Source organism: Folsomia candida, unplaced genomic scaffold (genome assembly GCF_002217175.1).
Source record: "Folsomia candida strain VU population unplaced genomic scaffold, ASM221717v1 Fcan01_Sc015, whole genome shotgun sequence".
In the NCBI taxonomy this organism is placed as follows: domain Eukaryota; kingdom Metazoa; phylum Arthropoda; class Collembola; order Entomobryomorpha; family Isotomidae; genus Folsomia; species Folsomia candida.
In genome coordinates this window covers 4,045,435-4,117,523 of record NW_019091207.1, presented here as the reverse complement: position 1 = coordinate 4,117,523, position 72,089 = coordinate 4,045,435, and the positions used below count along the sequence as shown (strand labels likewise).

General features: G+C 32.8%; 3 protein-coding genes across 3 annotated transcripts; 1 reads left to right on the top strand and 2 right to left on the bottom strand.

The window, feature by feature from the left end:
- Window positions 1-16,347: 16,347 nt before the first annotated feature.
- LOC110856412 lies at window positions 16,348-17,407 on the bottom strand. The gene is made up of 4 exons (XM_035857016.1): window positions 17,364-17,407; window positions 16,766-17,110; window positions 16,446-16,680; window positions 16,348-16,359 (listed from the first exon to the last, which is right to left on the bottom strand). The coding sequence occupies exons 1-4, from the start codon at window positions 17,405-17,407 to the stop codon at window positions 16,348-16,350; spliced, it is 636 nt and encodes a 211-aa protein (XP_035712909.1).
- A 19,778-nt stretch (window positions 17,408-37,185) lies between these two features.
- LOC110856411 lies at window positions 37,186-39,863 on the top strand. Its single transcript, XM_022104897.1, has 2 exons — window positions 37,186-38,911; window positions 39,010-39,863. Exons 1-2 carry the CDS (start codon window positions 37,186-37,188, stop codon window positions 39,861-39,863), a joined length of 2,580 nt encoding a protein of 859 aa, XP_021960589.1.
- A 22,489-nt stretch (window positions 39,864-62,352) lies between these two features.
- On the bottom strand, window positions 62,353-65,791 carry LOC110856409. Its single transcript, XM_022104896.2, has 3 exons — window positions 65,669-65,791; window positions 63,737-64,035; window positions 62,353-63,359 (listed from the first exon to the last, which is right to left on the bottom strand). Exons 1-3 carry the CDS (start codon window positions 65,679-65,681, stop codon window positions 63,075-63,077), a joined length of 597 nt encoding a protein of 198 aa, XP_021960588.1. The 5' UTR covers window positions 65,682-65,791; the 3' UTR covers window positions 62,353-63,074.
- Window positions 65,792-72,089: the final 6,298 nt, after the last annotated feature.

Below are 72,089 nucleotides of genomic sequence, written 5' to 3'. Positions count from 1 at the left end.
TGTGTAGTCAGTTTTTTTGACAAATTTTTCTCTAATTTGTTAAATATTTGAACTCTGCAATACGCTACTTTACTCGAGAAGCAATAAAAAATTTCTTAAAGATATAAATTAGACAATTCACTTAAACTTAAGAAGTTCAGCGTATACAAACCAAAAACACGGCTTACATATTCTTCAGCTTCTGTAAGTTCGTAAGCTCTTAAAAAACTGGTATTAAATAATTACCGACCGGAGTACATATGTAACTCCACCGGCACTGGTATTAACGGGAATTACCGTTCAGTAATGTTGTGGTAATGAAAAATTTACCGCTCAGAAACAATTTACTACCAATCCGGTAGTAAATTATTACAAAATCAATACCAGCACGGAGTATCTACGTGACTCTACCAGATTTTTAACAATGCAGGCAAAATTCGTCTTCGAAATGTTCCCAAGTTTCGTAAAAAGTTCGTAAGTTTCGTAAATTTACGTGGGTACAAGGTTGACGTTAATTGCCTCAATATACGGCTCGCAAGTTAACAAAAATCCTTTCATTTCGGACAAATTTCAATTAAAATTTGGAGTTGAAATTATCTTATGTAACAAAAGGACCTGATTTTTTTAGGAAATTGTAACTTGTAGAATTGAAATGAAATTGAGAATACAATTTATTTACTTAAACGCCAAATTCAATATTAGTGATATTTAAAGTAGCAAATATAGAGTAGATCCGTGAACGAGTGTAGACATTTTTTAAATCAAAAAACTTACTTTTGATATGGAGGGACTTCATGTCCGCCTTCGTAACTCCGTAATCACGGAACTTAAGAAATATTGGCGAAACTTGGGAACATCTCGAAGGTTATTTTTACTTACGAAGTTTCAAAACCTTGCGAAGATATAAGTCTGATTCGAACGCTAATCTTCGTAAATTTACGGAGTTACGAAGGTTGACGTGAATTCCCTAATTGCCTCATTTTTTGCGTGTTTGCTACATACATTTCTTGCGAAAAACGGCTTCCAATTATTCTCAACAGTTCATAAGTTTCTTAAATTTACGTGGTATTTACGGACTTTCGAAGGCTGACGTGAAATGCCTCAGTATTTTTAGAAACCCTGTCAATCACAGGGGTCAATTAGTGTCAAAGTAAAGGCATGAAATGCAAAAATATAAATTCATAGGTTTCCCCAGGACTGAAAAACAGTACTTTGTGACATACGTATGACCGTCAAATTTTGTATGAATCATTCAAACTTTCCCTCCCGCATTCACGACCATGGGTTGGCGTGTCCTTCGCAATTAGGCACCCACGCAGATTTTCCTTGTCAAACTTGGTCTTCATTAATTTACATGTGCTTGAAGGCAATTTGTGCACACGGGGACCAATTCTAAGTAGCGCAGTAAAGTATGTAAATTCGGAATTTAAAAATTGTGCGGAAATTTAAAAATAAAAATCATTCAGGCAGTTCACGCAGTCCATAGTAAATTTGTAAAATCCGTAAACTCCGTAAACTTGTGAACTTTCACAAAATTTACGCTGATTGATTATTGCCCCCTCGTTTTGTAAGAATTTGTATGTAAAACTTATAGTTTTTAAAATTATTTTACGAAACTTACGGATTTTATTTATGAGTTCCCAATGCCTTATTTTTTATGCGAGAATTAGACGCCAGATTCAAAAATTAGCAAATCACAGGTCGCAAATACTAATTAGATGAAGTGAAAACAAAACCATCATTGTTTAAAAATGGTGTATTATTTCAGAGGAAAAGTAGTGTACCAATTTTTTTTAAATTGCTCATGGCCAGATCAAGGGCATCATTTAAAAGTATCTGAAATGAACGTACTGAAAAATGTTTTAATACGTTTTACGAAAAAAGTTTTTTTTTAATTCAACACAAATATGCTCAACTTTGGTAATATTTTGAAGCCTATAAAACATAATTTAATGCGAGATATTCCTTTTGTAATATTCCTAGGATACTTGTGAAAAAGGGTTCTCAAGACATTCTATAACTGAGAATTTGCAAATTTGCGTAATTTGCAAAGGGTTGGCATTAAAGACCACGCGTAAAAAAAATTAACAACTTTGTCTTTGCATAATATAATCGCCTGTGTTCGAAGTATCATGATTTTGTATTGTTACGAAATTTTTTTACAAAAAAAAATGCTTTATATAGAGGTCATAATTCGGGAGGAATTGGCACTAAGTTTCCACCAATCCGTAACAAATTCACGTCAAAACGAGACACAAAGCTAGGCAAAGTAACCGTTCATAATTTTTTCCAATTTTCAGAACAATCTCGCCCGTATTTCTCCCCTTCGTGGCGAACGGTGTGGATCCCTTCGTCTACGTAACGCCAGATCCCACCCTGATCGAACCGCTCCTACTTTCCCCCGCACTTCCGGCCTGGACGAAATACAAGTTGGGACTTTCCCTCGACAAAAATCGGGACGAATTGGTCATCAGATCCGTCTGCTTTTTTTGCGACGCGGGTCGCCCCGTCGTTCTCAACTTGCCGCTCAAATCTCCCGCCACTTTCGACTACTTTCCCGACCACTAGCTTAAACTGCATGGTCACTTGTTGCGCGTGTCCTGTCCTGCGATCAAGTCGCGGATCGAGGTGAGTCCGCCGTTCGAAGGGGTCAACAATGCTCAGAGAGGATTGTGGAAAACGCTTTTGGAGGAATTTCTCATGCCTAAATTCAACTTCACGTATAACGCTTTCATCTCCATGGGGCCGAGTGGGACTTTTAGAGACGGAGGGGGCACCGGACTTGAGTTGGAGAATGGGACTTGGATCGGTATTGTTAAATTATGAATTAAATTAATTATCCATTTTACCAGTTTTTTTCCGGTAAAAGTGACCAAGAAGTAAGAAGTAATGGCAAGAAAGTGGTTTCTTACAGAAATTTTTACCTGCAGGAAATTCAAGGCGCAAGAAATCACTTCCCGTTCGCTATATTTCATACGGCACGTGGCTAGATGACGCATATTTTTTTGCACTTTTTGCACCTTTCTTGCAAGAAATGTAGCAAACCCTAAAAGAAACGAAATATCATATTTTATATGTTGAACAAATTAGCCATTAAGCTTATTTAATTATCGATTAATTAGGAATACATTTATTTATTCGGATCCCTTCAAGCACGGCTTGCAATTTATTCTATTTGTACTATTTTGTACAAATTATTATTGTACATATTATATTATTCATACGACATCAGTTCATCTATGTATTTTTGGGAAAATATGTTAATCACATTTTGCAGTATATGCAGATTTGGCATTTTACTCTAGCATATTTTACACGGCACGGATTTTACCAGTGCAAGCTACAAACGAAGAACTACGTAAATTGCGTCAGTATTTTATTAATAGAAGTAATACGAAAATAGAATAGGTAATTTTGAAGTTTCAGACCCTTTTTTACTGTTCGGAAACGATTCATTACCATACACAGCAACAATAATTTGTGACAAATACAAACAATCCAGTTCAGAGACCTAGGAAATTTACTTGAATTAATTGAATACTTCATAAAATAATTATAGGTTTCCAAATTCCACAAATCATGTAAATTTTGAATTAATTCCAATTATCTTTTTTAAACCATCAATTTTGCACTATATTTAAATTGCATGAGATGATTTTATTATTTTTTTAAACTTTATTTAGACTACAAAAATTAATTTGTTCCCATTTTTTATCTAGGAAACGTAGGAGACCTCGTTGATGGTCGAGCTGATATCGGAATTATGACGGCGAAAACGCCAAAAAGAGGTAAATATTTGTATACGCGGAAAATTAAAATAATTAAAAAAAACAATTAAAAACGACTCACACAGTCCTTGGTAATTGGTAACTTTGTAAAATCCGAAAGTTTTTAAAAATATTTTTACAAACTTTTACCAAATAAAGGGACGCACTTGATCTTACCAAGTTTACAAAAAAAATTTGTATGCTAATTTTCTTCAGAAATATGTATTTGTAAAGTTGTGTAAAAGTTGTAAATTAGAAATTTCGGACTTACAAAGATCAGCGTTTACAAATCAACAACATGCCTTCCATCTTCGTAAGATTTGTAAGTTCGTAGGCAAAAATTGTCTTCCAGATGTTCCCAAGTTTCGTTAAAATTTTGTAAGTTTACGTGATTGCGGAGTTACGAAGGCTGGCGTGAATTGCCTCCATGTTAAAAATAATTTTTTTGATTTAAAAATTTCAATTAATGCCGTGCCCAATAAATCTACTGAGTATTTATCGTTTTAATTATCACTAAATATTAGATTTGGCGTATAATTTATTCAATTATGTTTTAAATTTCATTCTACAAGTTTCTAAAAAAAATCTGGTCGTTTTATTAAGTACAGATTAATTTTTACTCTCAATTTTAATTGAAATTTGTCCAAAATGAAAGAAATTTCCTTTAATTTACGATACATATATCGAAAAATTACGAAACTTTTTGCAATTTTTTAGTGAAAGTCGTCACCTACACGAAATCCTTTTTCGACATCAGCTATCTTAACTTTATCACAACGGAGGGGAAACGGATCTTCTCGCCGGCCGCGCTCCTCTGGTCGTTCGATCTCCTGATGTGGTCGCTCATCGCGGTCTCCACCGTCGTGGCGTTCGCCATCTTCAAGTTTATTACGGGCACCATGATCGCGCTAGGAATTGATAAAGGCGACGCCATGAGTTTCGCGCGGCGCGGGATTGTGAGTCGAGAATATTGGGGGATTCGACACCAAATATTCTTCATGACGACGAGCTACCTCGACCAAGACTGCGTCCTACCGAGGTTCACCCCGTTGCGCTGTTTTGTCGCGCTGTGGCTATGTTTTACTATGGTTATCACGACGGTTTATAGGTGAGTTTTGAGACGAAATTCAAAATTACGATTATTACGATGCTATAATTTTGAAGGCATTCATTGATACGTAGAATTGCCGCAAGGTGGCACAATTCATGTTTCATTGTTAAATCAATTGCGTTGGTTCTACAATTTCGAACTACTATGAAATTTTGAAATTGAAGGTTGAAATTTTGATTATATGCAGAGTTTAAGGAGGCATTGTTGAAATTTTGAGGAGAAATTCAAAATTAGCGGGACGATTGTAGCACACGCATGAAATTGGATTCGAAGGATTCTAACTAAATTCCTTAGAACACAAATAAATCGAAGCGAAATCCAAAGTTTTCAGAATTTACGGAGTTTACAATATTAAATACGAAGGCCTTCATGTAATTTTCCTCATAAAACATAATTTGAACATTTCGGAAACTATAAATTTAAACGTTTGCAAATTTGTAAAGTGAGTGTTAAATTCGAAGTAAAAATAACGCTCCAAAGCAAAATATGTGAAAGTGACAGATTTCAAGTTTGTAAAAAATGTTACATCTAAACGTCTCTGTAAAGTTTTTGGGATATAAATAAGAGTTTTTAATAAAGCTCTAGATTTTTGGGGGGTTGCCAATCAGTTTCGCAAATTGACCACATAAACATAAGTTGCAAAGTCATTGCAAATTTGAAACATTGAGAAAATGTCTTTCTAAGAAAGGATAACAATTTTTCTCAAATTTTGCCTGAAAACCAGCATTTTTTATTTCTGAATCTGAAACAAGTCCTGATGCGAGATATGACAATTACTTCTGTACGACATAAAATATTTTTTTAATTCCTTAAAAATTTAGAAAAATAAAATTGTGCCAGTGACAATTTGAAAAAATTTCGAAGAAACATAATTTTAGAAAGTATTGTCTTTGTTCATCACGATTTTGCTTCCCAAATTTGCCCAAGCAAATGGACATATTTTTGTATATGAAGATTTCCTAATATTTCAGAAACTTAAAAAATAATAATTTGGAGTGGTGGGAAGATTCTACAAAATAATTACATATGTGGAGATAATCAATTTCTTAAAATGTAGGACTTAAACGACATTATCAGGTGTTTTTTGTAATAAAATTACTAAAGAGTAACTTAGATTTTAATTCTCAAAAGGAACAATTGAACAAACATCAGATTATGGAAGTAACAAAATTTCGAAAAATCGGGACCTTTTTGTTTCTCATTTTGTCAAATAGAATGTTCAAAATTATTTAATTTAGCATAAATAAATGATGAATAATATCATATTATTATAATTTTATAATTTTTTTAATGTGTCTGTGTACTCCCGACGACGTCATATTTAGTATTACTTTACAACTCAATTAGCAAACTGTCGAAGATCGGAATATTTCTGTCGTAAGGGGAATCGCAAAATATGACTTCGCAAATCTCGCAAATCTCCTAAAAACACATATTTTTATGTTGTTTCCACGGATTTCGGTAATTTTCTTTTTGGTGATGGTGAGGATGAGTTTGCGAAATAAGAACATGCTCATTTTCTGGGTAAATTTGCGAAAAAAATCTAATGGTTTTCCAGCAAAATGTTTGAAAAATCTCGCAAATTTCGCAAAACTTACTATTTCATTTTCAGGAAAAATAGCGTCAGCCTTATTGCGTTTAGGACGTACTAAAAAAATGTTATATTTAAACGTCTTCATAACTTTCGTGAGAAATAATGTAATTCTTCTTTATTATCTAGATTTGGATTTTGAAAACAATAAAACCTGCCAATTTTGAAATAAAAAATTGCGAAAAAAACTTTCATAGATAAAGCTACGATATTTTTTGTCAAATGTATATAGTAAATCGGGATGTTTTCTTGTCTTTACCACGTGCTCATTATTTAACTTTGCCAAAAATTGTCCTGAAGTACGATATTGAATTTATAACTACATTTGGTAGCAACCAATTAAATTTCCATGATTTCCTAAAGACCCTAATATTTATTTTAACCAGTTTCCAAATTTGGAGTTTTTGCCGACCATTACAAAAACTCCAATTCTTAACATTGGTCGGTATATGGAGAATTCCAAAATTTGTGATGAAAAATATTCAAAAATATCTACTTTTTACCCTTGAGTTATCCACAAATTACCAAAGAAACACTCAAATCTTGAAAAATTTTGAGAATCTGCATTTTTTAAATACTTGATATGACGTATTTGGACCTCAACTGACAGTCGTCATGCATGACGACTGTCATATGACGAATTTGATATGAGACAGATTTTTTTGATACGTGATATGACGTATTTAGTATTTTAGGGTCATGTTTTGAAATACGCCATATCGCCCATTTAAGGAAAAAGAGGTTAAACTTTTTGCCAAAGTCGTGATGCGAAGCAGTTCTATTCTTATAAAAACTATGAAAACTTGATTGAATTATATTTGATTGCATAATTTACAAATTTAGGAAACATAAAAATTGTCCACTTCAAAATTTATTAGCTTTAATCAATTTGAAATTGTATTATTCAAACGTTTAAATGAAATTTTGAATTTTAAAAACCACAATTAACAAATTTAGATTTAAAGATTTATACTAGTTTAGATTTTGGTTCACAAAATTACCCACAGCAAATTGGCAATTTTTATTATTTATCATTTTTCCTGACATTTTAGAAAGTAAAATACTAGTTTGAACTCGTGGAAATATTGTAAAAAATTATTCCAGATGTAGAGTTAATAACTTTTATAAAATGTAGGATTTAAACGACTTTAGCAATTTTTTTGCTTAATCAAATTGCTTTGAAGTAACTCAGATTGAATTCCTAGACACTGGAAACGTCAACTTAAGCAATTTACAAAAGTTGAAAACTTGCTCGTAGCAAATGGTGGAGTTTTATTCCAAAATTTACCCAGTAAACCTGCATATTTTTGTTTTTAAAATTATTTCGAAAATCATTTATTCGTCAAGTAAGTTGTAATCCGAAATGACTTGTAGTACTATTTGACTTGCTTATAAACAGAGGAAATTTTTTTTAACTTAAAAAAATATGAATACGATAAATTTGTGTCAAATTTAACCCTTTAAAATTGCATCATTTAAACGTCGGAATTACAAATTTTTAAAAATGTATAGCGAAAATTGTTATTACAAGATTTCTAGCTCGCAAGTTGGCACGTTTGAATTTTTTTTGCATCTCGGAAACTAAAATAATAACTAAACTAAACTACTAACACAACCAGAAATTGTGGAAAGATTACAAAAACTAGAGAAAAGTAAACAAAATTTAGAAAATTACAAAAATAGACTTTATTTTAAAAGTTGAATTAGCAAATTTTAATGTTTTACATAAATACTTATATTAGAATTCAAGATCTAAACGACTTCCTAATTTTTATAATTAATCAAACCACTCAAAATTCAGTCAGTCAGAGTTTTTGCTAAAGAAGTATGTATAAATTCACCAAAAATATTTTACTTAAACATATAGGTAACAGTTTATACAAGTTTAACATAATTTTCTGATTTCACAATATTACGAAGGACTGCATGAATTTGTAAAAATAGGTGAAACACGACTTTTAGTGTTGAGCTGAAATTCAAAATTAATTGTACTATTGGATTTTTAAAAAGGTGGCTAGATGCGTAATAACTTTTCCCATGCATCATTTTTAGATTAGTTAGGTTACACAATTTCGTTTGAAACGAACAGTTTTTAAATTTCGAAATTCTGAAATTTCGAGATTCTGAAATTTTGTAAAGCGAGCAGTAAACCAAACAGAAATAGGAAGTGATCGAATTTTGTAAATATTTTACTAAATTGCATAAGTTGCAAGGTGATCAAACCCTACCCTAGAATCAAACCCTAGAAGTAACCTGCTTCATCATTTATAAAATCGTTAATTTTAATTTAAACCGAGTTTTGACGTCAAGATATATCAAAAATAGAATCTTTATTTGTTAAACGCTTGCCATTTAAATTTATTTATTCTGTATTTCAAATTCAGAATTTAAGTAATCTCCAACAAGTGTAGTGCTTATTTCGAAAACTGAAACTTTCTTTGGCAAGATAGGACTTGTTTTTTTATGTAAAGTCTTCATTTCTACGAATTATTCGAAAGCTTAAAATTCTTTAATCAAAGTATTTGTATTTGCCTCACTAAGGAAAAAACGAAGAAATTTATTGCTCATGTCAAAATAGAAACAGAAATAGCTTTTTTATTCTATTTTGTCTAGATGTAAACCAGAACAAGTACATTTACCTGGTACACAAAAATCTGATGGTTTTCTAATGATTAAAAAATATTGCAAGTTTTTGCAAAGAAAATACGAAATTATAAAATAAGCCCTAGCAAAGTTTGAAGTGCAGATAACAAGTTTTGCTATATATCATTTTAGAAGCCAATTATTTTGCGAACCTTGTGTATTGTCAACTTCATAAAGAATTTTACAAACCATGACCAAATTCATAAGTTAAACGACACCATTCTTTTCCTTATTTGAATATTCCAGAAACTACAAGTTAGAAATTTTGCACATTTCCAAAATGTATCTCAAATTCTAAGTACAAAATTACCGCCAAGACATGCATGAAATCAAAATGTGTAAACGACCTATTTTCTAAAAATGCTACGTCTAAACGTCTTTGTAAATTTTATCGAATATAAAATTGTTATAATTAAAAACCCAAGTTGTTTAGTTGTCAGGTGAATAATTCTTCAAATTGCAAAGTAAAATGCAAAATTTCATCAATTTTGAATTGAACCATTGCACAAAACTCTTCTAAAAAAGGGCGGATTTTTTTTGTCAAATCTACATTGAATAATTGACATGTTTCTATTTGCCAAATAAGTCGTGACATGACGACATGAGACGTTTAGATGTGTACGACTTAAACCGAATTACTTAAAAATCAGGAAAATATCAAACAAAAAAAATTCCAATGACAATTCTATGTTAAATTTAAGAAATATGGAATTGTCTCATTTAAACGTCGGGATGATAGTTTTGTTAACAGCATAACGATATTTACAAATAAAATAGATATCCTATGACAATGTGGTTTTTGGTTCATCACAAATTTACTCAAGCAAATGGACATGTTTTTAGGTCTCAAAATTTCCTCATATTTCAGAAACTAAAACAATAATAATTTGAACTCTTGGAAAAATTTAAAAAAATGATTATAGACGTGGAGTCAACAATGGTAAAAAAATGTCGGATTTAAGCGACTTTGTCAATTTTTTGCATAATCAAATTACTTTAACGTGACTGAGGTGCATCTTTCTGGGCAAAAGGTTAGCTTTTGAATTGCTTTAGGAAATTCATTACGAAAAACATAACGCAGAATGCTTTTCGAGAAACTAATTGAATTTTTTTACCGAGATTTTCAAATTTACCGAGTTTTAATTTTTCAAGATTGCTGATTATCTGGAAACCATTTACGTGTCAAACAAGTTGGGATGCGAAATGACACGATTACACAAGTATTATTTGACTTGTTTGGAAACTGAAGAAATTTACTTAAAAATTATGCAAATGCCAGTTTTGTTTAAAAGTTTACCAGTTTAAAATCGCATCATTTAAACGTCAGGATGATTTTTTTTTCAAAAAGTGTATAGATAAATAATGCTAAAAGATCCGTATAACTGAAAAAACTTGAGTAGTAACCAAGATTCTAAAAAAACGTTACAAAGGTGGAATAAAGAAATTAGAAATTTTTCATGTATGTACATAATTATCAAGAATATTTTAGAAATTATAATTTCAAAATTTTTCAAATTTTCAACCGGATACAAAATTAATACACGAATAAGTAAATGACGTAGTTTAATTTGTCGGTAAAATTACGAATAATGAATAATATATTTTTTTAATTTTCTTGCACTTTTTTTTAAATTTCCAGATCAAAAATGGTCAGCCTGCTTGCGTTCCCCAATTTGGAACAGCTTCCCCAAACTTTTGAACAATTGGTGGCCTCTGATTACCAAGTCGGTTTCATAATGCATGGCGACTCTGCGTACAACACGTTGAAAGCGTCGACGGATCCCGTCTACGTGAAATTGCTGAACGAAATGGAAATTATTCGGGGAAACGGATTGGAATGTTTGTCACGTGCCGTGGAGAAAAAATATGCCTGCATTGCCTACGCCTTCTCCACGATTTACTTAAAAGCAAGAAATTTGTCAGATTCGGAAATTAGGAAACTTGTCTTCGCACCGGAAACGACGTATAATGTAAAATATTATAATTTTTGAAATATTCGTTGATGCAATTCACGTACAGCTATTTTGACATGTAAGAAATTCATGGCGCCAGAAACTACGCCCCGCTTCTATACTTCACGTGGCTAGATGGCGCACAGTTTCTTCCATTTTTCGTTTTGCAGTGCAAAAAAAATGCCAGAAACGAAACACGAGGAAATTCATTACGAGTTCGCATGTTCGTAACTTGCGAGCAAAGAAGTGAAGACACCTCGCAAATGAAAAAGTTCGAAATTTGGACAATTTGAACAAATTGCCAGTTTTCAAGCTAAAATTTTTTTCGAACTGCGAATTTTTTTTGGCGAACCTCGATAACGACTCGAACTCAACTCCAAATGAATATCCTCACTATGAACTACTTTGCTATTTCTGTGACCTTACTGACCCCTATTTCTCCTAGATCTTCAACGGTCTCGCCCTCGAAGGTGGCTCCATCTATAAGGAAGGTTTTGACCGCTGGATCGCCTGGACGCGCCCTTTTCATTTCGCCAATTTATGGGAGGAGCAAGACATGTATTACAATGTCCGCCTCCCAAAACGCGCCTGGGAGCTGGCAACCAATCAAACGGACAAATTGGAACATTCCGACTTCGTGGAGAGCGACGAGCTCACCTTGAAACACATTTCCGGCGCGTTCTACGCCCGTTGTCTTCTCAGCTGCGCGGGAGTTTTCGTCCAGGAGTTGCAACTCCTGTGACCAACTACTTAGTTGGTCACCCATTATTGGGAGCGCCAAGTGCGAAGTGTAAAAGGGGAGTGCCCTAGATCAGAATGAAGTTAAATCGTCCTCAGATTGAGGACGATGTTGAAATTCAAAAACTGATTGAATAATTAATTTATTAATTTTATATAATAGGTTAATAATCTGTGAAAAACATGTAAATACATTTATTAAATTTTAAATCGACTGAAACGGTCAAATTTAACGACGATAAATTTATTAACGTGTGAATATATTGTTACATTAAACAATTACACTCAAATTAAGGTAGTAATGAATCATTGCCATGCGGAGTGACTATGTGTCTCTACCACGTCGGTTACAATTTGTCGTAGAAATGGTAATAATAATTTCAGGGAAATTCAAATTCATTACTAAATATTAAGGAAGTGAATACCATTATGTATTAAATTTGAATTTCCCTGAACTTATTATTACCATTTCTACGATAAATCGTAACCGACGTGGTAGAGACACATAGTCACTCCGCATGGCAATGATTCATTACTACCTTAATTTGAGTTTAGATGATATTCTTGCTCTCCTGTATTCTTTTCTGATAAGCACGAATGAAAATTCAAATTTTGAAAGACTAATACCAAACAAAAAGCATGTTTTTGACCAATTTGAAAGTAATTAATAATTTGAGATTACGAAATTGTAACCGAAATTTGAACATTGATTTAAAATTAGTTACGAATCAACTGCTTACTTCTTTACTAGTCTTCATCCCTTCTGCAAAATAATGTGTCCCCTCTACATAATTTTGTAGCTCCATCTGCTTTTCCAAAATCTTGTAAACATTTGTTATTTTGCGGATTTTGCAAAGTATTACAGTCCAATGGGTGATTGTAGGCCGATAAAAAAATTTGTTAATAAATTCATTTAGTTAGAGTATAACAGATGTAAAGGATTTTTCAGAGCATTTGCAAGAATTTGATTACCATGAAATTCATATTTTGATGGTTATAACAGATCACCGTCGTTTCGGCAACGTGATTTTTTTACAAAAATTAATTTGTGCATGTATATAAACTTTGTCGAAAATTGAGAAAGATACATAAAATCAGTCATGAAATCCATACGCATTTTAAAGTCAATGTCCAAATTTCGATTCAAATTTCGTAATCCGAACTTATTATTTATTTTAAAAGAATAAGTCCCCGCTAAATAATTGGTTTTTTTGCCACGTCTTTCTTTGCAAATCTTTATAATCTTGCAAATAGTTGTTACTGCTTTTTTAAATAGATGAGCTCAGTGACTAAATGTTACGCCGAGAATGATTTTACGAAAGAATTTATTTTTCTTGTTAGATTATAACAGATAGAAGTTGCACTTCCCTAAAAAAATGAAAAATGAAAAATGAAAAATGAAAAATGAAAAATGAAAAATGAATTAGAAATAAAAAATAATAATTGATGTAAATAAACTCTGCTTAAAAGTGAAGAACTAAGATAAGAAACAAAAATATACAAATTAGTTTGTTTTGAGAGCTAATTTTAAAATGTTAAAAATGCAAATGTTAAAATTTCGCAATCCGGAATTATTTATTTCAAAAATATCGAACCCCCAGTAAAAGATTTCTAGCATCTTCTTACCTTGCAATCTTTGAAGTGACTTTGGTTATTTTACGGATTTTGCAAAAATATTCTAGCCTACTGACTAAATATTACGTCGATAAAAAATTGAATGAATATTTAAGATGGAAATATACAAATACAATGAGATCGTATTTTTTCGGCTTCCTAAGATTTTCGAGTTTGAGGGCTTAAAATTGACGGTTTCGAGTCAAATTTTTTTTGGTTCCCAAGTTTCAACTTCTCTTTGCACCTCGGAAACCAAAATAATAACGAATAATAATTCAATGTGTGAAAATGTAAAAAATGCGATTAGACAAGGAAAAATTTGAAGTCGTGCAAAAAGAGTGTAAAAGATAATTAAAAATTTTGCAAAATGTAGGATTTAAGTGACTTTGCCAATATTTGGCAGAATCGAATTTTGTAAAAATGACACGGACATGATTTAATTTTTTTCAAATTCGAACATTACTCAAAACTCTTTCTAGGAAATTAAGGTATTTTTTCTCAAAATTTACATACAACACCCACATGTTTTTATTTCTCAAGATTATATATTTCGAAAATGATTTATTTGTCAAATAAGTGGTTTTAAGAAATGACAAGTAAAATTCTGTAAGATTTTGTTCTTCGATGTACAGTTTTAGTTACAAATATTTCTTGATATTTCAGAAATTAAGCCAATCATTGAGATTTGCACTCTAAATATCTAATTTGTAGGCAAATCGTCACCGAACAGAGAAATCAATACTTCAACACTCCGAAACAGGATACCTATTTTCTACCCAACGTATTAAACTTATACACAAATTTATTTATCGGCGTGAAAATTACTCATCGTCAGTTAACTCGATTATTTTGTATAATCCTGAAAACAAAAATATTTCAAAATTTCGCTAAGGTGCTTAAATTATGTTTAGAATTGTGTGATGAATTTTGGATTATGAACTTTAGAATAGTTGAGATGAGAAATAAAAGCTTTCAACAAATTAAGAAAATATGGACACGCTGAACTGTTTTCAGACCGGTAATTCTTCTGATGTAAATGCTAAAAGTGCCATTTGGAGATCGTGTCATTTTCAAAAAATTGCATCTTTATTAAATTTGTAATGGATTAAGACTAATTTGGTCAAAATCGGAGAGCATGCGCTGGGAGACGTATTTTTTTGAGAGACTGTATTTTGCGATGCAATTAGACTTATCAAATTAATCAGACTTGGCAAATTTCCTTAATCTGTGTGATCAATAACATTGTGGCAGAGGAGCCGGAAAAACCTGGAGACATTAATGGCAAAATTTTATACCTCCTGAATAATTTACATGGACGTTTAAATTTAGCATTGTTAACCTCAAATTTCTATTTTTTTCATGAATGCTTGGAGAGTTATTTTTACTTAGAATTTAAGATTCAGGTTGACAACTTATAAAACACCAACATACTATCCTCGTATTTAGGCGTGTCACCTCATTTGCATAAATCTCACTATGCCCATTTTGGGCGATACGGGCTTTCCATGTTGAACTAACTCTAGGGTAAACTTTTAATACGGAGCTATTTCTACGCGGTATTACTTATCAATACCGCTTGGTAGAGTCATATATGAATACCGCTTGGTGTTATTTTAATACTGGATTTCTATTAGTGTAGTACTGCAAGAAATGTATCTATAAAAAAATGATTTCTTGCAGTAATTTCTGGCACGTATTTGTTTTTAGGGCAAATCCTGCAAATACTAAGCACTTTCGGTGATTAAAGATTTCCAAAAAATTCAGACCAGGATACCAACTTCACTACACTCTTAGAAACGTGGTATTGAAAAAAACCTAACGGTATTGATACGTGACTCTACCGCCTTGGTATTAAACGGTTATACCATATTAGTATAAAACCGGTATTGAAATTATACCTCATGGTAATAATTTTAATACTAATTGGTATTAAATTTTTTACCACGTAGTATTAATTCAATACCTGATCAATACCACGCGGTAGAGTCACGTATCAATACCAACGGTTATTGATTTTTTAGAGTGTATTGACTGTCATAATGTATGAATGAAATCTACATAGGCACGCAAACCTGAAAAACAAGACCGAAAATACACCCACGAGTGACATTGAATTTCTTAAAACTTGCACAATTCACTCACGCTTTTTTAAAATTGAGCTTGTTTTTTTTTACTTCAACCGACAATGGAGTTCTTTCCGCGTATGTTCTCCGATTTTGAGTAAATTAGTGTCAATTGATGACAAATTTAATTAATAAGCCATTTTCAAATGCCCAATCTCCCAATCGTCACGTTTGGCAGTGGTAATTATTTGCATACGAAGAACTGGTGTGAAAACAGTCAAGTATATTTAGCTGAGCATGTCCATATTGTCTTAAATTGTTTATTAGTTAGTCTTAATTACTTATTTGTTTACGTGTTTGACGGCATTTATTTCTCAGCTATCCCTATATAACCAAGTCCAGAATCTGACTTTATCTAAAGTCGACTAAACAATTTGAAATACAATTTAAATTATTTCACAAAATTTTAAAATAATAAATACATACCTTTGAAAGAATGTAATTTTCAGGAATTTGCAAAATATTCGAGTTAACTGTTACGTCGATAATTAAATTAATGTACAAGTTTACTACTCCTTAGAAAATAGATATAATTTGTAGAATCTGCAAAAGTCACGCAGGTATTAAACTCTACTCAACTTGTGTATGTACTGTGCGGGTGGAGCTTGCGAAAAGTGACGTCACGCTCTTTTTAATGGGGCACCATGATATACCCATCATACAATCAAAAAATACATTTTATTTATTCAGATTCAGTGTCACTGCTTTCACTATCGGTATAATCATTTAAATTGATAATTATGGGAGTTATTGGCTTATCAGAAATGCCATCCTTTTTCCAATATTTTTTTCCTCTTTCTTACAATGTTCTACTGCTTTACACCAATTATCACTGGTTATTCTATTACATGCATCTATAAATAATTGTTTTACATCTGTTTGTGTTTGGGTCACATTATGTGTAGCTACATAATTTTTGGTATTTGCCCAAATCAGTTCGATCGGGTTAAAGATACAATGATAAGGAGGGAGCCTTAGAACTTCATGACCATACTCTTCTGCAATTTTGTCAATATAGTACTCAACATTGAATGGCTTAAAAGCTTTAACTATGTCGTATAGTTGAACTTTGGTTGCATTTTGAGGGAAGTTGATTTTTTTGCTGGTTAGCCATTCTATTATGACGCCTTTTCTCGAACTGGACGTAGGTACAGCATCGACTCTGTAAAATTTATATTTGTAAGTCGTACATATGCAACTCTTACATGCTAATAATTATAATGCAGTTTCAATGTTAGAAATAGTACCTCCTTGAATGGTATTTGGCATTATCAATAATTATGACACTTGGCTCTTCCAATGATACTAAAAGTTGCTCAACAAACCATTTTTCAAAATATTCTGCATTCATGTCTTGATGGTAATCCGCTTGTCCGGTATTTGAACAAAAGATATTTAAAACATTCGGCACGAATCCGTCCTTGGATCCAGCGTGCGTGATAATTAAACGATCACCCTTTCCGATTTTGCAATTTGGTGTCGATTTGACGGTACCGTCGGTCCAAACCTTTTGCTTTTGGTGATTTTTATTGACCCAAGTTTCGTCCAAAAACACTACATTTTTATTGGTGGCATCAATTTCTTTCTTTCGTCTAAAATACACAACAAATTGTACACAACACAATAAATTGCGCTTGACTGAGTTTATCATCTTTTACATTTTTGTTAAAAATCTAGTCAAATAGGAATTAAGTTCAGCAATGCTCATCAATAATTAAATTAATATCACGGACAAAGAGTATGATCATGTTGTCCAAATTAAGTATGTTTTATTCAAGCATGCAATATGACGGTTCGTTTTCAATAACTATCGATTTTATATGAGTCACGATAATTAAAACTTACTTCAAATACTTTTTACGTTGTTCAACAATATCTTGTCTTTCCATTAATCGTAATCTGTGATCGAACACTTTATACTCAAATCCAATTTGATGCATTATAATCCGTAGAATACTAATTTTAATGGGTGATTCAATAAATGTGTCGATTTTCTCATTAATTTCGTTTAAGAGCGTTTGTAGCGTGATATGTGCTCCTGAAATTTATATTATAAATCGTTAATGAAGTGATTTATTAAAATGTATGCATGCATATTTGCACCTTGTTCGAAATTTCTATAAACCAAATTTCGTATCGCGGTTTGATCGAAATCATCAATTTCCCATTTCGTTTTTCTTTTTTTTCGAGGCGGGGTGTTTAGATTAGGTTGTTTTTTAATACAACCTCTCACAGAATTTTCATGGATTCCTAGCATAGACGCTGCGATCCCTGCAATCTGAAGCAAACGTGTAAATCAATTAATTGGATTTTGAACCTTCTATTCTTATATTAAGGTTAGTCGAAGAAGTATCGTCCAGTTGTAGTACTTACGTTTCGTTTCCCATTGGATAAAAATGCAAGTTGATGATTCTCATCTGGTCCGTGTTCATCTAAAGTTTTTAAATAATTGTACACATTTCGAATGATCTTTCGAGTTCCACTAGTAATTGTAGTTCGGTTGGCCCTTGGGGGTTTTTGGTTGTGTAGTAACTGTGGCTGCAGCATTATGATATTATTAATTTAATGATATGTATGTGTCAACCATAAGAATTTTAGTTGCAATTTGTTAAAAACAAACAATTAGTATTGATGTGTTGATGAAAAACTTTGTTTTGACAGCTTATTTTCCGCATTTAAGTTCAAATAATATGGAGAAAATCTTTGATTGGATGATGAAGCTGACGTCACTTCTCACAAGCTCCACCCGCACAGTACATACATAAGTTGAGTAGAGTATAATTTATGAACGTTAAAGTTGTTACAGTTGTTACACTTTGGTATTAAAATTATACCAGTCTGTAAAACTTTCCTACCGATAAGGTAAAACTTTAATACCGAGCTATTCTTACACGGTATTACTTATCAATACCACTTTTATAAAGGTAAACCCATATATACGAATACCTCTTGGGATTATTTAATCCTGGATTTCAAAGAATTAAGATTAAATTATTAGATTAAATTATTTCAAAGAAGCCAGAAATAATATACATATATTCTAACTCGATTTGATAACAGTTACCCAACAGCACCACATAAAAAACTGAAATTTTCAGAAAAAGCCAATTTCTACCCGTTAAATTTGGCCGATCGCCCATCAATTAATTCTGAACCGTCCGAAAAACAAACTGGAAGTCAGAATTTTAAAGAGCCAATGGCAACGAAACACAAACATTGCGTGCAATTGGGCTTTCAATTCTGACTTGATTGCGCAAATCTGGTAAATTTTGCATCAACAATTTCGCGAAGAGTGGCCAAAGCGTCAATTATATTGGAAACCATCAAAGATAAGACACCCATCTTATCAATTATTTGTATCTGATGGTACAGAACAAATTAAATTTTGATACAAGAGAGGTGTCAATGTGGGACATGCGATTCCTTTTTCTCCCGTTATTTACACTTTCATTTCGATTTTTACCAGGGTATAGGGATGATGGTAGCTAATTTAGTGGTCATCCTTGGTCGACCCTTCGCAACCCTGAAGTCCCCAGGGGGAAAGTTTATGAATCAAATCTTTAACTGATTCGTATACTCTTAGAAATCCAGTATTAAAATTATACCAAGCGGTATTCGTATATGACTCTACCAAAGTGGAATTGATAACTAAAACCATGAAGTTATAGCTCGGTATTACAGTTTCACTATATCGGTAGTAACTTTTTACTGAACAATATAATTTGAATACCAAACTGTAATAATTTTAAGGCTGAAAAACTATTGGCTACACCAGATTTCTTACAGTGTTCCTCTGCCCCCAAGAAACGTGGTCTCCAACTTTCTCCAGTTTTCACTTCGAAGTCTTTAACTACATCGTTACCAAGATGTGGCCTAAAAAGGGTGGAATTCTGGTCGTTAGATTACTCATGGTCGTCCTCGTCCCATTCCCGACCCTTGAGTCCCCCGCGGAAGAAAATGTGTTAATCAAATTTTTAACCGATTTGTACCCCAGTTCGGCCAAGACGAGAAATTGTGAGCTGTTTTTTGTGCGACAGGGTGAAAATAGTGATGTTAATGACTTGGTAGGTAACGTGGTCCGTGGCGTGGGTGTGGTCGCGTATTACAACGCGATCTTAGAGACAAACTCGGTTGGAAATTCGTCAAAAAAAGTCAAGTTTTCCGTACCATATCCAATCTACAATTTGCGCGCGACAGTGTGCAAAATGGTCATTGTGATGGTGACGGAAGTGCGAGAGGAGTGGTCGAAGAAAATTAAAGAGTAAGAAAAATTTGTTATTTGTGCGTATATATCAAATGCGTAATAAATTTGTGTAAAGTGTAAAATTTGTCGACTTTATGGCGGGTTTTGTCTTCTTCGGATTAAATCAATCTACATTCATTTTACATTCATTTAAGTGTAAAATTTGTCGACTTCATTATGGCGGGTTTTCTCCTCTCCGGATGCAAATTCGGATAAAAATTTCGTGCCTCTTGGGATATCGTGTCTTTTGCAAGTTGCATATTTACTAAACTTCTGATCGATTAAGACTAATTTGGTCAAAATATATGTGTGTATAAGTTAGGATTAGTAGACTTTCTTTGCGAGAAGCTATATTTTGCGATGTATGTATGTATGCCGACTTATGAAACTAATTCTACTTGCTAAATAAATGCCAAGTTATCTTGTCGTGGCCAATTTCAATTTGCCAAAGATAAAACTACAACCTAGACACATTAACATCAACAATTTTATACTTTCTCTAAAATTAATACAGACGTTTAAATATACCATTTTTGACAACTTTGCCAATTTTTTTTCACGAATGCTTTGCTTTGGTATTCACTGTAAAGTTTGTAAAGTTCGAAACTGTTATAAAATTTTACTTACAAATTTTCGAAAGCAAATTATAAACTTGCTCAGATCTTTGTATTTTGTAAAAATTTGCAAAATTATTTTACAAAATTTGCGGATTTTACAAAGTTACCGCTGACTGTTTGAATTGTCTAAGTAGTTTTCAAATACTTTCACAGCGACAATCCAGATTTGTGACAGTGTATTACATTCCCGAGGTCATAATTAGGTCAGAAATGGCCACAAAATTTCAAATTTTCCATCAATTTAAAATCTGTGGCAAACTAGGACCATACGCCGATCCAAAATTGTTGTTCATTCATTTGCAAATTCCTTAACAGTGTACTTAATTTTCAGGACAATTTCCCCCGTTTATCTCCCCCTCGTCGCCAAAGATGTGGATCCCTTCGTGTACGTAACGCTAAATCCCGCCCTGCTCGAACCGCTCCTACTTTCACCCGCACTTCCGGCCAAGACCAAATACAAGTTGGGACTTTCCTTCGATAAAAATCGGGACGAATTGGTGATCAAATCCGTCTGCTTTTTTTGTGACGCGGGTCACCCCGTCGTGCTCACCTTGCCGCTCAAATCGCCCGCCACTTTCGACTACTTTCCCAATTATGTCCTTAACCTGCAGGGCCACTTATTGCGCGTGTCCTTTCCCGCGATCAGGTCGCGGATCGAGGCGCTCCCGCCGTACGAAGGGGTCAACAATGCTCAGCGGGGAATGTGGAAAACCATGTTCGAACAGTTTCTCATGGTCAAATTTAACTTTACGTATAACGCTTTTCTCTCCATGGGGACGAGTGGGGGTTGGAAAGGCGGCGGGGGAACTGGCCTCGAGCTGGAGAATGGAACTTGGATCGGTATAGTTAAAAATTTGAGACTAATAAATTTAATTAATTATTAATTTTACATTAGGATAAATTTAATTGCTAATTTTTGTAATTAGCTATTAATTAAGAATTCGTTGAATTATTTATGGCATTTATCTATATAACGACCAGTGCAGTGTGTGCAGAGCAAACAGGCAGTGCCTTCTTGCCCCACAAAAATGGGTGCCTTTTTGCTAATTCGGGCGAGATGAGACACAACCCTTATCTTTGATAAAATTTAAGTGAAAGTTATTCATTGGGGTTTTTATACTTTTCCCAAATATGATCTTTAGCCCACAATTTGATTATAAAGCGATGACGATGTAAAAACCCTGATAATTTCTAAGCAAAAGTACTCAACTAATTTGAAGTATCGATGAAAGCCAGGATCCTTCAATACAATTTAAAAAATGTAGTCTGTAATTTCTTTAATACGTTATAAACGTATTATGTATACACCACAAGCAATCGGGTTTAATCGTCAAAAATCCAGCAAAAAGGCATCAAAAAGGCGAAAAGGCATCAAAATGACAAAAATGTATTGAAAACGGCAAAAAGGCATGAAGAAATCCCAAAAAAGTTGCCTCTTTGCACACACGACATATTACGACTTCAAAGACGCCGATCTGTTGTACATACAAACCAGACCAAGAGTACTACAAAGCTCTTTTCCATATTTAGCGTGAGGCAGAGTGAGATTCGGGTTCTGGTGGGTATCCGCGATTATCGCGCGTCAGTGCCGTATCCGTCTCACTTTGCCGCGCTCACACAATCATGCGTCTTATTTAGTTAAGTATACTGGGTTATCTAAATGTTGTCTTATTAAAATATAAAAAACTTAAATGTTGGTATATCATTAGCCCTCGTTTGTTACGGCACTTGCCGTATAAGTCACTCCCACAGAAACTTTGACCCCAAAAATCTCATGGTCCCAGGCATTTCTCGTCGCCCAACAAAAGCTGAAAATGTAGCCCTTCATAAGGAGAAAATTCTGGCATCAGGTTGTCAGACTGAAAATGGCTGGGACCATGACTTTTTTAAGGATTTATGTGTATGCAAAAAAACCGCCAATTTTCGAATTTTGAAACTCTTGATGCATCAAAATGTTCGTATTCCAGGGGGAAGTCAAATTGCAAATGCAACTTGGGGTCTTATTCTTTTTGTGCCGAGTGTACATTGACTTTCTCATTTTTCACGATTTCCTTTAACAATTTTTGAAGTGGGGGTGGTTGCATATAATTCGAAAAGACCTATGGTATATTGATGTTTCTACCCGAAAATAAATTTTTGATTTTTTCTGGGAAATTCGGTGAAATCGAGGCGAAAAGAGCTTGTACTTTTGGCTCATTTTGTACCTGTAGGAAAATATTCTAGCCAAATTTTACAAAATATACTGATTCGGCATTTTACTCTGGCAAAATTTTAATTCCTTAAAAATTAAATTCTTTACGAGCTAATTCACTCAGTTGATGGCATAGAGTTATATTAATATAAGTTGATGGTAACAATGTAAAATCCTTAAATTATTTAAATGCAAAAACTTTTACTAAATTTTACGACTATTTCGCAGGAAAATTAGCATATAAATTATACCATGTAGGTCAGTAGCTAAAAAAAATATGGATAAATTCACTGAAAAACAAGTGAAATTTGAAGTTTTATTACAATTTCGTGGTGATAGATTGTTACTAAGGTGTTATAGTCTCGGCGATAAAACAATAACAAATGGTATCAAAGTCTAGTCTTTAGTACTACAAAAGACCAATATCACCCACATAGCTATCTAATACGTGTTATATTCGAGTTAAATACTTGATAAAATAATTGTCGACTTTTATGTCTTACAAATCGTGAGAATTTCAAGTAATGTAAAATTGTCTTGAAATATATCGGAATTATTTTACCGCCCTGGTAACGATTTATAACCGAAGTATCTGCCTAATTGTACTAGAAATTCTTATCAGTTACCATGCTAAAATTAATCGCCTATCAAGAACGCGGGAAAAATTTGATTTTTTTCGACAAATCGAATTTTAAAAATATTTTAAGGCACTGTAGGCGACATTGTAGCGGGCCGGGCCGATATCGGATTTCTTACGGCGAATACGCCAAAAAGAGGTAACACAAAATTATTTACGCGGGAAATTTAAATTTTTTTGGCGCGTCAACAAAATAATATTAATTTAAATTTTTGGCGATTAAACGAAAAACCTAATTTTCCCATTTCTTAGTGAAAGTTGTCACCTTCACGAACGCATATTTCGACCGGAGCTACCTCAACTTTATCACGACGGAAGGGACGCGCGCCTTTTCTCCCGCCGCGCTCCTCTGGTCGTTCGATCTTCTGATGTGGTCGCTCATCGGAGTCTCCACCGTCGTGGCGTTCCTCACCTTCAAAATTATTACGCGCACCATGACCGCGCTCGGACTGGATAAAGGCGACGCCATGAGTTTCGCGCGGCGCGGAATTGTGAGCCGGGAATATTGGGGGATTCGGCACCAAATATTCTTCGTGACGACGAGCTACCTCGATCAAGACTTCGTCCTACCGAGGTTCACCCCGTTGCGGTGTTTTGTCGCGATGTGGCTCTTTTTTAGCTTAATTATCACCACGATTTATAGGTGAGTGGCTGTAATTTTGTTTCAGTTTTGGGATAAAATTCAAGTTCGACGCTATAATATTTAGCTATAGATTGACACATTTTTCGTTTCAAAGTTAATTAAAGGTGCAAAATTAGAGAAAAAAAATCATCTTCTTACCACAGAGTTTTCCCCATAATACCCTAAAAATACTCCTAGTTTTGGCAAATTTTGATTCAGTTTTTTCATTTTTTATGCACGAGTTTGGTCTCTTACGTAATTTTTCACGATTTTTCATGATTTTAATTCACAAATATATTCCAGCAAATGCCCAATTAAATTAATTAATTAGCAACCAATTAAATTTTCAATCAATGTCCACTGTTTTAGTTGTTTGACGAAAAACCAGAAAATCGGATTTGGAGTTAAGAGATTTCATAAGGTGACAGATTTTGACGACGTTGTCAAGTTTTACGCATAATCAAATTTGTTTAAAGTAAAGAAAGATTCATGATCAACTCACCTATGATGATTGTGTCTGGCAAGTTTCAATATAACTTGAAAACACGTGGCAAATTCGAAACTTTGTGCAAAACTATTTTCTAGAAATGGATGGATTTTATTCCTAAATTTATTCAGAAAATTGGCATGTTTTTATTTCGTAGAAGTTGTAAAATTACATTTATTTGTAAAATATGTGATGCTAAATGAGAACACTATCTGATTACACTATATGATTTGCTTAAAAATCGAGGAAAGTTGTAAAAAAAATCAAAATACATTTGGAAATTACATGTGTCGAATTTTAGCAAACGTCGCAATGAAAAGTGTTTCAAAATGCGTAGTGACAAATAACGTTGAACGATTCCCTCGCTACTTCAAAGTTGTGGAAAAATTTTAAAATTACACATGTTCAGCAAAAAAATTGATAAAATACAGGATTTAAACGACTTTGTAAATTTTTTGCATAAGTAATGTAAAAGCTCCTCAGATTGATATTCTTCGATATGGGAAATCTATCAACATCAACATAATTTGCAAGGTTCTTGCAAAATGAGAAATATTATTGTGAAAAAATCTTTTTAAAACTTGTGGAAGTTTTGTTACCAAATGTACGTCGAGAATTGGCACGTTTTAATTTAACTATTTTTAAATAGGGGTTCAAACAAATTGTCATGTTTTTCTTTTTTGAGATTATCTGGTTTCCTGATATTTCAGAAACTAAATCCATACAAATTGGAAGTTGTGGAAAGATTCTAAAAAATAATTACACATGTGGATTTGTGGAGTTAACAAATTTTATAAAATGTAGGATTTCGAATTCGTTAGATTGATTTTTGCGACATGGAAGATCTAACAAACATCAACATTTTGAAAAATGTGAGATTTAATGATTTTGTTACGGAATCAATTTAATCTAGAGTTATTAAGACCCAATTGACCATTCTGAAAATCTGGCAAACGACAATAAAACTTTCATTTTTCCAAATTTACTGAGAGAATCGGCATGTTTTTTTCTCAAAATGATTTCAAAACCCAGTTTCGTTTTGTTCGTCTGTGCGTGCATCCGTCCGTCATCAGGGACAATCAGGGTATCTCCAGAACGAGTTACGATAATAGTTTAAACGCCGTTCCCGTTGTTATATTTGTAATTTTTAGTTACCGGTAGTGGAGTTCGATAATGGGGTTAATCAGACCATCCCCCACAGCCCCGTGGGGAAAAGATCACAGGCCAAAATATAAAAAAAATTGTCATATGAGGTATAATTTTAGAAGAAATTTCACTCAATTTCAACGTCAAGCTCACAAATACATAATTTTGATTTATGGTGTTATTTTAGAGGCAATTTCATTGCCAATTCAACACCGTCAATATTTTTGACCTTATGACCATGAGGACGAGGTCAGAGATCACAAAATTGTCATACGTATGTGGTGTCATTTTAGAGGAACGTTCAATCGTTCTGACGCTACTTTTTTATATTCGTTCACAAGGATGTATTTGTCCAATAAGTTTTGATGCGAAATGACACCTGCATACCAGCACTATTTAACTTGCTTAAATCTTAAAAGTGTTAAAAAATGTGTTCCTGACAAATATTGCATCATATAAACATCTGAAAGAAACGTTTTATTTAATGTAGTAATTATTAATATTAAAAGATTCTTTCTTGATGGCGGTTTTGGTCAAGTCGTCACATTTGCAGATCTCTTGGCATCTCGGTAACTAAAATAATCACGATCAAGTAATTCAATGTCGTGGAAAGATTGGAAAACAATAATTACAGATGTGCAGCTATCTAATTGTGAAAAAAATTCGAATTTAAACGACTGTGTCAATTTTTTATATAATCGAATTAATTAGGAGTAACTCAGATCCGAAGTAGATATACGCGAGTCCAAACATATTACAATGACAAATATTAAATTACGTATGTAATTTGCAATGTTTCCAAAATAACTTTTTGCAAATTCTAACCATTGTGCAAAATTTTTTTCTAGAAAAGGATGGAATTTTTGTTCTCAAATTTACCCAAAAAAATCGATATGCTTTTATCTCGAAAACCATGTATTTGTCAAATAATTTGTGAAACCAAATGGCACGCTTACACAAGTAATATTTAACTTGGTTAAAAACCGAGGAAGTGGAATTAAGTGTAAAAATATAGGATTTAAACGACTTTTTCGATTTCTTTACGTAATCAAATTACTTAAAATTAGAATAATTCAGATCCAATTTGACCATTCAAAAAATCTGGCAAACCGCAATAAAATTTGTAATGTTTTTAGGAAATTTGAAGCATTGCACTAAACTATTTTCTAGAAAAAGATGATTTTTTTCAAATTTATCCAGAAAATGGGTAGGTTTTTATTTCTGAAAATTATAAAGGGTTGACGTGAACGACCCGTCGTATCAAATATTTCGTAAAAATTGTTGTTAATTTTTCCTTGCCTAATATCAGCGGTAACTAATTTATGTTCGAAATATCACGATTGTTAATTCCTACGAATTTTTTTTTGAACGAAAATGATGCCTTAACCTTGCGTATATTTATGAAGCTTCCTAAGCATGGAATTTTCGTAGATATCGTAAATTTATGCCATTTACGACTCTTTACCACAGTTTTGAAGTCTCAATGATTTTGATTCATAGATTAATTCCACCAAATGGGTATGCTTTTTTTCCTAAGATTTCCTAGTATTTTTAGAAACTAATTGTAAGACAATAAAAATTTAAGGTCATTGTAAATAAGTTTCAAAAAAATAATTACGAACGTGGAATTTTCATAATGTGTCAGATTTTGACATGGATGTATAAGGATGAAGCGACTAGTGCTCTTTGTTAATAGAGTAAGGGGGATAACTTCAGGCCCGTGCCTGAGTGGTGGCGACTGTGTCCTATAGAAACTGATATAGCGAACTTGCACGCCACATATAGGACACAGGCCTTCTTTTCATCCAGCCTCAAATTGTGTCTCAGGTTCTGTGGTAGTTATTATTTTCTCTGTCAGAGCGCTCCCCTTCACTCTTTTTGATCGAGTCTCCAATTTAACTATGGTGTTACGAGGCATTGGATTTTGACGACTGTGTCAAGTTTTTTCACATTATAAAATTACTCTAGAGAACAGAAAGATCCATCGTCCTGATATTACAGTATGTGGTATCAACATAACTTGCAAACGTTTGGCGAATTCGAAATTTTGTGCAAAACTCCCAAATTTATCCAGAAAATAGGCATGGTTTTATTTCGTAAAATTGGTAAAATTACATTTATTTAAAAAATGTGATCCCAAATGAGATCATACCTGTTCACTTTCATTCATGTGACTGATTAGTGATTATGATAGATAATGATACTATAACGGTGAATGAACATGAATTTCCTGTGATTTGAATGAAAATGAGTGAAAGATTCAGCCATTTCCAGGGAAGAGCTATTCTAAACTTTCAAATTTACCTAGAAAATTGGCATTTTTTATTTCTTAAGTTTATTTCGACAACAATTTATTTGTCAAATAAACCGTGATGACACATATACACCAGGACTATTTAACTTGTTTATTAATCTTGCTCAATAATTTATTATCCCAAACGTTTAATGATTCAAGATTTCCTGATATTTCACAAACCAAAATAATAAAAATTCAAAGTTGCTACCATAATACCATACCATAATATCCGACCTATGGATCTTTCTATTCTCTAGAGTAATCTGATAATGCGAAAAAACTTGACATAGTCGTCAAAATCTGACACATTATGAAAACTGCATATCCGTAATTATTTTGTAGAAACTTACAATGACTAAATTTTCATTGTCTTACGATTAGTTTCTAAAAATACAGGGAAATATGAAGAAAAAAACCATGCCCATTTGGTGGGATTAATTTGTAAATCAAAATCATTGAGAATTGAGGGTCTTCACGTCGCCTTCGTAACTGTGGTAAATGTTGAAAATAGCGTAAATTTACCATATCAACGAAAATTCCATGCTAAATTTGTAACTTTCAGAAATAAAAATATATCCATTTTCTGGATAAATTTGAAAAAAATCTTCTTTTTCTAGAAGACAGTTTAGTGCAATGCTTCAAATTTCCTAAAACATTGCAAATTTTATTGGCTTTTGCCAGATTTTTTGAAAGGTCGAATTGGATCTGAATTATTTTAATTGATTATGTAAACTAATCGAAAAAGTCGTTTAAATCCTATATATTTTACACTTAATTCCACATCCTCTGTTTTTAACCAAGTTAAATATTACTTGTGTAAACGTGCCATTTTGCATCACAACTTTTTTGACAAATGCATGGTCCTTGAAATAAAAGCATATCTATTTTATGGGTAAATTTGAGAACAAAAATGCCATCCTTTTGTAGAAAATAGTTTTGCGCAATGGTTCGAATTTGCGAAAAGTTATGTTGCAAACATCGCAAGTTACATGCTTAATTTGATATTTGTCATACGTTTGGACTCGATTAAATCAGTTTGGAATTTGCCAAATGTTTGCAAGTTATGTTGAAAGTTGCAGGATACTCTAAATAAAAGCAGCAATAACCATCGCACATTTATGGATCTTTCCTTGCTCTAAAGTAATTTAATTATGCGAAAAAACTTGACAAAGACGTCAAAATCTGACATATCGTGATATATCTGTTAACTCCGCATGTGTCATTATTTTTTTGGAATTTTTCCACAGCTTCATTTTTTTCATAATATTTTCTGAAATACATGTGTAGGCTACACATGATTCTTGAATAAGTTGTCAGGTTTTTCTTTTTTAAGATTTCCTGATACATATTTCAGAAAATATTATGAAAAAATGAAGCTGTGGAAAAATTCCAAAAAAATAATGACACATGCGGAGTTAACAGATATATCACGATATGTCAGATTTTGACGTCTTTGTCAAGTTTTTTCGCATAATTAAATTACTTTAGAGCAAGGAAAGATCCATAAATGTCCGATGATTATTGCTGCTTTTAAAGTATCTAGTATCAAGTTTCAATATACAGTGGCCGAAAATTCACACAGTACAAGTGACAAATTGCACATGTTTAAAACGTTATATTTAAACGTCTTCGTATTTTCAAAGGACGTAATGTTAATTATTTTAGCTATATTTACACTGTTAGAAGTCTGGTACTGATTTCTCGGTATTACACTTGCTACCGCTTGGTATTAAAATTATACCGGTGAGTTAAAATATTATTTTATTTCTTAAACTATATGCCAAATACGTCGTGCCCCGAGATACGGCGTTTCTTTATGCTTTTCTTTATGATAAAAAATTTTCTATTAATTACAATTTATTGTGTCGACTAATTACAACTTAATGCTTGCGAACGCTTAATGATTCAAGATTTCCTGATATTTCACAAACTAAATATATAAAAATTCAAACTTGTAGAAGGATTCTAACAATACATAATTACAGACGTGGTGTAAACAAATTTAGTAAAATGTAGGATTTCAACGACTTTGTAATTTTTTTGCATAATCAAATATCCCACGAACCACTAAGATTGAGTTTTTGCGACGTAGCAAATCTAGCATAATTTGAAAAACGGTTGCAAATTCAAAACATTTTTGGCAAAACTCTTTTCTAGATAAGGACGGAATTTTTGTTGCCAAATGTACATAGAAAATCGGCATGTTTTTATTTATTAAACAAGTTGTCAAATTTTCCTTTTCCTAGATTTCAGAAACTAAGGCAATAATGGTGTGGAGCTAACCTTCAACTGTTTGCAATTTAAAATTGCATCATTTAAATATCTGAAAGAAAAGTTTCTAAAAACATGGTACGAAATAATATTAAAAGATTTTAGTTGTTTGCGGTTGGCGGAATTGGCGCTTCCCAAGTTGACACAATTCAATTTCACTTTGCACTTCGGAAACTAAATTAATAAAGATCAAGTAATTGTGGAAAGATTGTAAAATGTAATTACAGATGTAGACTTTGTCAAATTCAGTAAAACGTGCACAAGTTGACATCCTGCATCCTTTACCACATGGGCATGGTTTTTTCCTCTTGTATATGTAAAAACTAATTCTAGGACAGTAAAGATTTAAAGTCATGGTAAGTTTCTAAAAAGTAATTACAGATGTGTAGTTTTCATAATGTGTCAGATTTTGACGACTGTCAAGTTTTTTCGCATAATCAAGTTACTTTAGAGTACAAAAAGATTCATCCCCCACTTATGGTATACCGGCCATACGGCAAGTTTCAACATAAATTTGGCAAATTCGCAACTTCGTGCAAAACTCTTTGCTAGAAATGGATGTATTCTATTCCCAAATTTATCCAGAAAATCGGCATGTTTTTATTTCCTAAAATTTGTAAAATTACATTCATTAAAAAAATGTGATCCCAAACGAGAACACTCTGATTACATCCTTTGCTTAAAAAGCGAGGAAAGTTGTAAAAGAAACTAAAAAAGACACTTGGAAATGACATGTGTCCAATTTTAGCAAACGTCGCAGTGAAAAGTGTCTGAATGAAATGCGTAGTGAAAAATAACGTTAAAAGATTCCCGCGCTACTTGAAAGTTTTGACAATTTTTTACTTAATAAAACTACTCACAAGCCCCTCAGATTTATTTTGTTTGACATGGAAAATCTAACAAACATCAACATAATTTGCAAGGTTTTTCAAAATTCGAAATATTGTTGTGGAAAACTTTTTTTTTAAATGCGGAAGTTTTGTTACCAAATGTACATCGAAAATCGGCATTTTTTATTTAAACATTTTTAAATAGGTTTATAAACAAGTTGTCAGGTTTTTCTTTTTCAAGATTTTTTGGTTTCCTCATATTTCAGAAACTAAATCTATACACATTTAAAGTTGTGGAAAGATTCTAAAAAAGCAATTACACACGTGGAGTTAACAAATTTTATAAAATGTAGGACTTAAACGACGATGTAAATTGGTTGAATAAAAAAATTACTCATTAGTGCGTTAGATTGATTTTCCTTGACATGTAAGATCTAATAAACATGAACATAATTTGCAAGGTTTTTGCAAAATTTCAAACATTATTGTGAAAAACTCTTTTTTATAAAAGGATGGAATTTGTTTTATCAAAGTAATACCAAAGGAAATAAAAACCAGCATATTTTTATTTGCTAATCTATTTGCCAAATAAGTCGTGATGCGAGATTTACGCTTGTACGAGTTGAACTATTTGAAGGAGTTACTTAAAAAAATTATGAAATGAAATAATTGTTAATCCCAAAATAAGTATAATTCTGTAGGAAATTACAGAATTTGTAAAAAAATAATTTATTTAAAGAAAGATAAAGATGTAAAAATAAACAGAAATTCAAAATGAAAAAAAAATCATCGCAAAAACAGCAGTTCCACCCATCTAACATGTAATTTAAACTTGGTAGATATTCAAAATTAAATTATCTAAGAATACCATAAAATAAATGTAATAATTTGCATACATTATTTTATTTAAATTATTAAAAAATTGATGCAAAAAACAAACATAAAATTCGGAATTTCTTTTACTGTTAAGTACCTCATTTTGTTAATCATTTAAGTTCTTTAGATCTGGAAGAATTGTGTCATTTAAACAGTGGAATGACAAATTTTTAAAAACTATAATGAGAAAAAAGTTTACAAGATAAGAGGGAAATTAACTCCAGCAAATTGGGCACGTTTTTCATTTAACAAAACCGATTTCTATAACTCTAGCCGAAATCCTTTTCTAGAAAAACATGGAAGTGTTTTTTTTTCAAATTTACCGAGATATTCGGCATGTTTTTATTTCTCCAAATTATTTAACAAAACCGATTTCTATAACTCTAGCCGAAATCCTTTTCTAGAAAAACATGGAAGTGTTTTTTTTTCAAATTTACCGAGATATTCGGCATGTTTTTATTTCTCCAAATTATTTAACAAAACCGATTTCTATAACTCTAGCCGAAATCCTTTTCTAGAAAAACATGGAAGTGTTTTTTTTTCAAATTTACCGAGATATTCGGCATGTTTTTATTTCTCCAAATTATTTAACAAAACCGATTTCTATAACTCTAGCCGAAATCCTTTTCTAGAAAAACATGGAAGTGTTTTTTTTTCAAATTTACCGAGATATTCGGCATGTTTTTATTTCTCCAAATTATTTAACAAAACCGATTTCTATAACTCTAGCCGAAATCCTTTTCTAGAAAAACATGGAAGTGTTTTTTTTCAAATTTACCGAGATATTCGGCATGTTTTTATTTCTCCAAATTATTTAACAAAACCGATTTCTATAACTCTAGCCGAAATCCTTTTCTAGAAAAACATGGAAGTGTTTTTTTTCAAATTTACCGAGATATTCGGCATGTTTTTATTTCTCCAAATTATTTAACAAAACCGATTTCTATAACTCTAGCCGAAATCCTTTTCTAGAAAAACATGGAAGTGTTTTTTTTTCAAATTTACCGAGATATTCGGCATGTTTTTATTTCTCCAAATTATTTAACAAAACCGATTTCTATAACTCTAGCCGAAATCCTTTTCTAGAAAAACATGGAAGTGTTTTTTTTTCAAATTTACCGAGATATTCGGCATGTTTTTATTTCTCCAAATTATTTCGAAAGCCATTCGTTTTGTCCGTCAGCAGGATATCTCTAGAACGACTTAAGATAATTAAACGCCGTTTCCCCCGTTGGGTTTCTAATTTTTAGCCCGAGTCAGGGCTTATGGAACCGTCATGTCCGTCCGTCTGTCTGTCTGTCCGGCACGATAGAGCCAAAGCGGCTGAACCGATTGACTTGAAATTTTTACGATATGCGTATTGGACAAAGTTAGGAAATGAGTTCGAAGATGGGCTAAATCGGTCCAGTGGTTGACCGGTGGGGGTCATCGGAGTGGGTGGGGTATTATGCACCAAAATTTCAAAATTGTTGTAGAGAGCTGAAATTTGGTACAGAGGTTGCTAATGGCTCCTACGAGATAAAAATGACTTCAAGTTGGAAAATTTTTTATCTTGAGTGACCCTATGGGGTGACCCATACCGATTTTTAAAAATCATCATATCGAACTGAAATTTGGTGGAGAGGTTGCTTATGGGTTTTAATGAAAGAATATGATATGATATTGGTAAAATTTTTATCTGGAGAGACCCTATGGGGTGATCCATACCGATTTTTAGAAATTGCTTTAAAAAGATGAAATCCGGCACAATGATACCTAATGGCTTCTAATTAAAGGATATGAAGTTAAAAGTGAGCAAAGTGCAACCAGAGTGACCCTATGGGGTGACCCATACTGATTTTTCCAAATCGTTATATGGAGCTGAAATTTGATATGGAGGCTGAAAAAGTTAAAACCACTGCTGGATAGCACATGCATACAGCTTAGAACTTCAGGATGTTAAAGAAGTCCACTGGTCATGGTGGTCAAGGCACATGATTTGTAACTAGTTCAAAAATTTTGTACCAAATAGTAGAAACTATCTAACAAACTTTTAACCATTCACAACACGGAAGTTGGTAATATTATGTCGGTCAATTTGGAAAAAAATTAGAAGCGGGCTCTGACTTATTGAGTCAGGGACTATGTCCCTGACTCAATAATATATAATGACTATATAATACAAGATATAATATAATATATAAATAAAAAAAAAAATATATATAATGACTATATAATACAAGATATAATATAATATATATAATGACTATATAATACAAGATATAATATAATATATATAATGACTATATAATACAAGATATAATATAATATATATAATGACTATATAATACAAGATATAATATAATATATATAATGACTATATAATACAAGATATAATATAATATATATAATGACTATATAATACAAGATATAATATAATATAAAAAAAAAATATAATATAATATAATACTATATAATAATATATAATGACTCTATATGGAGTCTGCACTGTAGGTTTTAGTTATTGGTGGAGTTCGATAATGAGATTAATCGGACCACCCCCGTCCGCCAAGATTGCAGGCCAAAATATAACAAAATTCTGTTCAAAAATTTACTTTTCATTCACATTCACTCATTTTCTTTCAAGCTCATTTCACTTCATCTGACTTCACTTCTTACTTCGCCGCATGTATTGTATTTAAGCATTGGGTGACAAATGAAATGAATGGAAAAATGTTCATTCATAATCATTCATCTGAAATGACGGAATTTTTCAATCATCTTCATTCAAAACACAGGAAATTCATTTTCATAATCACTCACATGAATGATAGTGAACAGGTATGCATATGTGGTGCCATTTTAGAGGAAATTCCACTTGCAAATTCAACACCGTCAATATTTCTGACCTTATGAGGAAGAGGTCAATGGTCAAAAATATACAATTGCTATTTATGGTATCATTTTAGATGAAATTTCAATCGTTCTCATGTTACATTTTTATATTAGTTTGCAAGGATGTATTTGTAAGATCAGTTGTGACGCGAAATGACGCCTGTACACCAGCACTTGCTTAAAACTAAAAGAATGTGGAAAAAGGGCTTTCTGTCAAATCTGAGCAGTTTAAAATTGCGTCATTTAAACATCTGAAAGGAATGTTTTATTTAATTTAGTAATTAATAATGTTAAAAGATTTTTGGTTGTTCGTGGTTTTGGTCACATTTTCATATCTTTTTGCATTTCGGAAACTAAAATGATCACGATCAAGTAATTTAATGTCGTGGGAAGGGAAAGACTATAAAAAAATAATTAGAGATGTGGAATTATCTAACTGTAAAAAGTATTAGGATTTAAACGACGCTGTCGATTTTTTTACATAATGAAATTACTCAAGAGTAATTCAGATCCAATTTGTTCAGTCTTAAAATTTGACAAAAACCCAATCAAACTTGCAATGTTTTAGGAATTGCGAGTCCAAATATATGACAATGACAAATATCAAATTATGTAATTTGCACTGTTTACAACATAACTTTTCGCAAATTCAAACCATTGTGAAAAGCTCTTTTCTAGACTAGGATGAAATTTTTGTTCTTAAATTTACCCAAAACATCGATATGCTTTTATCTCGAAAACCATGTATTTGTCAAATAAGTTGTGATACCAAATGGCACGCTTACACAAGTAATATTTAACTTGCTTAAAAACCGAGGAAAGTTATAAAAACTTAAAAATGTGTACTTGACGGTTTTGTGTCAAATTTGATCAGCTTAAAATTACGTCACAAATAATATTCAAAAATTGCCTTGTAGTTGTTTTGTGATGGCTGTGCTTTTGTTCATAAAATCGGCTCGTTTTAATTTTTTTGATATCGAAAATTGAAATAATAAATCGTTTCAACGAATGTAACAAAGAGGTGAAAGAGGTGTTTCACACGTTAAAATGAATATTTATTGTATTGTTTGCGTATCATTTTGTTATCGTATTGTTTGTGGAGTTGTGAAATGAACTGTGAAAAAAATGTAGGATTTAAACGACTTGATCGCTTTTTTTACACAATTAAATTACTTCACAGTAATTCAGATCCAGTGGGGCCAATGAGAAAATCTCACAAGCGTCAATAAAACTTCGAATGTTTTATGAAATTCGAAACAGTGCGAAAAACACTTTTCTATAAAAGGATGAAATTTTTTTTTCCAAATTTTACATCGGGATGGTTTTATTTCTCGTGAATTTTTCAAAAACCATTTATTTGGCAAATAATCTGTGGTGCGAAATAACACGTGCACAGTAACACTATTTAAAAACGGTGAAGTTTTTTCTTTTAATTTAAAAAATATGGAAAACAACGGGGTTCTGTCCAATGGTTTGTCAAAAGTTTAAAATTTCATCTATGGTTGGTGGATTTAGTCAAGTCGCCACGTTTTCATATGTCTTTGCATTTTGGAAAGTATAATAATAACGATTAAGGAATCTAAGCTCGTGGAAAGATTACAAACTAAAAAACATTGCAAAAAATTTTGCAAAAAAATTTTGCAAAAAAATAAGTACATATGTAAAGTTTGATAAAAAATATGATAAAATGTAGGATTTGAACGACTTTGTCGAATTTTGTATATAATCTAATTACTGAAGAGTAATTCCGATTCGAATGGTGTAACTTGACAATCTGGCGAACGCCAATAAAAATTGCAATGCTTTAGGAAATTCGAAACATTGCGTAACCAAAACTCTTTTCTAGAAAAAGATGTATTTTTTTCAAATTTACACTGAAAATCGGTTATTTTACAAAATTTTCTTATCCCTTGCTGAGGAAAGTTATACAGAAATCTTTAAAAAGAGAAATTGAAAGTTTTGTATCAAATTTTAATAGAACTTTTAAACTTCATAATTTGAACGTCTTAAGTTTTGAAAAATGCGGTACAAAATTATTTTGAAAGTTTCTTACTGGTTATTAATATCAAATCTGCAAATTTTAAGTTTTCTTTATATCTCGGAAACATAACATCACGATGACATTCTATTTTATTAACTCAAAAATTACAAAATCTTGCATTACTCAAAATACTCGCGGTACTCACGTACAGTACTCGAAGTACTCTATAATCAGTCAGATTTATGTCGGAATTTATAATTCCACCCCCACCAATTTCATTCATATGAGTGATTATGATAGTGAATGATCGTGAATGAGACTAAAATTTCTCTGATTTGAATGAAAATGACTGAAGGATTCTATCATTTCAGACAAATGAACGTGAATTAGAAGATTTCTCACTCCTTTCAATTTTCACCCTATGCTGAATACATGGGGCAAATTAACAAATGAAGTGAAGTGAAATGAAATGAATTTGAAATATAATTACATACTGAATGTAAATGAAAAGTTTAATTCAGAAATCGAGATGAGTGACTTTTGAGTGAAAATATTTTTTTTGAACACGTATTCATTCACTTATGTACGGCTTACGAATGGATGGGAATCAGAGACTTCAAATATTAATATTGCAAATTTCACAGTCTTCTCCAATAAACGATCTGGGAGAGGAGGTGGAGTCGCGATATATGCTCGCAACGACCTTTGCGCCACTCAAGTCGCTGCTTCAAGTGACCACGAATTTGAAGCTCTCTGGGTTTACTTCCGGCCACATCATCTACCAAGATCCATTTCTGGAATTATTGTTGGGATTGTTTACCTCCCTGCTGGTTGGAAACCTGCTGTTGGTCGACGTCTATTTGACCACGTCACAGTATCTATCGACACTTTTACTCCAAAAATATACAAATTCCGGTATTGTATTAGTGGGCGATTTTAATCACTGGAACTCTGAAATAATCTGTAAAATGTTTAAAATTAAACAAATAATAGATTTTCCTACTTTTATGAATCCCGACGGAGAGTGTGCAACGCTCGATTTGATAATGACTAATTTGACACAATTTTATCGTAAACCAACAGAATCTCCACCACTTGGACAGAGTCGACACAAGTCCATATTCTTAACGCCGATGCCCGTCCATCAGATGGCAGTCAAGAGCAAAATAACTAAGGTTACTCGTCCACTAACAAGTGAAGGGATGAATGAACTTCGTGACCTACTTCATAAAGAGGATTGGAGCGACGTACTGAATTCGAAATCTATAGACACGAAAGATAAGGTTTTCCACAAAATTATGTTTGGTTTAATCCATAAATGCTTCCCTCAAAAAACTACGCAGGTTTGTACGAACGACAAACCATGGTTTTCTCCAGAACTCCGCCATCTCATTAAAATACGGGACAAACTCTTCAAACAGAATGACCCAAAGTGGAAAATTTATCGACACAAAGTCAGAATGAAGATAAAGTCTGATCGACTCAACTTCCGCAACAATTTTAGCCAGAAGCTGGGTCAATTAACATCTCGATCCTGGTACGGACTTGTGAAAAAACTCACGGGAGCCAGCTCGCGATCAATATTGACCATAGCAGAAGGCATCGACAACAATTCGAGTCTAGAAGGTGACCCATACACAATTCTGAATCGTGTTAATGACCACTTCGCCAGCATCACCAACTCTAAATCTTCATCTGTCCCCGTCAGTATACCATGCTACCTCCCTAGTCATCTTCCTCCTATTGAAGTATCCCATATTGAGGTCTACAAAAAGTTGACGGCACTCGACCCATGCAAAAGCAATAGCTCCCAGGCCGTCCCCTCAAAAATATTAAAGGAATGTGCAATTGAGCTTTGTTACATCCTGTCGCATCTTCTAAACTCCTCCTTCGAATCTGGTGACCTTCCTGCATCATGGAAAGACGGATTCATCACCGCCATTCCTAAAACCCCTTCAGTCACCTCCTATTCACAACTACGCCCAATCACAGTCACCAGCAACCTGGCAAAAATCGCAGAACAATTTATCTACGAAGATATATATGAAAAAATATCAAGCCAAATAAGTGTACAACAGTTTGGAGTCTTAAAGAAGTCCTCTACTGCTCACTACCTTATCCAACTTTTCGACTTCCTGCTTAAATCCATTGATAAAAAGCCATCTCAAGTAATCATTTCTCTGCTGGACTGCGAAAAGGCTTTTGACCTTATTAATCACAACATTCTTATCAATCGACTTATTAAAATGGGAATAAACGAAAATTCCATTCGTTGGATTCAATCCTTCCTTACAAATCGGAAAAACTGCTTAAGGGAACACGGTTTATTCTCGAGCTTCCAACCTATGACACGTGGCTTGCCCCAAGGGACACTATTAGGCCCTCTGTGTTTTATAGTGACCTTTGACCCACTCTTGCAGCGTCTCATGGCATTGACCCCGTAAACTCCAGAGTTTATGGGTTTGTTGATGATCTCACCAACTTAGAAGTTGTAAGTGGAGAGCCAATCACTTCATCTTCTCTCCAAGTAGCAAGCCACACCACCAAAGAAATCGACATGCGACTTAACGCCAAGAAAACCGTATCACTCGTAGTCGACACCCGCCGCAAACCTGAAGACCACATCATCTCAGTTGACTCGACGCCCATCCCAAAAGTCAATTCAGTGAAGCTTTTAGGAATCATTATCAATAACAATTTGACCTGGGATGATCATATTAAGTATATTACCATCAAAGCAGCGAGCCGATTGAACTACCTTCGTAAATTGAAAGCTCTTGGTTTTCAGAAAGAAGAACTTTTGATAGCCTATTGCAGTTTCATACGTCCCGTCCTCGAGTACAATTCCACAGTTTGGGGACCAGGACTGTCAATTGATCAAGCCAGCGCTGTAGAAAAAATTCAACGACGAGCCGTGTCGTCCATCGTAAACAAAAAAGTGAACGAGACTAGTTACGATGACCAACTCTCCAAATTAAGGCTGGACACATTACGGAAACGAAGAGAACTGGCACTTACACGTCTCGGAGCCAGCATTCTGCAGAATCCAAGGTTGAGGAAAATGCTTCCTGAATTCAATAAGAATACCAACGCCCGCTCTCTCCGACAGATGAATCTTCTAGTTCCACCCTCGACATCAAGAAAACGATACAAGTTCTCAGCAATCCCAGCAATGGTGGAACTTATCAACGCAGAGTTCCGACTCAAGAAATCGTTTATGGGAAAACAATATCTTCATAATGAGTCAGACGACGATTTTTACAACCATTACTGATTTGTTAAATTTTTTGAATTTTAAATTTTCTATCACCCCTCCCTTATCTGTTTCTAGGATAATGACGATGTAAGCACTTCAGCTTGTTCTGCAGCTTGATCAGATGAAATAAATCATTATATTATTATTATTATTTACCTTAGGGTAATTGACTAACCTAGAAATCAAGGAAAACAAAAAAAAATACGTAGGGGCAATTTTATTTGAAATTTTAGGAATTTGGAGGTTAAACGTTGGAATGATAAATTTTCAGAAAGTATGATGAAAAAAACTGAATAAAACAATTCTAAACAATGAATTTGATTCACAAATTAATCCTACCAAATGGGAAGTATTTTTTCTTTTCCTTGTATTTTTAGAAACTAATTGTAAAACAATAAAAATTTAGAATCTTGGTGAATTTCTAAAAAAATAATTTCGGATGTGGAGTTTTCATAATGTGTCAAAAATCTCTTATTTGGAATACATTGGGTAATACGAAAACATAATACGGAGGGAAATGCATCGGGGAGGAAAATGTATACTGGAGGAGACGAGCGGGAGCGGTTTAGCGGGAGCAGATGAGGGGGAGGAATTTTCCCATCACCGGCAAGTTTCAACATAGCTTGCAAATGCTTTGCAAATGTAGAACTTTGCTCAGAACTCTATTCTAGAAATGGATAGATTTCAAAATTTACCCAGAAAGTCTGCATGAATGTCTTTATTTGTAAAATTTGTAGAATTACATTTATTAAAAAAATGTGATCCCAAACGAGATCACTCTGATTACACAATCTTAATTGCTTAAAAGGAGAGGAAAGTAGTAAAAAAAGCTCTAAAAACGTTTGGAAATGATATGTATCCAATTTTAGCAAACGTCGCAATGAAAAGTGTCTGACAATGCGTAGTGAAAAATAACGTTAAAAGATACCCTCGCTGCTTGAAAGTTATATAAAAATTCTAAAAAAGTAATTGCACATATTGAGCAAAAAAAATGATAAAATGTTGGATTTTAACGACTTTGACAATTTTTTACTTAATCAAATTACTCACCAGCCCCTCAGATTCATTTTGTTTGACATTGAAAATCTAACAAACATCAGCATAATTTGCAAGGTTTTTGCAAAATTCGAAATATTATTGTGAAAAACTCTTTTTTTAAAAAGTTTTGGTACCAAATGTATATACATCGAAAATTGGCATGTTTTTATTTCAAAATATTTACATCGATGGGTTTTTAAACACATTGTCAGGTTTTTCTTTTTCAAGATTGCTTGGTTTCCTGATATTTCAGAAACTAAATCCATACAGATTTAAAGTTGTGGAAAGATTCTAAAAAATACAAGTGGAGTTGTGGGGTTAACAAATTTGATAAAATGTAGGATTTAAACGACAAATGCACATTTCTTGCAGAAAAAAATTATTCAGGAGTGGGTTAGATTGATTGTTCGACATGATTAGATTGATTGTTCGACATGATTAGATTAGATCGTGTGATTAGATCGACTTGTAAGATCTAACAAACATCAACAACATAATTTGCAAAGTTTTTGCAAAATTTCAAACATTATTGTGAAAAACTCTTTTTTATAAAGGGTTGGATTTCGTTTTATCAAATCTACAACGCAAATAAAAAGCAGCATATTTTTATTTGCTAAACTATTTGGGGGCCATCCATAAATTACGTAACGCAAGTGGGGGGGAGGGGGGGTCATGTGAAGTGCGTTACGAATTGTTACGAAGGGGGTGGGGGGTATAGCAAATTTGTTACGTAACACATTTGATAAACTCGACTAAGCCTCGCCAAGTGTGACACCGAGCGGATTGAATTCATGTCATCCAGAAGGTTTCAGTGTACGCATGCATTTATGTAAATATACCGAACTATTGCCACCCATAGTGGTGGAGATAGTCGGACATTTGTTAGCTGTTTAATAAAATTTGGCATCGAATTCTTGGCAGATTAAAAAAAATCCTTCACTCAACTAGAAAAGTAGGGCTCAGTTCCTTAAAATATTGAGTTTCGTGTTGGAACTTGAATAATTAAAAAGATATTTGTTTTCCCGAATAACGTCAAACCTTATAGCACTGGGAGAGAAAACCCAAGAGTGCTAAAAAAATCGTTGGGAATGCTTTGATTGTTGAGTAAATAATTATTTCCATCAGTTAAATTGTAAATTATTTCTATTTCAATTCTGAAAATTGTTGCATAATAAATAAATAGGTTGCACATGTCAATGGCGAATTTATTAATTTTTGTTGGATTAAACCATATTTTTGTTGGATGGTATGAAATCAACCCTGAAAATTTTGCATTTGACATCTAAAGAGATCACTTGCGGTGAAATCAAATTTATGTTAAGTTACGAATGGGGAGGGGGGTAGTCGAGAAGCGTTACGATGCCGTTACGAGGGGGGAGGGGGGGCTTCAAAAATGACGATTTTTGCGTTACGTAATTTATGGACGGCCCCTTGTCAAATAAGTCGTGAATCGAGAAGAGACTTTTACTAACGTACGACTTAAACTATTTGCTTGAATTATTGGCTTAGAATCAAGGACAATTTTTAAAAAATGTCCAAATGACAATTTTATGATTAATTTGAGTAATTTGGAATTATTTTATTTAAACGTCAGAATGATAAATTTTCAAAAACTATGACTAAAAATTGAAAAGATGGGTTGGCTTTCAAACAATGATTTTACTCCATGAATTAATCCAACCAAAAAGGCATATTATTTTTAGGCACAAGATTTCCTTGTATTTCAGAAACTAAAACAATGAAAATTTGTAGTAGTGGAAAGATTCTTAAAAATGTGGAAAAATTAGTAAAAAATTAGGTAAATGTGGGATTTAAAGGGTTATGACAATTTTTGGCAAAATCAAATTATTCATACAATTTACAAAGCTTTTGCAAAATTTGTGACATGAACTTTGTGAAATTTATGACAAAACGTTTTTACGTAAAAATCTTTTCTAGAAAAGGACGGAATTTCTGGATTTTCTTGAAAAGGATGGAGAAAACCAGTATGTTTTTAGTTGCTAAACTATTTGCCAACTAAGCCGTGATGCGAGATTTACTTTTGTATGAACCTGATTGAGTTACTTAAAAAAAATATGAAATAAAAAAATTGTTAATCCAAAAATAAGTATAATTCTGTACGAAATTACAGAACTTTTATTCGAATTGAATTATAATTTCGTCATTCTTTTCATATCTATTAAGAAGATAATTTTTTTAAAGAAAAATAAACATGTTTTAAAGAGAAATTCAAAATTAAAAAAAATCAATCATCGCAAAAACAGAAGTTCCACTCATCTAACTTGCAATTCAAACTTTCTAGATATTAAAAATTAAATTTTGTCGCCAATCTATCAAATTACCATAAAATGCATGCAATGTACATATATTATTTTATTTAAATTATTAAAAAATGATGTCAAACACCAACATAAAATTCTGAATTTATTTTAGTGTTAAGTACTTCATTTTGTTTTATTTGGAAGAATTGTAACATTTAAACGTGGAATGACAAATTTTAAAAAACTATAATGAGTACAAAGTTTACAAGATAATTGGGGCGGCCAAATTAACTCCGGCAAATTGGGTATGGTTCTTGTTTACCAAGATTTCTAGTCAAATTTTGAAAAAATGTAAGATTTAACGACTTTATCGATTTTTGCACGTAATTAAATTATTCTTGAATAATTCAGATCCTATCGGCATATTCTGCAAATCTGGCAATCGACAATAAAACTTGCAATGTTTTAGGAAATTTGTCTAAAATGTTCATTTTCTTCAAAAGTTGAACTCAGTACGAAGGACAGACTCCACAATTCCCATCTCTCGCCCACTTTTATATACCAGTCATATGCAAAAATTTCAAAGTAAATTTCCGTGATATGGAAATCGAATTTCGAAATTCTGTAAACCGCTGTTGTAGGTAATTAACTACTTAAAAAGAAACAATTAAAATTTTTAAATTTCGATAAGCCAATTTTGACTGATCTTTTAACATGCGTTCTTATGAAATTTACACTCTTATGACATCCAGCCGCATCCGATACCAAATTGTTGGATTTCTGCTTGAATACAACGACCATAGCATGGTCCACAATAGTGACGACCAGAATTTCGAAAGCACATTTCTGCATAAGTAAAGCATTGAAAAAATGCGCTTAATTTTAATTCCTCGACCACAACTTGCTTAAAACACGAAAGTGTAAATTTAACGAAATGTGAAATTAAATGTGGAAAAAATGTAAGATTTAAACGACTTTGTCGATTTTTTTACATAATTAAATTCCTCAAATGTAATTCAGGTCCCATTGATCCCGTTTTCAAAATCTGGCAAAAGTCAATAAAACTTGCAATGTTTTAGGAAATTCGAAACATTACACAATACTCTTTTCTAGAATTTTTTTTTCAAAATTAAAAAACTAAAAAATGCTTAAATTTCTCAAGATTAAACTAAAACTAAAATAATGACCATCAAATACTTCAAACTTATTCGTTATCAAATCTGCAAGTTGTAAGTTCTGAAAAATAAGGACGCGTTTCTATTCTTTTTTATAATCAAATTACTGAAAGTTCAGTCAGATTATTATTTGTTAGGCATAGTCATTAGAAATATTTTGCTAATCACAATTGAAAAATTTTCAAGATTTGCAGTTCAAAATTAATAAATGACATAAATTCCGAAATTCCGAATAACAATAATTTCAAAATTTTATTTCGTTGCGTTATTTTCAGGTCAAAAATGGTCAGCCTTCTTACGTTCCCCGTTTTGGAACAACTTCCCCTCACTTTCGAACAATTGGTGGCCTCGGATTACCAAGTCGGCTTCATTAAACATGGCGACTCTGCGTACAACATGTTGAAGGCGTCGACCGACAAGGTGTACGTGACCCTCGTGAAAGAAATGGAAATCATCACGGGAAACGGTTTGGAATGTGTGGAACGTGCCGTGGCGAAAAAATATGCCTGCATTGCCTACGCCTTCTCCACGATTTACTTAAAAGCGAGGAATCTGTCAGATTCGGACATTAGGAAACTTGTCTTTGCACCGGAGTCGACGTATTGTGTAAAATATTATAATTTCAAAAATAATTAAATGTATATAGGTACGATTATGGTCTTAAAATTAGAGACATTTCTGAATAAGTGATGTGTACAAAAATGTTACTAATTTTAATACACGGACCATACTGATTTTTTAATTGGATTTTTTGCTAAGGAGAAGAGATACCCGATTTTGATGGGTATCAAAATCGGGTGCTGTCACCCGTACAATTTCAATTAGTTGCATTTGCAAGTTTATTTGATATACGTGAAACGCCGTGTTGTTTATTAGCTTAACGGTAAAAACCGTACGTTAAGGACAAATTGAATGACAATCTGCCAAAATTGGGCCATAAATATGACTTGTGAAAAAAATTCTGATATTTTGTAAAATACGAATCATGAAAAAATTGTAATGTTTTTCTTAAAAAATCTAATGAGAAATGATGAAAAGTCGGTGGTATAGCGATTTGCGCCGGTTTGAAAATTACGTATTTTTTTCTAAAACACCATCTAGCGGGATGAAAAGCTAAGGAACCTACCCGCTAGAGGGCTCTACATGAAATTATTAGCCCTGAATTCTGACCACTACTTTGACCTTAATGACTTCTATTCATTTCTAGGTCTTCGTTGGTCTCACCCTCGAAGGTGGCTCCATCTACAAGGAAGGTTTTGAACGTTGGCTTGGCTGGACGATCCCCTTTCATCTTGCTGATTTATGGGAGGAGCAGGACATGTATTACAACGTCCGCCTTCCAAAACGCGCCTGGTGGTTGGCAACTAATCAAACGGACAAACTGAAGCATTCCGATTTTTTCGCGGAAAGTGACGATCTCACCTTGAAACACATTTCCGGCGCGTTTTACGCCCTCGGAGGTTGTCTTCTCATCTGCGCGGGAGTTTTTGTCCAGGAGTTGGTTACGTATTATTGGGGGCGCAAAATTCAACAAGGTTTGACCTGGGTCAGACTAAAGGTCAGATTTAGGAGGAAGGTTAAAATGAAGAATCTAACAGTTGTACGCTTAGTAAACTCTAGCAACAGATGTGACAAAGTTGGAAAAACGGAGAGCATAGAGATGCGTGCCCAAATTGCATTATTTTCTAGGAAAATTTGACAATTTATGACCGCTGACCTCATTTACAGGGTTACCAACAGGTCAATGTTATTTGTTAAGAGCCCAATTAAAGTTTTTTCATTAGATTTAAGGACTCTTTTGGGAAATTTTAAGCATTTCCGGCAACTAAGAAAAATAATTAAAAAGTGCTATTCACAAATTATGTGCCAATTTAAAAAAGTTAATGCAATTCGCAATTCTGCTTACAAATTACTGCAAAAATCTACGGGAGGCTCTTCCCCATTTTCACGTGCACAAACTTGCAAAATTCAAAATGTAAAAAAATCTCTAAATAAGTTAAATGAACAGATTTCTGGATTGAACAGTGTTTCCACGAATTGGCGACGTTAATAAATTTTGAATCTGGTTTTACTGCGAAACTTGCAATTTAGATAGGTTAAAATTTCACGAAATACGACAACGAACCCCAATTATCTGAAAATTCTAGATGAAAACGAAAGTACGACAGGGAACCAATCTGCCACTTATTAATATTTTAATTGGATTCCAATAATTGAGCCACATACTTTCAGACTTTGCCAATTTATCAAGATCGCCATAAAATTTAACGATGTCCTTCTTCTTCTTAAGGCTGACACGTTTTAGATATGTGATACAAATTTTGCGATTTCTTTTCAGCATGTGCTAAATTTTTGAGATTTTTGAAATTGTATCTCTATTACTTTTATGGCCAGCAAATCAGAATGACAAATATCACGCCAAGATTCTTGCTTAAAAATTTGTTTCAACCCAATTTTGGCAACCAATTACAATTTTTTTCAATCATAATTTGTTCCTGAGTGGTAAGTTATTCATTTCCACAACATTACTGAACGGTAATTCCGGTTATTACCAGTGCCGGTAGAGTCCACTGTATATGTCGATATATGTACTCCGGTCGGTAATAATTAAATACCAGTTTTCTAAGAGTCTAAAAATGGTAAAGTTTAAATTAATAAATAAACTAATTAATATATAAATAGATGGGCACACACAACAATTAGATTTCGAGTCTTGATTTTATATTATTTCTTGTAAACACATCAGAAAATTCAATTTTTAAAGAACGACAGTAATAAGACGTTTCTTTTTGAATTGTTTCAAACTAATTAATAATTCAGGAGTGTAAAATTTAAATCGATTTTTGAAATTTTATTTTAAAGCTAGTGCAGAATTGATTAATCAATATATTTTGCTACTGATATTATGTATTTCTTTCAAATTTTCAACTTTATACCAATTAATTTTCAATATAATTAATTTTTGAAACTTACACAGCCAAATTCTACATCTGTTGTAAGGTGCATGGGATATGAGTTTCCTAATTAAATTCTTTATCGATGTAACATTTAGGCATTGGATTTTAATATTTTGAAAAGCCCCGGAAACTAACAAATGTTTACGTAATTTTTTAAAGATTTAATAGGGTTATTAAAAATCAATCATGGAAAAAATAACTAAAAGAAAAGCTCAAATTATAAAAAACAAATATTTACTAACCTAATGAATGTTGAATTTCTGAAATTTGTAAAAAAAATGGCAAACCTAAGAATATTAGATTTAAATTATACAATTGCGTAATTTTGCAAAGTTTCAGTGAGGCGAAGTTATATTTGCACCAATTAATTAAAAAAATTTTGAAACATCACCAATTAGAATTTGTCAACCTGTTATAATTTAGCGTAACATGATTATTTTAAATTTAGAATTTCCGAGTAGGCTTAAATAAAAATGAGTAAAAATTCACTTTTTCTTCACCTTCTTTCTACCATATGCACAAAAATTTTACATTAATTTCTTCATCGACGTGACATTAGCCGGTTAATTCGAATATTTCTTAAAATCCTGAAAATCAAATTGTTTCAAAATTTTGTAGTTCGTCTCATATTTTGTAATCCTGCACAAATACGAAAAAAACATACACAATGATTATAAGGAAAAATATGTCTGCTTATTAGAAATAGAAAATTAAATTTTAAAAAAGTTTACGCAATTTTGTCCAATAATTAACATGAAAGTTAGAAATTGGATTTTCACCAGCGGATAATTTAACAAAATTTGTCGAATTTATTAGACCAATAAATCTATAAGTTTTCAACAATTAAAATTCGAAATTTTGGTAAGGACAAGTTTTGATAACTACCTTATTTTTAAACCAGAAATATACCTACTTTATCTATTTTCTACAATACTCAACAAACTTCTACACTAATTTCTTCATCGGCATAACATTTATTCAATTAATTTGAATATTTTGAAAATTCCTGAAAATTATCTTATTTTTTCAAAATTTTCAAATTGCTACGGAAAAATATTTACATATATTATAGTTTTATTTTACTACATGGATTTTTGCCGTTAATAGCTTTATTTATTTGTATAAATTTGTAACACAAATAGATATTTTGTGTTTCATAATTTTTTGGGCTTAGTACCAATTTTTTTCATTTCAGTCAAGAATTTTGCACTTGCGAATTTACTGTACAAGCCTTAAATTTGCTCTAGTTTTAATAAATTTGATGTCACGCGTGGGTGTATTTTCAGTCTCGTTTTTAAGGTTTGCGTGCCTTGATTTCACTCCATGATAACAGAGCGAAACCAATTTCATTGTCTCAATTATTTGGAAACATTTAATCACGGAAATTGCTCGCTCATCATCAATATTTGTAGTAAAAAAATAACACCTGCAAGAAATTACTGCAAGAAATTGTTATATAATTTCAATTTCTTGCAGTAGTGCATCCATTGTGAGATCCGAGTGGTGTCAACCAAAGTTGTAAAGTTTTGATGCCAAACTTGACATTCAGAAATAATTTGATTACGAATGATAGGTAAAAAGATAGATAAAAGGTTGTTAGGTTTAATTTTTAGCTGTTATGTATACATTTTATTCGCTATATTTCTAATTATTTCCAACTTACGGATAACTAATTAAGGATTAGTTTGGATTTCTTTTATCGAAATTAGAATTAGATTGACGCAATTCACGTCAATTTTTGTAAGTTTGTAGCCACGTAAACTTACGAATATCAGCTTACGAACCGAAAATATATGCCTTTTATGTACGTAAGGTGTTACAAGTTCGTAAACAAAAATTGCCTTCGATATGTTGTTGATTTTACGTGGTTAGGGACTTACGAAGGCTGATGTGAATTGCCATTGCCTCTTTTTTTGCGCAAACTGTGCAAACCTTTTAACTTGTTTTTTTACTAATTTTTTTACGCTAAAAATCTAAACCAGTTTTGCAATTGTTTAAATTATTCGTGTACATTACATACAATAAATATTTGTTTGTACATCTTTTCAGAGTTTGGATTGTTTCAGTGAAAATGGTGAAGTTTCACCGCGATAAATTAAATAATATTAAATAGATCAACACATGCAACAATTAGAATAAGAGTCTTGTTTGTCATAAAAGTTCACATAAAAATTCAATTTCAAAAGAATCACGCCAACAAAACGTATCTTTTTAAATTGTTTGAAACTAATAAATAGATAATTCTGAATTGCGAAATTTGAATCGAAATTTTAAAATTGATTTTAAAATTAGTACAGAATCAAATAATGTGTATATTTTGTTACTGATTTTATGTATTTTTCTCTTTTCAATAGAGATTCAATAAACTTTTCAATAAACAATAGAGTTTACTTGCACCATTTAATTACAAAATTTTAAAATTAATATTTGAACCGCATCCAACAAAATTATGTCATCTGTTATTAATATAAGCTTAATCGAATATGAGTGGCGTTCTTAAATTTTTTATCAGTGTAACATTTAGTAAGTGGATTTAAATATTTTGAAAAGTCCGGAAATTAACAAATGTTTACATAATTTTTGAAAGATTTCAATCGAGCTACTACAAATCAATCATGGGTTAGCAAAAGTAAATAAAAGGAAAGCTCAAATTATAGAAACAAATATTTACGAACCTGGTAAGTGTCGAATTTCTAAAATTTGTGCAAATGACCCACCTAAGAATATTAAATTTTAATTACACAATTGCGTAATTTTTCAAAGTTTCAGTATGGCGGAGTCATATTTGCACCAATTAATTACAAAATTTTTGGAACATGACCAATTAGAATTTGTCAACCTGTTACAATCTAACATAACACAAGTTCGTCAACAAATTATTTATCGGCGTAACATTTAGTCAGTTGAATATTTTACAAAATCCGAAAAATAACAAATATTTACAGGATTTTGCAAAGATTTCAAGCAAAAACCAGGCCACAAAATCAATTACCTACATTGAAGGGATTCATTGTTTTGTAATAAATAATTTCGGATTACGAATTTTAAATCGAAATTTGAACATTAATTTCGAAATTAGTACAGAATCAATTAATGTGTTTATTTTATGACTGATTTTATGTATTAGTCGCAACTTTCAACAGAATTTATTTACACCAATTAATTTTGTGAACATATCTATTGGACACATTTCTAAACAAGCTGTGAGTGATAGTACGATCTGTTATAATCAGGGTTCGGAAAACCCCGGGGTTTTTGTAGAAAAACCCAACCCCGGGGGTTTTTCCGGGGTTTTTGTGGTTTTTGTGGGTTTTTGGGTTTTTGTGCACTCTAAGAAACCTGGTAACAAAGTTATTACCCGGCGGAGTATCTATGTGACTCTACCGCATGGTAATTTATTTATTATTGAGTGGTAGATATTTTGTTACCGAACCGGTAATAACCCCGATCACGAAATTTGAAAATATTACCAGTTGGTAACTAATTTTCTACCACTCAATAATAAATAAATTACCATGCGGTAGAGTCACATAGATACTCCGCCTGGTAATAACTTTGTTACCGGGTTTCTTAGAGTGTGGGTTTTTGTGGGTTTTTGTAGATTTTGGGGCAGGTTGAACCAAAATTCCTAAAATTATATATTAGGGAAAAACTTATTTAATATACGAATTTATCATACAATTTTAAGCGTTATCATTGACTTTGACTGTTAAATCGAAAATTCATGTTTAACATATAAACCTGGAAATATGCAATGATACTTGGAAATTCAAGTCGCACATGAAAATTCTCAAAACTTCATGATGAATCCGACAATTTAATAAGGATTGATCTAAGTTGTAGTTTAAGGGATTTTGGTTCAATCTGCCTTAAAATCTTACAAAAACCCCGGAAAAACCCACAAAAACCCACAAAAACCCGCAAAAACCCCATTAAGCATTAGGGTTTTTCCGGAGATTTGATACCCCAAAAACCCACAAAAACCCCAAAAACCCCAACCCACAAAAACCCGGGGTGGCGAACCCTGGTTATAATCTAATTCAATATATATTTCGTCATAAAATTATTTATCGGCGTAACATTTAAGTGACGTTTAACATTTTACTAAATCCGGAACTTCATCTACATAATTTTACAAAGATTATTTTAAACATTTTAAGACTAATAAGATTAAGAATTGAGGATTAGTTAATTCAAATCCGGATTAATACTCACCAGTCCGTAATCCGGATTTTTCCAAACTCTTGAATTGCTCGTGTACATATTTAAACGCTATAAATGAGTAGAAATATTCGCATGAAAATGGATAAGGTTTCGCGCCGATAAATTAATTAAAGAAAAGTAAATATCCACGTACATTTAAAAATCAGATGAATCCTAGTTGCTTCTTGCTTCCGTTAGTTTTTAATAGCAAGCACATGCGAAATTCAAATTTTAGCAGAATGACGCTTACAAAACGTATCCATTTAAATTATTTGAAAATAATAAATAATTTCGGATTACGAAGTTTGAACATAGATTTTAAAATTAGTTCTTAAAATCAATTAATTCTTACATTCTGTTACTGATTTTGTGTATGTATTTTCCTCAACTTTTCAACAGAGTTTGTTTATGTACAGCAATTATCTTAAAATATATTGTAATTAATCTTTGAAATACGGATGAAGAAATTCATGAATCTGTGATAATCTTAACATGTGTAAATTCTTGGTTAAATTATTTCTCATTTAGAATTATGTAGTCAATGGACCCAAATATTTTACAAAATCCGGAAACTACCAAATATTTACAAGATATTGCAAAACTTCAAAGGATGACGAGGCTACAAATCTAGTATTTTGTTTTGTAATAAATAATTTTGGATTACGAAATTTGAGTCGAAATTTGATATTTATTTTAAAATTAGTTGCAATAATAAATTTATTTTTATATCTTGTTACTGATTTTATGTATTTTTCTCTCAAATTTTCGATAAAGTTGATTTACACCAATTAATTCAAAAAAATTGTAATTAATCTTTCATACATTAACAAGATTCCTATCTGTTATAATCTAGTCCGGATATAAATTTTTCATTAAAATTATTTTTCGGCGTAACATGTAGTCATTTAGGACTTTAATATTTTGCAAAATCCACAAACTAACAAATATTTACATACATAATTTTGCACAGATTTCAATGGGGCTACAAATTAATCACAATTCCGGAAAAAGAATAAAAGAAAAGTTACAATCACAGAAACAAATCTAGTGAATTCCAAATTTCTGAAATTTGAATGTAACAAATAGCAAACCTAAGAAATATAGCTTTAAATTGTACAATTACGCAATTTTCTAAGTTTTCAATAAGTGGAAGTTAAATTTACTCGATTAATTACAAAATTCTGTACTTGACTATGTCCGGTTTGCATCTGTTTTAACCTGTAGAAATATAACTTTCTTCATTAATTTATTTCTCGGCGTAACATTTAGTCAGTGGAGTGAGATTCGAATACTTTGAAAAATCCGGAAAATAACAAATGATTACATAATTTTGCAAAGATTTAAATTAGAGGGGGTTCACAATTTTGTAATAGATTTTTGTAAAAGTGCATTTCTCGTTTATTTAAGAAATATTCTATAAATAATTTCTCGAACTTTGGAAACACATTCCGAATTGCTAGAAAAACTTGTAAAACTTTCCAACAAATAGTTTTACAAAATTTGACAAATTTCTAGTTTTACAACCACATTTTAAATACACTCAAATTTTCTAATTCGAAGTAATTAATCTAGTTTCAAATAATTTTAATCTAACAAGTTTTGAAAACGACGGTATTTTAAATTTATAATTTCCGAGTGGACTTAAATAAACCGTTATAAACGCATTTAACCAAGCAGCAAAACCAGTGTGTCCTACGTCGAAATGGAGCCAGCGTTGGTGAGGTGGGTGCTTTGGTTCTATAGACGGGCCAAAGTTAAGCACTTATGACCCAACCAAGGTGCAAGGACGGGTGCCACCGGCAACCAAGAATTGCACTGGGAGAAGCTGGCTGCCCTACCAGTAGTCTAGTTTACTAGACATTACTGTCGAGTGGATTAAGCAGGCATACCAATCTATGGTTGTCTTTGCATCCAAAGGGGCGTATATAAAATGTGCAAATAGTATGGTCAGGTGTGGATGGAGTGGCTACTTGGGTTAACTGGTCTGTTGCAAGGGGCAGCGATCCGGTGTAATGTTGCGAACTTGTGATGGGGATGCAGGAGACGAGGATAGGGGGTCCGCCCCGTTCTCTAACCATCATCTGTTAAATACCTGCAGATCCTGACTGCTCATTTACCACCACCATGAGTGAACCGTGGGGATGCCCTTGTTCCACGGGACTGTGCATGGTGGGGTAGTCGTATAGCAGTGAGGACATATGCAGGACAGCCATGCTAGCACGTGTATTTGGGGAGCCGGCAATTAGACTTTAATGATCTACCGCCGCAGACTGGCTTTCGGGCCAGTCTACCCACCAAAGTACATACAATACGTCGAAATGAATATCATATTGTTTTTGTCAGTCGAAAATCTGTTAAAACTGACTGACGTCTTATCAAAACATTTGTCCTGAGAATCAAATTCAACATTTGATGACCTTACTGTGATCTTTGAGGTCAAGTTGAAGGTCAGTCATCATTGAATTCGGGGCTAAATTTCTTATCAAATTGACATACATCAAGCTTAACATTTTGGTGACTTTTCGTGACCTTTTTGACCTTGACAGGTGTTACCTCCAGTGCCCATGTTCGAATTCGACCTTTGTTTGTTTATGAAGTATTTATGCTTCAAATTTCAAACCGCTCTTGAATTATCGCACGGACGGACATATCAATCTTATAAAGGGGTTTCAACCCTTAATAAATAAAAACCCATGAAAGCGGGTCAGTCAACCATCGCATATCGCATTACTTTTGTCTTTTACAAACAAACTTTTATATTTATTTATTTATCTGCGTCTGCGTAACATTCTCCAGTTAACTCTAATATAAAAATTCCTGAAAATGTAATTGTTTTAAATTTTTCCTACTTCACCGTTCACTTCATATTTTGTAATCCTGCACAAATACGAAAAAAACATGCACAATGATTATAACGAGAAATCTACCAGCTTAGGCGAACTAGAAAATAAGTAAAAAAAAAAATGAAAAAGTTTATGTAGCTTTATTTATTGTACAAATTTGTAATATAAATATTTTTACAAAAGTTACGCAGATTATAAGAGTACCCGAATTGTCGAATAATTAATATTTGCATACACTATTTCGTTCACTTTCACGAACGTGATATAAATATTTTAAGACAAGTTAAGCAGCTCATAAAATTGCCCGAATTGTCGTACATACACTACTTCGTTTTGTTAACTTTCACTGGTTTTACCTGGTTCATTGAAAAACATGCGATTTTTTTGATACTGGGTGATACTTAAAAAAACTGTGGTTCCTTAATTTTTGGACTCAAGTACCAATTAGTTTTATTTCAAACGTTCGCCCGAATTGGTCAAACGTTCGCCCGTTCGCTCGAATTTTGCAGTTGCGAATTTACCGTACCTACTGGCCTTAAATTAGCTCTAGTTAAATCGTTTAATTCCATATAATAATCATATTTCAAATAGTAAATTTAAACCCGAGTTTAAAAGGCTGTCCAATTTATCTTTGTTCTTCTACTTATCTAATCGTGAGTTCGGTATGGATATTATGGGAAATAAATTATTATTCTTGAAAGAGTGAAACTGGTTTCATGGTCTGAATTATTTGGAAATCTTTAATCACCTAAAGTCCTCGCTATTTGCAGTGGTTTCAGTAAAAAAACACTTTTTTTAAAGAAATTATTTTTGTCTGCATACATACATAATTTCTCGCCGTAGAGCATCCATTATGAGATACGAGTGCTTTTCACCAAACTTGTAAAGGTTTAATGCCAAGCTTGACAATTTAGGAATAATTTGGTCAAATGATTTCAACAGGTCAAATTCCCAGTTCTACGAAGATTAAGGATCAATTAAAAAAATAACTTCGTTGGATTAATGATTTGGGATTAGTTAATCCAATCCGGATTTTTTCCAAATCTGGACTTGTTCAACGAATGTATACAAATATTTGTGTTGTGGAATTTTGGTGTTTTTTGTACGAAAACTACTTTTTTAAAATAACTATTCCACCATCAAAATCTAGACCAGACATAAATTTAGCATAAATTTTGATTCAAAATCTATGCTTACCCTTTGCGCAGTTACAATTGAATTCGTCCCCAGGTTTTGCAAGTGTTTGAATTGTTCGTGTGCATTAATGAATTTAAAAATATTTGTATTTTTTCAAATTTTATTTGGTTTAATGGAAATGGTAAGGTATCACGGCGATAAATTATTTAAGATGTAAATGGATACGTAAATAAAACATTAGATGAATTGAAAATTTATGCAATAACATTTTTTTCGTATAATCCCACATGGAAATTCAAGTCTTAAAAGAACGACACCAACTCTTTTTAAATTGTTGAAACTTTTAATTGTTGAAATTTTTAAATTGAAACTGATAAATAATTCAGGATTGCGAAATTTGACTTGTCATTTGAAAATTGATTTTAAAATTAGTACAGAACTAATTAATTCTTACATTTTGTTCCTGATTTTATGTATTGCTCTCAAATTTTCAAAAGTTTATTTACACCAATTAATCAAAAAAAAATGTAAGCAGTCTTTCGAATATACATCCTGAAATATTCACAAATTTGTCATAATCTAAGTGGAGGTAAATTCTTCATTAAATTATTTCTAAATTACATTTAGGATTAGCCCATTAATTCGAATATTTTTGCCAAATCTGTAAATTAACAAATGTTTTCAATATTTTTCAAAGATTTTCTTAATCTAAATATTACAGACTCATTATTTTGATTTTGGATTTCGAAATTTAAACAATTATTTTAAAATTAGTTAGGAATCAATTAATTCGTATATTTTGTCACTGATTTTATGTATGTATTTTTCTCAAATTTTTCAAGAGAGTTTATTTGCACCAATTAGATAGTCATAAAATTTTGTAATTACAGATAATCTTTGAAAGTTTCAAATTGTCGTGTATTTAAAGATTCATCGTAAAGCTAGGAATTTGCCAGATTTAGTAAGATTTAGCAGATTTGCTAGGTTTAGTAAAACTATTTGCTGAAAAATTTTAGAAATTTTCCCAGCAAATCCGATCATGTTGAAATAGTTCCCGAGATTATTGCGCAAATTATTTTTTACATGAATTACTACGCGAAACACCACGGTGTCCACTGCACTTTTACAATAATATATTACAAAAATCATTTCAATTTCGAACTTACACAACGCAGAATTGTCTGATCTGATATATCCTAACAGATTATAAAATTATAACAGATTATAAACATCGTCATTAAATTATTTATTGGCGTAACATTTAAATCATTGCACTTTAACATTTAGCCTAACTAAAATTAAATTAAAATTAAACTAAATTAGCCTAAATTTAAACGAACAAATATTTACATAATTTTGCGAAGATTTCAAAAGGGCTGCTACAAATGAATTTATCAAAAATTATCAAATTCAAATTTATCAAAAATGAAAGAAACGTTCAAATCACAAAAGTTAATATTTACAAATCCATATAGTGAATATCGAATTTATAAAATTTGTACATTGTAACAAATAGCAAACCTAAGAATTCTAGCTTTAAATTCTACAATTGCAAAATTTTGTAGTTTCGATAATTTGGGGCTTTATTTCCACCAATTAATTGCAAAATTCTTTACTTAATACTTTAAACATAAATGGAGGCAAACCTTCGATCTGTTATAATCTACATGACATATAAATTTCTTCATTAAATTATTTCTCGGCGTAACATTTAGTCAATGGATTTTCATACTTTGTAAAATCCGGAAACAAAACGTACTAAACAAAAGTACGTTAACAAAATTTTAAAAAGATTGCAAGTGAATTAAATACAATACAAGGGACTCTTTATTGTGTACAAGTTTGTAATAAATTTTGACAAAAGTGTAGTGGACACCATAATGTTTCACGTAATAATGCATTTAGAAAATACTCTGAAATAATTTCGTGAATTTGGAAACACACTCTCAGAAATCCAGTATTAAAATAATACCAGGCGGTATTCATATATGGCTCTACCAAACTGGTATCGATAAGTAATATGCGTAGTAATGACTCCGTATTAAAGTTTTGTCATGTTAGTAGCAAATTTTAAGCGACCGGTATAATTTTAATACCAAGCGGTAGTAGCTTTAATACCGAAAAATCAATACCTGCATGAATATACCAGATTTCCAACAGTGCACATTCAGATTTGGGAAATTTGTATAACTTGCCAACAAAATCTGGCAAATTTCTGAAGCATGTTAAATGCACTCAAATTTTGTAATTCAATTGTTTCCAAATTACCATCAAACAGGTTTTTGCGTTATTTAAAAATTCAAAATTTTCTAGTAGATTTAAAAATAAAAAACAGTATACGTTCAAAATTACAACTGTTATCCATTAATTTATTTATCGAATTTTAGCTTTAAATTCTACAATTGCGAAATTTTGCAGTATCAGTAAGTTGAAGTTTTATTTGCACCAATTAATTGCAAAACTCTTTACTGAATATTTGAGACATGGACGCAAACAGACCCCTGTACTCAACTGTGAATAATACATTGTCCACTACCAGAATCCCGGAATCCTACCATCCGCATCCAACGTCACCGAAATGTTAAAAATTTAAACACATTTAAAACATTTAAAAATATGAAAACAATTCTCCTAAAATAAAGTTTTGAATTTTGAACCTGAAGGTTTTCCAGTTTTTTCAAATTTAAAAAGTGTACCTGATGTAATTTAGGTTATTTTTTGATGCCGTGGTGCGTGATGCTCGTCCATAAGTTTGGCCAAGCAGGAGCACACGCAACTTTAATACCGAGAAATCATTACCTACCTCACGATCCCAGATTTCTATTAGTGCTCATTCACATTTGCTTGGAAATTTCTGTAACTTTCCAACAAATACATAGTTTGACGAAACCTGGCAAATTTCTAGCTTTATGAAGCACGTTAAATGCAACCAATTTTTCAATCCAAAATCGGAAATTGTTTTCAAATAATTTAATTTTACCATCAAACGAGTTTTTTTGCGTTATTTTAAATTCAAAATTTCCGATCACAAATTTAATTTGTATGAAATTTGCGAAAAACACAATCTCCCAACGTTTGGCAGAGATATCCGGAAATCTACTAGTATGATAAACAGCGAAACATGTGCTCGAGAGCATGTCCATATTTTCTTAAGTTGCTGAAAGCATTTATTTCTCAAAGGTCAGGATCTAAACAAATCCAAAGTTCATGAAACAATTAAAAATATAATTTAAATACACTGGCGAAATTTTGGAAAAATTTCATTTTCAGGAATTTACAAAATATTCGAGATGTCACGCCGATAAGGAAATTAGCTTACAAGTTTACTGCATTTGGTAGTTAACAGGTGTCCTGTTTGAAGCCTTGAATGAAATCAGCCAAAGCCAGGCAGGTATTGATTTGTCGGCATTAAACTTGCTACCGCTTGATATTAAAAGTATAACTGCCCATAAAAACTTTCTACCGAGACGCGAACTCCCAATGGTCACGTTTGGCAGAGACATTTGCATGCGAAGAGGAAAGAATGCGTTAAAAAGTTGACAAATTTTACACTTTCCATATTTACTACGCGTTTTCTCCTCTGTGGATGGATACACATGGTCTGAAAATAGTAAGGAAACATGCTCATATGTTCTAAATTTGTTGAGAGCATTTGTTTATTTAGCAATCATTTTGAGCCAATCCAAAATCCAATACATACAAAATTCTAAAGAAATTAAAACATAAAAAAACATAAAATAAAAACATGCAAAAATAAAAACATAAAATTAAGAACGGGCAATGCAAAGACGTTTCACTTACAAAAAATAAGTAAAATTAACCCTGGACTGGTACACTCAAAACAAAACGGTGTCAATATATGACATAACCGCCTTGGTTACAATTGTGATTCCGAGTAGTAATGAATTTTTTCCGTCCGGTCATAACATTATAACTACCGGTATCAAAATCATCATAACTCGGATTCAACATTGTGACCAAGGCGGTTAAGTCATGTATTGACACCGGCGGTGTTGATTTGACAAATTTTTATTTTGAGTGTAGGACAAAGTTTGGGTGAACCTTTATTATCTGTTATAATTTGTTTTCCTAACTTATTTATCGGGGTAACATTTAATCATTGAATTTTAATATTTTACAAAATCCGCCAATAACAAATATTAACATAATTTTGCAAAGATTTCAAAGGGGCTAGGACAAATCAGTCATAATTTCCCAACAAAATATACAATTAAAGTTCAAATCACAAAAACAAATATTAATTAATCTAGTGCATGTAGAAATTCAGAAATTTGTAATTTGTAACAAATAACACATCTAAGAATATTAGCTGAACTCTAAATTCTACATCGCGTAATTTTCAATAAATTTTCAAAATTTTCAATTTTTAACACCACTTTATTGCAAAATTCACTTTGATTGAAAGATGTATTTTCACGTTTTTTGATCTGAAATAGCATTATCCGATACATTCAACTTTCTTCATTAACTTATTCCCGGCGTAACATTTAGTCAGTGGATTTTAATACATTTAGTCAGTGGATTTCTAAAATCCGTAAACTAACAATTTTTGTAAAAGTGCAGTAGTCTAATTTATTTAGAAATCTATTTCAATTTATAAATCTAATCTAATTTGAAGATACTCTATGAATAATTCTCGAACTCTGGAAACACGTTCCAATTTGCAGGGAAAATTTGTATATAACTTTCAAACAAGTAGTTTTACAAAATCTGTCAAATTTCTAGTTTTATAATTTTAAGTGCACTCAAATTTTGTAATTCAAAATCATTAATTGGTTATAAATAATTTAAATCTTACAAGGTTTGATAACAAGTTTATTTTATTACGGCCGCCAGGTAACGTATCCCAGGCGAGCCAACAAATTTACGGTCGGGTACAGGGGAATTGGATGAGGTGTTGCACTCGGTTTGAAGAAAAACCTGGGGCAATTTTCTGAATGGAGTCTCGGATCAACCTGCCAGCTATGTCGGAATTCGTATATCCCCGAGGTGAGTTTGAAAACGTTCCCCCCTTTTGGGGGTGTGGTCGGGGCAAAGTGAGATTTTTGCTAAAATTGAATCTAGAGATGAAATGAAGTGAAATTAAGTGTTCCCTTTCGTGGGAGTGGCTGGCGTGACGGAGACCGAAGCTACTGTTTTGTGTGCGTTTGACATTTGCATTTATTTATACACTCCAAATAAAGTTGGGCAAAGCTAGTTGATTAAAATGAAGTTGTTAAAATTTTGTTCAACGTATGACAAAATTTAAACTTCATAAACGTAAAATTACACAATAAAATTATGTGATGTATGTTTTACTCAACACTAGACAAAATTTGACTCTTTTGATGATTAAATATAAAATTAATCAGTGTTGCGTGATAAATGAACAAGTTGATTAATTTTATATTTAATCATCAAAAGAGTCAAACGCACACAAAGCAGTAGCTCCAGTCTCACGTCACCCCAGCCACTCCCAAGAAAGGGAACACTTAATTTCATTTCATTTCACCTTTAGATTCAATTTTAGCAAAAATCTCATTTTGCCCCGACCACACCCCCAAAAGGGGGGAACGTTTTCAAACTCACCTCGGGGATATACGAATTCCGACATAGCTGGCAGGTTGATCAGAGACTCCATTCAGAGGATTGCCCCAGGTTTTTCTTCAAACCGAGTGCAACACCTCATCCAATTCCCCTGTACCCGACCGTAAATTTGTTGGCTCGCCTGGGATACGTTACCTGGTGGCCGTAATAAATTTAGAATTTCCGAGTAGGATTAAATAATATAAGTGGGTCAAAAATTCAAATTTTTTCTTCACCTTTTTCTACCATACGCAAAAAAAAACTTGTGCATTAATTTATTTGTCGGCGTAACATTAGCCAGTTAACTCGAATAGTTTGTAAATTTCTGAAAATTAAATTGTTTCAAAATCTTGCAACTTCATAGTTCACTTCATATTTTATAATCGTGCACAAATTGGAAAAAACATGCATAAAGATTACGAAGAGAAATCTGTCAGCTTAGGCAAACTAGAAGATCAATAAAAAATAAAAAGTTTACGCAATTTTGTCCAAAATGAAAGATGAAAGTTAGAAATTGGATTTTCACCAGCAGATAATGTGACGAAATTTGGTCGAATTTATGTTACCACTAAATGCATAAGTTTCTACACTCTAAGAAACCCGGTAACTAAGTTATTACCAGGTGGAGAATCTATGTGACTCTACCGCATGGTAATTTATTTATTATTGAGTGGTAGAAAATTAGTTACCAGATGGTACTATTTTCAAATTTCGCGACCGGGGTTATTACCGGTTTGGTAACAAAATGTCTACCACTCAATAAATTTATTACCATGCAGTAGAGTCACATAGACACTCCGCCTGGTAATAACTTAGTTACCGGGTTTCTTAGAGTGTAGCAATTTAAATACAAAATTTGCTAAGGATTAAGTTTTGATAACTATGTTATTTTCAAATCAAAAATTTATATACCGACAACAACGTACCTATTTTTTTACCATACTCGACAAACTTCTACATTAATTTCTTCATCGGCGTAGCATTTAGCCAGTTGACTAGAATATTTTTTAAATTTCTGAAAATTAAATTTTTTCAAAATTTGTATAAGGAAAAGTATTACATAAATTGTAGTTTTATTTTATACTACGGAATTTAGGCGCAGGTAGCTTTATTTTTTTTGTACAAATTTGTAACATAAATAGTTTTACACAAGTTACGCAGTTTGTAAGATTACCTGAATTGTCATATCATTAATACTTACACTACTTCTTTTCATTCAATTTCACGATTTCTATACCTTCTTCGTTGAAAAATCTGCGATATTTTTGATATTCGATATTATACTTTAAAAAGCAATAGTTCAATAATTTTTGGGCTCAAATACCGAGTAGTTTTATTTGGTTGGCGAATTCGCAAGAATTTTGCACTTACGAATTTACAGTATTACCCTTAAATTTGCTTCAGAATAATAATCATATTTCAAATAAAAATTTTAAACCTGCAATCCTGAGTTCCAGTCGCTAAAAGATCTAATTGTGAATTCAAAATGGATTTTGTACAAAATAAATTATTACTGACGTTAATTTTACACAGATTTAAGATTACATATTTTTAGCCAAAGATTGTTGGAAAAATTAAGTTAGGATATTTAATTCCACACATTTTTCTTATAAATTACATAATTAGTGCAACCAAATTTGCCATTGTAATTAACTTGTGAATCTTAACCCTGTAAAATTAAGTGCAAAATAATGTTAATCATTTTTACATGAAGCTTACAATAATAAGAATTGTTGATTTGAATATTTTGTACTTAGAAATTATGAGAAGTTTATATGCATACAAATATAATAAATTACGCAAGCATAATAATGCAGAAATATGTACATTATGTATAAAATCCCGAAGAATTGTCCAATCTATCAGAAAATAGAACAAACTCCGACTGTACAAGTCCCCCAAAAATTAGTAAAATTCGAGGGTCCAAGATAATTCATTCCTAAAATTCGAGGTCCCAAAAAATTCCTAAAATTCGAGGTCTGAAACAATTCTTAAAATTCGAAATCCCAAATCGTCCAAAATGTTGTCCTTAAATTTTCCCAGAATTTAAACGGATTCTTTTATTTCTTTCATCGTCCGTATTTCTGCCTTCGCTAACGTCCTGCCCAGAAGATGAAGGCATTTCCTGTTCCGCTGTTCGCGTGGTTGACGTGGCTTCCTGAAGCACGTGTCTGGCACGTGGTCGCTGAAGGGCACTCCTCCCACCCGCCGTGTAGCTGAGATGGAGCAGTTTGGCTGCTTTGATCGTATCGCCCGCGCGGTACGCCTCCACCCACGCGGGCAGCGCCTCACCACGAGATCGCAACTGCACCTCCTAAATTAAACGGTAAGATTTAAAAATAATCGTGTAATTTTGACCTTAAAAACTTTCGATTGGTAAATTCGGTAACAAAATTGGTAAAAGGAAAATAAGCTAGAAACGCAGCGACTCTAACCAAGTGTGGCTCAAATTGGTTCCTAACAATTTTGAACTTGGCGGCAATTAAGTGGAAGATTTAAAAAATTGTGTAATTATCACCATAAAAATTATCGATTGGTAAACTTGGTAACAAAATTTTTACCACAAATTGATAAACTTAAAATAATTTGGTAATAACAAAAAAACGCCACTCCTAACCAACGTGACTCTAAACCAAGTATCGATACTTGGTTTAAATTAGTTTTATTACAATTTTGAATTTGGCGGCTCACCATTTGTCTCAAATTTTCCAAAATGCCTTCCCGATTAGGGACGCCTTGTCGGTACGATTTATCTGCGACGAATTGATTCTGACAATTCGGACATGTCACTGACGTCGAAGAAGTTGCAGGAAGTTGCTGTCTTCTTGAGATCGTGGCTTGGGACAGGATTCGTAGCGTCGTCATCACCTGCGCCATGTCGGGCTCGTCTTCAACCGATGGCGTCCTTGGAGTTGGCAGCTGCGGCGAATTCGTCCACGACACGGAAGAAGATGAACAACGGTTTGAATTTGTTGGACGACGCGTCAGTTCTGAAAAAAACATTAAAACGTTTCATTTAGTTGAAAATTTTAATTAAGTCAGTTTCACACTTATTAATGATTCATTAATGCTTAATTTGCAATTAGTTATTCTTAATTCTTAATTAATTTGTATTTATTAATTAGTAATTCTTAATTAATTTGCAATTATTTGTTACTTGGGATATTTATTGTAAAACTTTTGTCTAAATCATTTATAAAATTTTTAGTAGAGACCTTAGCGTGTGCAAAATATTTAATACTCAAGCTTTGTTAAAGCTTAATAGCTTAAAAGCTTAATATTAAAAAATTTTGGAAAAACTACAAAAATTCGAAAAGTCAGGAAATTGGAAAAGTTGTATGAAAAATGGAGTAAACGTGTTTGAAAAGTAGACGTAAACGGAATTCCATCTATTAAAATCAATTCACGCATTGAGATATTTCTAAATTGTAAAATTTGGCATCAAAACTTTCCAACTTCGAGCAAATTCTGTCTGATCGCAAAACCTGCCGAAATTTGCCTTGTCATGACCGAAAAAACGTGCGTTAGATTTCTGTTTTGTTCCCGGAAAACGGTGGGGGTGGGAAGAAAATCTAGGAAAATTCACATAAAAATGCAAAAAAAATTCCCAGAAACTTTCAAAATTTCTGACAGATAGATGCTTTATCCCGGAAATATTCCCCCAGCTCGAACATATGGAAAAAATGTGCAAATTTTGCAGGATTAGCTAGCATCAAAGTTGACAAAACCTTTGTTACGTCACGAATTGCAGGGATCTTATCATAGAGTAACCATTATTATCAACCAATATAAGTGAAATGCTGTATATAAAATTATTGAAATTACCAGGGTATTCTGAGCCAGGGTTTTATTGGGTTTTGATGAGTTGTAAGTGAATAAAACCCACCTAACATGGTTAAACACAGTGGTTTTAACCGTAATTATATAGCGGGTTTTATTAATTAGTAAGTGGGTTTAGTGGGGTTCAACTGAGTTTTACAATGTCAAGGGGTTTTATTTGGGTCATAATGGGTTTTAACTGTGTTTTAACAGGGGCTTACTACATTTCTAAAAGTTTAAAACATCTCTCATGCGTTAGACGAAGATGAAGACAATTCAATGGAAGTAGACACTAAGAAACAGGAGACGTAGAAGTTTATTTCGTCAATATTAAAATTTCGACTTCGATCATCAAAAGTTTCATTTTATAAAAAAATGCTAATTTTAAAATTGAATCAAGTTCTAATACTGACAAGGAGAATTTGTACACGATTTAATTTGCATTTGTAATAATTGCGACAAATTTTTATTGAATTTATTGCTAAAAACCCAGTAAAACCCCTGGGTTGTTATTTTATTTATTAAACCCCCGAGTTTGGCCCAACCCTAAAAATTACATATTACCACTTTAGGTGCATTTAAGGTGCTAACTGATTTTTTTGTGCCTTTTCATCCCTGCCACGGTACCATCCATATTGGAAACATGAGAAATACTACGGCCAAGTAAACAAATCAGTTAGCACCTTACTCGAAGATATGCAAAAATTATGCAAATTATCCTCCCCCAACAATTACGAAATAATAATGCGACTCTTTATATTTTATATTTATATATTTCCAAAAGTATGTTAATCAAAAATTTACCATTGTTTCCCATTCCTTATTGGCAGCCTGAATTTATCGATTAGTCCAATATCAATTTAGTTATGTACTTTTCTTTGGATAAGCTTTGATTACGTAACAAACTACAAAAGGTGTGCAAGAAGGGTAAACTGATACCAAAAATGACATCAGCTCGCCTTTTATACCCACAAACCAGCTCGATTTCTAAGTAAGTGACACAAGAGCACGACGCATCCAATGCCAATCCACTTACCATGGAATCATACTATTTCCATGAAACGGTTTTAACATAGAAATCATGAATGAATGTCCCCATACATATTGAAAAATATTGCTGGGTAAGCTTTTCCATATTTTGATGAAATTTCATAAATTTTTCATGACTCAACACTAATAAGTCATCAGTAAACTACAGTGGCCGCGGAACACGTGGTGGGGACACGTGGGTAAATTAATATGGGTAGGATAATGGAGGGAGGGGTTTGTATAACATGGGGAGATGATGGCGACATCGAACCACCGTGGGGACATTGTCCCTCTGTCCCCCCAGCGCTTCCGCGGCCACTGGTAAACAAAAATGGTTCGAGATTTGATTGACACCGTTAAAAATCCTGAACTCAATAGCCAACAAGAGGTACAGAGCGTGGAATTATTTCTGCGTGTCACCTCATTTGCATATTTTACCGGATTCGCGAAAGAACGAGTATGGAAAGCCCATATCGCCGAAAATTGGCGTCGTGAAATTTACGCAAATTAAGTGACACACACAAATAATTCCAGAATTTTAGTTCATGAAAGAACATTGCAAATTAAAACTGTGCAAGTCAAGAAAATCATGAAATCGTCAAACCACATGTAAACCCATGGTTTATCAGTATAATAAATCAATAATTAAAAGGTTTTACTGCGTCTCAAATTCCAGGAAATTTCTCATTTTCCAAGTAAACTCTAGATAATTCATAACGACCTTCATGAACGCGTGACTCATTTTCATGATTTTATGCCTGGGGCCGTGCACACAAAACTTTAATCAATTCGAGCAGGAGTCAAAATCCTTCCAAAATACAAAATCTGCATCACATTCTTTACGCAGGAGTACAATATTTCCTTCATGACCATTCATGAGTTTTCATGCGTCAGCTTTATTTATAAATCACCCACTTGAGTCACATTTACCGTTTTTTTCGTCAGACGAATGACATTTAGACGCATCGAGAACAAAGGGTGGCCACGAGGTTACATGAAAATGCATCAAAACCGTTGAATCCTTTGAAAAATTAACAATGGATCTTCATGACATAACTTGACAGACAATTGTGAATAGAATTAATTACGTGACGGGGCATGAATTCCACTTTTTTTGTGCGCAGGTAGACAGAAAGTGAATGTGGAATACAAAATTAAATTTGTATTTACATTGGAGTTCAGTAGGTTTCATGAATCTCCGTGAACCTGAAAGTCTAATCTCGTGTGTGTCAGGTAAATAAGGAAGTTTTTTGTGTTTATTATACGAAACCAGTTCATCGTCTGCTATGTTATGTTATGTAGTATGCAAATATTTACAGAAACCCGACCGTATTAAAAATATAATGAAGCAATTCACGCAGTCATTGGTAACTTGGTAAAATGGATAAATTTTGTACAAACATTTTACAAATTTTTACAAAATGGACGCCCTTGATTTGAGTAAGTTTACAAAAATATGGGAGCTAATTTTCTTCAGAAATATTTGTAATAAAAAAAATGTATCAAAAACTGCGTGAATTGACTGTATGTACTTATGTTTAAGGCACATTATTTGTCGCATTTCTTTGTACATGTACATATGTTAGAAATATTGGAAATTTACTCCTGGTAAATCCTCGTTCAAAATAAAATTTAATTTGAATTTATAAAATTAATTAAAGTTTAGATACAAATTTAATTTTAAGAAAATTATTTTGTGCACACTACAAGTCGTTACTTAATTATATTTGTGTCACATTTTGTAAAAGAATTTAACAGATGTTGCCCCCTTCATCCTAATAAAAAATATTAAGTAGCAATTATGAAGTATACATAAAAATATAAAATTAGGTTTGAAAATTATCGAAGTAACTTCTCCCTAATTTTGTAACGTTAAGTAAAATTTAACGTTAAGTAAAAGCTTGATTTATTTACTTGACCTTCGCCACCTTCACACATACCTGTTCAAAAAAACTCTTTTCATTCAAACTTCAGTCATGCCGATTTCTGAGTGAAGATTTTCATTCACATTCAGTCATTTTCTTTTAAATTCATTTCACTTCATTTGACTTCATTTCTTACCTCGCCACATGTGTTAAAAGCATGGGGTGAAAAATGAAAGGAGTGAGAAATCCTTTCATTCAAAGTCACTCATCTGAAATGACTGAATCGTTCACTCATTTTCATTCATTAAGATTCTCTACAACAATCAGTCACATGAATGAAAGTGTACAGGTAACAATCCATATTGGGCCAGCGGGTTAGAAAAGGAAGGTGAAGGGGAGGGGGGCTAACGAGTCTATTGCCAAAAAATACAGGCGAAAATCTATCTGATTTTTGCTTTTACAACTGCGTCATAATTTTGAATGAAATTCAGTTCAAAAATTTGTACATATTTTTTGCGTAGATTTATTTGATAAAGACGTAAAATATGTAAATGGATGCAAACAAAAATGACAATTTGGCATTACACCGACCATATCTAAATCATTATACAGTAATTTGTTTTCATTTAAAATATAACTTTTGGCGTCCAGCCCTGGCAAAATTGGCCTCATTTTGCACTTTCTTTGCACGAAGGTGGCATTTGATTAGAATAAATTATATACATTTTGTGACCAATAACTTGATCAGATATGCTTACATCATGGAAAAATTGGTTGCAGTTAAAAATCAGTCGTTAATTTTGAGAAATATATCGATTCCAAATTTTGCAGGATTCATATGATTTTTTTTAATTAGTCGGTCAAATCTTCTTATATTACACTCATTACACATATATATCAATATAATTCTCCTTTTTCAAGATAAATTTCGAGATAAGATTTATCCAGATAATTTAAAAATCTGAGAGTAAGTAAAAATGTGGTTTATTGTTGTGAATATTTTGATATTTCTTAAAATGTATTTATCCTGCAACCTTTGGAACGCTGATGCAAATGTGACATCAGCATTTCAAAGGTCAAGGGATTCAAAATACATAGATGTAGTTTTCATATGTATCTCGCCTCTCATGTGTCTCCAAACCATATTGTGTGCAGGAGGAGATCATGAAGGGGAAGAGAGGATAGGAATGAGGAGCACAGAATGATGCCTACGTCATCATGATCATCATGATCATGAGGGCGTAGTTTGTGCATATGTAGCGTAAGTAAAGGTAGTGATCAAGTAGGCGTGGCTTATGTGATCACGTATATATAGAGTAAGCAGAGAGAGAAGAGAAGAAAGTGTAGTTTTAGATTCAGGATCAGCAGGTTTAGTTTTAGTGATCATCAAGATCAAGTTCAAGGTTTTAGATTTTCGAAAACTTAATAATAAGTTCCCGTATAGATAATTAGTTAAAATATAAATTATAGCATTAGCTCTCCCACGTATTTATAATACGAGCATTTCTGTAAAGTCAATATTTTTCAGTCGGTATTGATGTAAATAAATTTATTCATTATTCTTGTAAAAAAGTGAGTTTCTACTACAAATTTCTTGCACAACGTCACAAAGAAAAGGGGCATCCGCGAAAGTGGATGTGAATCAGGACACGCAATCCCATAATCGAATAGGGAGCGTTACAAATTGGTGCTACGAAACCCTTAGTAATAAAAAGTGCAATAATAAACTTGGAAATCCTTCGCGATAAAAAGTGCGAAGGGCAAAAACAGTGAACAGTTTCGATTCGTTGGCAGTGGAAAGTGTGTTTTACGTATTAAATTACATATTCCTTCACTTCCTGCATGGTGCAACGACATCCGACATCATGGGAATGCTGACTCAACTCTTCGGTTTCGTCGACATGACCGGACTCACCAACCTCAAGGGAAACGTGACCTCAGAGGCAACAGCGCCCCTCGTATCGTCATCATGGTGGTATGAGGGATTTCTCTTCATGATGGAAGTGTTTGGAATTGCTGCGGTTCTCCTCTTGCTCGGTGTCCTGGTGAACAGTCTGGTAACAAAGTATATTTTGCCTCACTTACCTTGTTGGATGATTCCACGTTTTGAATCTGTGAATGCGGATCGTCGTCGTAAAAAAGTAGGTAACCAGTTAAACGTTCTGAATAGGGATATCGAGATCATTTTTGCCGCCCAGAACAAAAATCATGATCAATTTGTAAGAATTAGACGCATTTTTGATTCGTTAACCTCTGAAATTGCTCAAATTTTCATTCTAACGAGTAATCATCAAAATTCCCAACTTGGTGAGCAAACCGATGCATTGTGGCGTCGGGTGAATAGCCTAGAAGTTAGGGTCAAACAACTCTTATTAGAATTTGATATTCGTTGTGACAATAGGCACGAAGCAGTAGGACAATTGGTATCGCAACAGGCAGCTTTACATAATTCTCCTTCTCCTGATCCTATCCTATCCAGCCTTGTTGGTTATGAATACCCTTACCCTCAACAGCCAAATATACCTTTCCAGGAATATGTAGATGAAAAGATTAGGCACCTTGGCGAACAAATAGGAAGGTACAGGAACCATTTAGCATCTTGCATAAAAAGCAATTATGCTATTGTGGAAAAGGAAATGGGAAGTTTTCAAGATTCCATGAAATCATCGTTTGAGCATGAGGTCACTTGGATTCATGAACAGTTGACAAGGATGCAAACGACTATTCAGAACCATGAACGAACTATTGAGGCTCAGTCAAGCATCATCAAGGAGTTCATTAATGCAAATTCTAGGGTTCAAACTCCTTCCAAGGAGATGATACCCACGCTACCAACTCAAGATGACCTCTCTTCAGGTGTGGAACTTCTTGGCGTCCCTCCACCACCACAATTCTTGTCATGTTCTTCACCACCGCAATTCTTGGCCCATTCTCCACCACAAGTCAATAACCCTCCAAGTGAGAACAAAGAGGACGAGATTCCGGCGTGGTGCATTTCTCGCCTTAGAATAATGGAACGGAAAGAAATCCCCATAAATCCTACCGATGCAATCATGCAAACTCGTTCTTCCTCATCAGGACCTGTGCTATTTCATTCTGTAGGCAATATTCCCCCACCAAAATTTAACCCGAACATTGATTCTGCTGAAAATTTCATCATGGAATTGGAGAATCATATGTTCCATATGATACTGGTTCTACGATTTCAATTGTAACTTTAAAATCGCTTAGGAAAGTATTAGGGAAAGGATTTTCTGTAAATAAATGGGTAGAAGGACCAGTTATCATGCTAGATGGTACTGAGTCTCTTCCTACTGGTATGGTTACCTTAAAATTTAATTTAAATGATCGTGAATACACTCACACATTTGCTGTCATGAACAGTTCAAATGAAATGCTCTTGGGTATGGACTTTCTTCATAATTGTGGGTTAGTGTTGGACATAGGGTCACTGGAATGGGGGTTTTCAGACTCCTTTCCGTGTCAAAAGTCCCTACTCACAGTTAGTAAAGTTCACGTATCCAATTGCAATTTACAATTAGTGAGTGAATTTGAATCCCACCAACTGAAGGAGCTTATCAAAAAGTTTCCCGACGTAGTCGATGCCCCACTAGGGAGAATAAAAGGTGTCAAACACACAATAAAAATGATGGAGGAGCATCCTAAGAGACAGCGTCCGTATCCAACGGCACCCCACAAACATGCAGAGATCAACCGGCAAGTTGACGAAATGCTAAAATTGGGGGTGATCCGTCCATCAGATTCCCCATACGCAAGTCCTGTTCTTTTGAAAGAGAAAACGGATGGGACTTGGCGATTTTGTGTTGATTTGAGACACATCAATAGATATACGGAGAATGATAGTTTTCCCATTCCACGCGTTCATGACCTTCTCCGTAAGTTGGCCAACGCAAAGTATATCAGTACAATGGATGCAGAGAAAGGGTACTGGCAGATTCCAATGGATCGTAAAAGCCGCAAGTATACCTCATTCTGTACCCAAAGAGGCCTTTTTGAGTTTAACATGATGTGCTTCGGACTCAAGAATGCTGCGGCGTCCTATCAGAGGATGATGAACGAGCTTCTTGCTGGTCTCGATGAATTTGTGTTAATTTATCAAGATGATGTCCTCGTATTTAGTGAAAACTTTAGTGATCACAAAAGGCATCTCGAGACTGTCTTAGAACGGTTTCGAAAAGCTGGCCTGACACTTAAAAAATCAAAATGCCATTTTGGGAAGAATCGCGCAACCTTCCTTGGTCACATTGTGTCCTCTAAAGGCATAGAAATGGACCCAGAAAAGGTCAGGACCATTCAAAATTTTGAATTTC

Bases quoted from the DNA above. Each gene is read 5' to 3' on its own strand.
- LOC110856412 (XM_035857016.1), bottom strand. From the start codon at position 17,407: ATGGAAAGACAAGATATTGTTGAACAACGTAAAAAGTATTTGAA. The intron at 17,111-17,363 runs GTAAGTTTTAAT...TGTGTATTTTAG, and splicing joins CAACGTAAAAAGTATTTGAA to ACGAAAGAAAGAAATTGATG. The intron at 16,681-16,765 runs GTACTATTTCTA...TAAATTTTACAG, and splicing joins GCCAAATACCATTCAAGGAG to AGTCGATGCTGTACCTACGT.
- LOC110856411 (XM_022104897.1), top strand. From the start codon at position 37,186: ATGGATGGGAATCAGAGACTTCAAATATTAATATTGCAAATTTCACAG. The intron at 38,912-39,009 runs GTTTATTCTCGA...CCACTCTTGCAG, and splicing joins AAACTGCTTAAGGGAACACG to CGTCTCATGGCATTGACCCC.
- LOC110856409 (XM_022104896.2), bottom strand. The intron at 63,360-63,736 runs GTGAGCCGCCAA...CGTTTAATTTAG, and splicing joins TGGAAAATTTGAGACAAATG to GAGGTGCAGTTGCGATCTCG.